Raw genomic sequence first — 72,089 nt, 5'->3', positions numbered from 1 at the left:
CACAAGAAAGTAAACTTTAGTAGGTAAACTATCACAAATGGAATGTCTAAGGTCAGTTTTAAACTGAGCATGATACTGAAAAGATCAATATTTGGATAGGAAAGTAACAATTCGTTAAAACTACTCATGCACCTATTGATAGATGCACCTGTTGCCTTCCAAATACTACTAACATTATTACGTGCTCCATTCTAACTCTTTCAAATACAATCGTTCCCATGCACCTATTGATAGATGCACCTGTTGCCTTCCAAATACTACTAACATTATTACGCGCTCCATTCTAATTCTGTCAAATTCAATCGTTTCCGATATTAAAGCCTGTTATAGTCATCCTTTTATCATCGAAAGAAGGTGACTACCTTTGATGGATCATTCATGACACGTTTTCGACTGGAACAATGTTGTTCAAAATGGTTTTCAGTACAATCTCCTCCACACTTTTTTATAAATGCAACAGTACAGACCTTATCTTTATCCAGAAAAAAATTATCAAAACTCCCGATGAATGATGGGAATATTTTCATCCCTCAGCCCTAGCTAATTTTAAACCAGCCTCGTAAATCGGGAAAATTTATCTCAATGCAAGTAAATCATCTCTTTGTCTTTTTCAATGCCTTCGCGAAAACGTCAATTTACTAAAATATCTTTCTCATAAAAATAACAGACTAAGGAATAACTCCCTGAATCTTTACAAATTTTTAAAAGTCGTCTTAAATTCCGAATTCATAAATAGAATATTTACATACCATACTTAACAATGAACTTGAAATTTTCAAAAAATACTTGGTTTACAAATATTGCCCTTTGTATAGCTATCACTACTTGGGTCCTTTTCATGAAAGACTTAATAAACCTCGGTTTTTATCCCCTTCCTACTAGTTTTCTTCTCGTTCCCGCCCTTTATTTCTCGGAGTTCCCAAGTTTTCCCTGACTTTTTTTCTCTTCACTCAAATACACCAACAGTTCCGTGTTTCCTTGTGGTTGTTGACTTCTAAACCCAGGGCAACCTTTACTCCTCATGGGATCTTCGGATCAGTTGAAAGTCTGATGGAGGGTCATACAAACACTTAACAGCCCAAGTTGTTTTTCTGCTGTAGGTAACGTCTGACTGTTACGACATTTCACTCGAAATATTTCAACGGTATCTGTCTATGTATAGCTGTTCGTCAAATATCTCACGTCATCGGAACTTAGGCCGGCATAACGAAAGGAAAATCGGCAAAATAATGCAAGGAAACAATCACTTCATAAATGTTTAAATTTTAAAATACATAAACTGCAAAAACATAATCTGCGAGTCTTTGTATCTTGCATTTTGTTCTGATTTTCCTTCCATTTTGCTTCCACTGTATTTCCACATTGTTTTTTCGATTTCTGAAATGTATTTTCATCGTATCGTATGTATGTATGTATTGTATGTAGCAATTGTAACTCGGTTTTAAGTAGCGAATATTGTAACTTACCTGACATTTGTTTATTGGTTTCAATATTTTACATATATTCCATCATTCGTTCTATGTATCTATATATATATGAAAATAGTCAAATTTCATGTTGATTTGTTTGAAAATTACCACCAACAAGATTGGAACTAATCTGGATATGTTGGTTAATTCAGCAAATTTAAAGCTCATCTCCTTTTTTTTCACAATGCCAAAACTATCACTCTGTTATGTTTGAACATTTAAAAGATCTCATTCTCCAAAATTAGTAGTAGTAGTAGTAGTAGTAGTAGTAGTAGTAGTAGTAGTAGTAGTAGTAGTACTACTACTACTACTACTACTACTACTACTACTACTACTAGTAGTACTACTACTACTACTACTACTACTACTACTACTACTACTACTACTACTAAAACACCCATTTCAAGCAGCAGGAATGTCCTAAAGCTCCCCATGAATCGTTGACACTTTTACCATCTCAAATGTTCCCGTTGAAATTATGGAATAACTGGTTCCTCACCGGGTAGCGGTCATTGACCATCATTCCTTCCCTTCTGAAAACACGGTTCCATGACGAGATACTGCCGTGATTAAATGTAAATAACTGTCTCCTTCAAGTGGATCCATATTGTTCATGATGATGAAATGTTATCCTCGGAGACATGTTAATTAGTGAAATGCGCATCTTCGCTGGAGGATTCCAATTTGTTATGCGTTACGTGGAAATTTCCAAAGGTTGTTTACTGAATTCGCCAGACGACTAATGGGATTCAGAATTATGTGCTATCATGTGCAACAAGCGTTATTAGTTGACTTGATTGTGTCGAAGGCAATAAAAACGGGGCGGTACTTTGTTCTTTGAATTTATATGACCTCAGTATCAAAACAGCAGGACCGAGAAAAATGGCTCGTCCAAAATCCGTGTTCGTTCAATTTCGCATTATATTTATAAGAGATTGCCTAGACAGCCTAAATAATTCGAAGACCCAAACGGGAAAATCACAGGTCTGCTAGTCTCATCTTCTGTCGCTGTAATCTTTCACATATACGCCAATGGGACATAATACTAAGGCCCAGTCATAGGTGACTGTTTTGGATAATATGTTCGGAAAAGGTCGATAAACAGCAAAAGTTTCCATTATGGACTTTCAGGGTACAATTTCGAGATCCACAACAATTGTACAGCGACGGTGTATTAAAGGATTGTAAAATCACGTGTAATCGAGGCATAAAATGATATGAAATACTTCAGTGTGTTTGAGTAAACTGTGTCAACATCTAGTAACCACGTCTCAGCTACGCAGACATATTGGGCATGTAAAGAAATTCATATTCTTGATTTGAAATTCTCTTTAAATCAACAAATCTCCAATGACTTGAAACATTACTTTCCTTGACAAAAACTGACCAGTGTGTCATACTAATGATACCAAATCATAAACATCGATAGCTGTACAAAAAGGTCGCATACAGACCACGTGTAAAATTTCATAAAATTTAATCCACGCTCGAAAACAAACTCTCCTCGTTTACCAGGTAGGGGTGTTAACTCTGAAGGTATGCCTGGCTGACGTCACAACCATTCAGATTTGTTTTTGATATGTGACGTGTGTTCTTTCAAAAAACTTTCTGGGTGACGTCACAACCATTGGGCTCAATTGCCCTTCAGATTTGTTTTTATATGTGACGTGTGTTGTTTCAAAAAACTTTCTGACTCAGCAATTTACACTCCAATCAACCCCCGTTATCAAATTGTCGTGTTTGGGAAGTCCATTTTCGCAATTGCAAATTATCATGGGGGGGCGGGGGTGGCACAGGGGTCAAGTGATCGCATTTTCCATGCTTGTGTTTAATCAGCCATGGACCTTTTTAGCACACTGTTCCCAAAAAGTAACATATCTTTTTGCTCTGTGCGTCTTCATTTTGGAAGACTTCAATTTTGCTCAAATTTTCCCCAACGAAACTTTCAAACATTCTCCGAACAACGCAAGAATAAATATTAGGGTTCACTGTTGAAATTTTGGTAATGGAGAAACAACTTACAGTATGTTTAATTTACTGCCCGATGTGTGCGATTCAAAGTGGCCGCCTATCCGTATGGGGATACCTAGGTTTTGATTTTCACAAATTTAAGATGATGAATATCTAGTTAAGTCAGTCAAAGAGCTTCAAAATGAGCCTCCACTTGTGGTTATAGACCGGAAATAGATTTTTAAATCTTTGAAACTCTGAATTTTTATCCCCGACGCGCAATCTACATTAGAATTCTGTATGTTGCCCTATACCGCATATGCTTAGGAAGATTTCAGGTATTGAATAAACGGCACCTCATTTTTCATTCTGTCCTTCCGTTAAATCCAAGCAGATAATGGCAAAATGTGATGAAGCAACAATCATTAGATACCTGGATAAATATGCCTACCGGCGTAATCCTAGTGTTTGGTGTAAGCACATTTTATGGATAACAAGAGTTGCCTCACTGCGTTCTAAGTCCACATCTAGCAATGATGAAGAGAAAAAAAGTGCCGAAACTTAGATTTCTAAACTTTTAGTCCAGGGTTCATTGACAGACCGTGAGAAAAAAACGATTGCAAAATGCGAAAGAAGAAATGCTAACATATATTACAGAGAAAAAGGAAGCACAAGTGTGAAACGGAAAAGCGTCAAAAAATGTCTTGACTACAGTACGAGGTTGTCACATCAAATTGCTGTTGTTTTGCGTTTACTATAAAGAATATTTAGTATATACATAACTGAAAAAACAAAAACTATAAAATCATAAAATCGGACTTGACTTGACGAATTACAGTGAGGCCATCGATAACCATGAGCTGTATTCTCCGATACATGAGACAGCATAACAATGAAATTGCCATTGATACCATATAAATTCAGCGTGTTCATAATTACTGTATCGAAATCTTTACCGAAAGCAATGTATATATGCAATTTGTTATCGATAGAACCAGTTATGTCTACTTCGGTGGCCAGATTGATCACAGGGGAAAGGCCTTCCAAAAATCAGTGCTTGAAATCAAAAGATTGCTTTTATGAAGGAAAAAAAGTGTAAAGCTTCATTCCTTATATATCAGCTTGCTGAAATGGATGGGGGAAACTAGGCGGTAAATTATCAGAGATTTCTGGTCACCTGGGAATCAAAAGTCATACTGTCACAAATTATTGTATTCACAATGGTAAATGAAGTGCACGAACCAATACTTTCAACAGAAATCCAGACAAAAGGTCCATTTTCATTGCTTTGTCAACATCAATATTACACAGCTCTGGCACAACTTCCTCGTACGTCAGTTTGACATAGGTTACCATATTCCTGATATTAGTACAGAAAGCCGGAAGCCCTTTTCTTAATACTTTCATCATGTCATGAAAGCAGAGATCGGAAGATGGTATTGAAAGGGCTGGCAATGTCACACGGAGCTCCAACCTGTGTGTCACTCAGAAACACGCTGTTAGGAAACGTACACGTTTGTGTTTGGAGAGAATGAATGGTTCAAAAGCATTTGGAAGTATCTTTAATTTCCGATTCAATATCTATCGCATATCCTTCACACTTAACCCGCTCGGTCAAAAACTACGGGAGGCCACAGTAACAGATAAACATTCTTTATCAACTGTAAGTCATTGACTTGACAAACCAGATTTCGACTTTTTGTTTTAATCAAAGTCAAACAAGGTCTAGGCGAGAACTTTACAGTCATTTTAATCAAGTAAATTGCACTTATATTGAGTACATCCGCTATCATGGATAACATAGAATATTGACGATGTTGACACATTCATACCCTCAGGTAACACAATATGTAAGTGTTTTACTGTAGAAAACAGGTAAAGTGTAAACCAGACTGCAAAATTTTGTAAGTTATTTTAATAAACATATGCATGTCAAGGAATCTATTATTTAAAAATATGTAAGATAATACAAAATGTGGCTCGATATAATAGGACAACGAAACAATAAGAAATGTATTATATGCAAGTATCTCTCCCTATGATTTACCATGTACACTTACACATAATACGTCAGGTGTATATATATGGAATCTTCATCAAGGTTCTTACTTACCTTCTATTCAAAATATAAAATCTCAGAGGATAAGGAAATTTTATGTCTTCATGTTTGGAGAAAATCTACTTCTCTTTAATACTTGACAGTTTAGATTCAGTGTCAAATTGCTTTTTGCCTGTAATTGACGGATTGATGACGTCATTTCCACGTTGTTCCAGGAAGTGCCATCTGATCAATCCGCGAACGGTCAAAAGCGAAATTTTATGGATCGAATGAATGTCTTTTATTAGCGCATATGAGGCAGGTACTTTCGATCATAAAAGAAGAAAGAAGGAAACTTGAATTCCCGAGGAAAGGCGCCTGCTTGGAATTGATTTTGGAATATGATTACAGAACGTCACCTGTTAAATCCGTCAACGGTTAGACTTAAGTTGGCCGACTTGTCGTTTGTCAACAACTCTGTGCGTCGCTTCAAACTTCGCTACCGCAGTCAGATGATTATAAAAACTTACTTAATTTCAAAAAGCGTCGTGTATTATCCTTCAAAGGTGACAGAAAAATCCCCTAGGTGCGTGATTAAAGACTGTGTCGACATGCAAGTACACGTCTAAGCTCTGATGTGTCGATTCTGTGCTGTTTTAGGTGCGCTTTTTAAGTGATATTGATAGCGCCAACGGTGACATTCCCGCCCATCCGTACCTTGCAGAGTGGCGCAATCCATTATTTGTTTTTCAATCTCACCGCTGTCACTATATGTGAAGAAATCAACTTTTGCGTACAACCGCTTACCGTTCATAAAAAGGGGCTGTGCTCATCAGAGTGACATTTGTATTCTGCCTCGAGTAAAATAAAAATAGGGGGGAAAGAACGTTCTAATGCGGTCGGTACAGACTGATGCTCACGTCAAAGAAAGAGACGAATGATCGTATTTCAAAGGGTAGGTATACAGTCAAGACATCGTAATCCTGTGCGTTGGGAAATGATGACATCTGGGTATTTGATCGCATTTTAAGCCAGATAGTATTGTTCCCTGTTAGATCCCTTTGGATTATGTATGTGCCAGTCCAGATTACCTTTACATTTGTACCAGTGAAATAATGTATTTTTAATGTCAAGGGATCTTTTAGCTAGTATCCTTTTAATATTGTATTTTGACACTTTTTCTTATATGATACTTTACTGAGAACTTTGCTTACAAAGTATTGCCGCCGGTTGCCTTCTAATTCAAACATGTGATTGCAGGCAAGCTTGCCGGGCGTGACAAGAAACATTTATGGTTGATAATCAGAATTTATTGCAAAGTATAGAGAAGAATGTTCGAAGTAAACAGGAGATCGAATTTTAAAAGATTAATCAGTGCCCAGTATCATTCTACGCATGTACAGGTAATTCAAAACAGTTACAATTTTACAGAAGGACAGCACGTGCTTTTGAATATATTCAGGGATTGTAAATCAGTATTTCTTATGGAATAGGCGATATGCATGCACATATATTTTGTAACAATTTTTCATTCGACTGCTGTGGCGACTTGGACGGAATAATATGAATGAGTGATGTTCATCTTTTGCATGCAAATGAGCTACCTGCTCAAGGAACTTCCAAGCACTTGTTTATCCGTCTCACCTTTACCTTTTTTATCTGACGTAAGCTGGGGGTGGGTCCTTGCTTAATCTGACATGTCTTACGACGAACTCGAGTTCTTCCTTAGCTAGTCCAGCACGAGCCAATGCCGTGTAGATAACATCTGTGATTCACCGAGAACGCTGCGCAGCGTTTTGGCAACCGGGCAGGAACGACGCACATCTGAACAGTAGTCAGACACCAGGTAAGGCCGTAGCTCCCTGATAACGTCACAAAGTAGTGAAAAAAATTATCTTTATTCAAGGTTGCCAGGACTAGCTGTCTTAGTTAAAATGTCACAGACAGAAACAACTGCTTTGTTGGTATTCAACGTAGTCCATAATACAAATTTGATATTTCTATTCAGCACCGAGGAAGTAGAATTATGAAAGCCAAACGGCCTCGTTTTAGACAAGTAAGATAACATATTGATTTAACTGCTTACTCTTTTGGGGCAAAAATCACCATCAAATCAGTCAATATGTAGAGTCATTGCTATTAATCAAAAGGTTTTTAAGATAAAATGTTGTTATGGTATTAAATGTGCCGTAAAGCCATTATAATTAAGTCCTTTAATCACCTAACTGTCATGATAAGCATGAACAACACACATCATATACGGGCATTAATCAGGCGATGTTCTAGGGATAAAGATTCAATTTCCCCTATCAACTAACGCTGGCAGTGACCTAATTATGCATCGTTGACTCCGTGCGTAGTAGATCTTTCAAAATCATTGCGCATGCGAAAAGTCGGACTTGTGAGTGAACTGTTCGTGTGGCTGTTATGTATGCATGCACCGTTCGTGTGTGTGTGTGTTTTAGAGCATCGGTATATCAAGAACAGCGAAAGTACTTAAGTTTCCAAGACGGCACACTGTAAGCCTAATGATAATTGAAAAGGAAGCTCTGTATTTTCTTGCGGGCGCCTTGCTTCCTATTAAAAACATCACTCAAAACTCTTGTTCCTCGAGAGAACTTAAACAAGTCTCGGCAGTGTGCCGCCCAAATAAGTAAGTAATTTTAATCCCCTTTAAGACCATGACAACGGTAAAAAAGATACCTTACCGTTAAAATTTTCTGAATCACAAAGTGAAATTTCCACCTAACAAAAATTCCTTGAAGGATAATAATTGTTGGATTTCGTTTGCTAGGATTGCAGGATGGGGATTACAGAATGCTTGAAACATATCATTACTTTGTACTTGATGTAATTTTTGTTATATATATATAATGTATGTATGTATATGTATATATATATATATATATATATATATATATATATATATATATATATATATATATATATATATATATGTATGTATATATATATCTGAGCAAACTAAATTAATTTCAACTATTAGGCCTACAATCGAATCGCATCGAATCGAATTTTGAACTCTGAACTGAAGGCGCACAGATCAAAGTATGCAAATAAAAGTTTAAATATTGTTCGAAGAAATGCGTGTTTCTCCAAGTTTGATCGATTGCGATCATTTAGATTACATTATTGCGTCCTGATTCAGTGTACCTAAATAAGCGTAAATCGGCGTTATCACTGCACAGTTGGCATGTTTAGGGTGTAATATATTGCACATTGCAAATTGAGCAAACGCAAGCTAGACTCCGGTGCGTCGGATGTCACAACCGTGAAGGATGAGCTGTAGCAAAACATCGAGATAGCGTCACTGTGATTGATACAAGGAAATAATTGCCCCGGGTATTGGCAATAAAGCGCGACGAAAACGAATTGAGCCCGTGACGGCGACGAGATTAAATGTATGTCTTCTGCAATGTTCATATCGCCAGACCTAAAAATATTCTATTCGCCACACAAATTGATAATAAATCTTGTCGAGAGTCCACAACTCGAACTAAATACTGTAAAACGAGTTCAATTAAGTGAAAAATAAGAAAAACACGGTGATGTTTAACCAGAACAAATGCAAATAGGAGTGTTTGGTAAAACACGAAGTGTTCAAAATGGTCTATTTTCAAATGCTGTTGGATGGCAGTGCTCTGAAAGAAAATACCTCGACTGTATGTACAGCACGGTGGGTATCTGTAAAATCCGCACGTTTTGAGGTCCTATGACGAAAAACCCGCCAATAGCAATGAAACACTCCCGATGCAGTTTCATCTCGAATTCCGTTCCCTATGGACATTACTCGTTGTATCAGAGTTTATTAGATTTTTGTTCGATGGGAGTCGTGTTTGCATTTACGAGAATACGACACCATAGTCAAACAAGCAAAACAAACTAGGAAGGTCAATACAGAAGATACACCCTTCTAATTCATCACTACCGTTTCCTGAAATGTGTATTCCGAAATGATTTAGACCCTGTATTTTCCCTTCAATGAAAAGGAAAGTCACTTTAAACTTTGGAATGTTTTCCCCTTTTTACTGAGAATATGACATCATGCCTTCTTATTTCATATCTAAATAAGGAGCTTATTATATATATTATACCGAACAAAATGAATTTTAAATCTGGACTTCTATTTTTCTTGGCTGACAATATGACAATTATTGATACGTACATCCCTATAATTGCCTTACAGGGTACAGCGTGTTCTTAGTACGTAATGACCATCAGTGAATGTACAATGAATTCATTGCTACATCTAGTACAATTTTATTCCCCAGTTATTCTGATTAGTGAGAACTTCAGTTTTGACGAACGTGAGGTTTGAATGCGTATTGCAGAAGTCTACCCTGATAATACATAAAAATACATAGTTACATGGATACATAGATACATAGATACATACATACATACATACATACATACATACATACATACATACATACATACATACATACATACATACATACATACATACATACATACATACATACATACATGCATACATACATGCATACATACATACATACATACATACATACATACATACATACATACATACATACATACATACATACAACCATATAAATATGTTAATGTTTTCACTCGGGTATGTTGAATATTTGATAGTGGTATACGCTTTAAATGATATCATAGTCACGACTGATAAATCTTTGCGATTTGCTGAGAGGGCATCATGTAAATAAACCTAGAAAAGTCTCTGTCAAACACTGAGGCGATTTTCAATATTGTGTCGGTGGATTTAGTTTTTTCCTGCAAGATATTGCTCCATTGCTCACGAAAATGCACCATATTTATTTCATCAGCGTAACGAGTATCTGAAAACCGGAAACAGTTTTGTCGCGGGGAAATAGTTCTTTGCAATGGTATATCCACGGGACGCAATGTTATGGCCAGAGGAGGCAGAAACTGGTTCGATGCAGTTTCTGTCTGTTGCAAACATGCGCTCTCTTGATATCGCAAATTTACATATGAGGACGCATAAGGATATGTTTTGTCGCCATGGCAATGGAGACTCCATAAGCTACGACTGCAAGAAAAAATCCTATTCTCTAAAAAAAAATCAGTCTTTAGTTTTTATTATACGTAAGTTATGTTCATAACGTGTGTAGAATGAATGTCGTTAATTTGGACTGACTGAACGATTTCATTGAGTGCACATAAAATGGCCGTCAAATTACAGCTTTGTCAAAGGTTTGGACATTTTTATGCATCGTCAGCGAAAATCGCGTTAATGAGCCTCCCCTCAGGCCTTAAAGAGACAAAATCACCATCTTTACCGAATATTTCGATTAATCCTTTTTGTTTGTCTTTTTTCATCTTAGCTGCTACTCATGTTGTTTCTGTTCACTGAAACACGTCTGCTTCCTCCCTGTTGGAAGATATATTATCACTATTTATCATATGATAAGTACCAGAAAGTATGTCATTAGCACATTTCCTTGTTACATGTTTGCGCAATGCTTGAGTAGAGCCCTGATGATTGATAATTCAACATGCTTCGTTGCGCGATTCAATATAAAACAACTTCTCCCATGAAACAAAAATGACCGAAATATTATATGACAAGATAGCTACTATGTCCCTTCAACGGAACCACTTTTACACTTAATGTTTATTAGGCCAAAAAAAACATTGTGCTGTTACGATAACATGGTTTTAAAAAATAGGGTAGGTAGGTCGGCAGGAATTTTTTTCCAAAACATTTTTATATTTAAATATGCATTTTTTCAGTGGTTCAGGGCAGTCAAACACTGGCCAAAACATTTCCAGAAAAATGTATCATACATATAAAAGGAATATAAACATAAAAGACATCCTCGTTCAAGCAAAAATCAAATGCCAGGTGACGAACGCGTGATTTTACGGTTTTTTCTTTCTTTTTTTTTTTTTTACTTCCGTGTTTACGTAGTTCTAAAAAGTTTAGGCTCAGCAGCTGAAAAATATGGTTGCCACTAGGTCGGGTCATCGGAACAGCACATTTTTTGTTCGGCCATATAGCACGGCAATGCTTTGTAATTGCGGCTTGGCAATGGCTGTGGTGACGGCTTTTTTACCTGGCGGTGACATTTGTACTTACCCAAATATCACTACGAGTAGTACGAGAAGGGGAGATATTTAACACACATGCAGCATAGGCCGGTGTTATTAAATGTATACAGTCACCTGAAATCTAAATATGCACATATATGGTCAAAGGGGCGTTCCTTGGTATTCAAAATGCACATATGAGGGTACTGTTTTTAAAAAGTGGCCACCCGCTTAAAATCTGTGATTGGTTAGATTTTCTCTTTCCATGATAACTGTGGCAAAATTGGAACAGGTGAAAGTATACCTTTAAGGTAGAATGCCCCTCGGTGACAGATATCCCGACTCTCACACGTTTTCAATACGTTGTGGTCTACCACATCTGGGGGCTCACTTTAAAGCTTATTTGGTGACAAAAGTTTTCACTAGCGTAACAATCGAAAATTTGATTTTGCCAGTTGAGCTAACACAGGGGCGGAGGCCATTTTGAATTCCAAGTGTTGGGAAATATTGGGTTATTTGTTTCTCTTGTATTATGCCTTACACTGGTTTATTCTTGGTTGCGAAAGGGAATGGTTTAAAGGTTTTTTTTACAAAAAGTTTGATCAAAAGTTTAAGCCTTTCAATTTAGAGACACGGATGTACTACCTTAAAAAGGCGAAAGTAAAATCAAATTTTATCTTGCAAACCTCAAAAATGCAAAAGGCGGCGACTTTGAGAAAATATTCATTTGTTTGATAGTCATACAGTGCCAAATTAGTATTTGTTTTGGGTGCCAATGACGTCATTTTACGGCAAAGAATCACATGTACAGACTCGGGCTAAAACATGTAGGCGTAATTGACTTCAACACTGAGCCCCGTTATTTGCGTGTGGCGAACAAATTTTATGGGTAATGCACATTAAAATAAATAACAGTCCAATGACGGCGTGCATTGAATGCAGTCCTCAAAATAAACACTGATGTATTAACTTTTGATTTGTTAGAGGTTTCAGTCACAATCTTTGGAATCACAGACCATAGAGTGCTTGCTCGAGATATGAATACGCAAGAGCGTATATTTCCTTTTATCCAAGGGACAATTGCGAGTTTCCAGTTGGGACTCAATTAATTCATTGAACTGAGAAACTTTACAGCGATGAAGTCGTATTCGAGTCTTTGCACGAAGAGTTGATTGACTAAAATATATTCTTTCTTTGCATTATTTACGCAAGGCGTGACAATTCGGTTTGTAAAACTGACTAAACATTGTGTCGTGTTATACATCACCGCCGACTCATAGCAAATTTCGCGGCATTACAAGGTAGTTCCAACACGGTCTAATACCGCTGAATATTACCGCAAATTGGTTACTGCACCCGAAAGGGCGCACTGGCCGACGGGCTCAGGATGTCTGGAAACATGAAAACAATGATAATCCTATTAATTGAAATGCAGGTTAAGGCAAATTGCCGTCGTATGTTAATCCGACTCGAAAGAAATCGACAAAGTTTGCGACAGTACGAAAGTATATGTAGCTATAGTATAGAGGCTGTAAATTTCTCATTCGAGGCTCCTGACACTGACGACTCGCAAAGGGGTTTTTTACGAGCTCACACTCAAAAATTGACACAGGGGGACGGCACTTACTCCCTCTCGTAAAACATTTACCGTCTTAGATATCGGGCTTGCTTAATTGCATTTCACCAGGATTTTGCCTGTCACTTTCCCCAGCTTGCAAAGTGTATTTTTAGGGCTCGTCATATTCTAGGCTCGTGCTAAGGCTTACAATCCAAATTTTAGACTATACGTAACATAACTTTGGGTATGTGTGCAGATGTCGAGTGTTTCGCACATTTTCTGACAAAAAGGCGCAGTTTCACTTTGCTCTAAAATGCTGCGCACTATGATGTGGGCATTCGAGTCAGACTTTCTAATCAGGTAGAGCGCTACGCAACTCGAAAAATGAAGGTTTAAGTAAGGGGTCATCAACGAAAGATTCAAAGTGCTTTCTCTCATAACTATGCATAAACATTATTTCGGGGTAATTGTGTATGTTTTCGGATCAATCTGAAGCAAATAATATCAATGTTGCAAAGGCTAAAAATTTCTTATTTAACCGAAGAAAATTAACCAATAAGTTAACCAAAACCTTAAATTCAAAAATGGTCGCCATTCTTGCTTTTTATTCCACTGGAAAGAAATAGATTTGCACAAAAATGAGATGGCGAAAGGATCATTTTCTTTCCACGTTCAAAATCGGCCGATGCTGAAGTTTTAGACAGGGAAAGATTAGCAAGATTTTAGGTGTCTTAAAGTCTATCAATGGCCCGGGGCCTATAGTATCCTGATGATGGTTATCAATTGAATCACATGAATTCTAACTATGAGCACATCAATTTCAAGTGATAAGGTTGTCCAACCTTTAACTGACGGAATATCCTCCAACAAATGCACACTATTATCTCCCTTAATGTTCGGTTCCATTTCTAATCTACAGCAACGTTACGAGTTCTTTTCAGAGATAAAGGAGTGCATTAAATTTGTCAGAAGTTGTTAGCTTTGAAACGGTAAGGCGGGGGCGAGACAGTGAAATCTATGATACGAGTAAATGCCGTCAGAAATACATAACTAAGTGGGTGCATTTGATTTCTACAATTTTAAAACGCTTAATGATGATTTAGAAGCTACTGTAGGGGTAAACCAGCATCAATCTGAAAATATAGGGTTAAGAAGATAGTTTGCAAGCAAACCGACCGTCGTCTTAGATTTTGTGATTGGTATTTAATGAAGTGTTATTTAGTTATTCGATCGGGAATTTTCAACCCCGCACTCGAACGAAATAAGTTTAAATCTCAAAGAAAAAAAGATATGAATTAATTCAATTAAAATGAAACATAGATAGAAAGTGCATAATTGTCACTCTAAATTTTTTCTTATGTGCCTGAGGACACGGCTCATCGGATATTTTAGTTCGTGCTATTCAACGAATGCGTCTTTTACCTTGTTTAGTTATAATTACCAAAACAATCCATGCATGTGATTCGGTATCGAGTTTTTCAGTTATTTATTGCACTGTATAAACACTTCAAACACATTTGTGGCAAGAGTCAATCGTGTGAAAAGTTTGAATTATTTCCAGGCGAATACATTTTATATTGTCTTTATGCAAAACCGAACAGATACAGCAAACGCGTTTCGTAGCAATGTAATTTTAGATGTGACTTAGTAGTTCACACAGAAACTACTGGAGATCGCGACTTCCAGGTTCGTATAGAAATTATAATTGCATATTCACTGATGTAGGTAGAAATCGAGTATTTGATCTCACGTGATCGGTTGTTTGCTTGAGCATCGACGCGACCTATCGGCTTTGGTATCGCAGATGGATGGATGGAATTCGTCGACGTTGAAACTTCTCTTTTTTGAGTAATTGGTTTAATGCGTTCCTTCCAGGCTTGTTTGGCAAACCTTGAGAGATGGCCATGAAATCCATTTCTTCAAGCTGATAATTAAATTACCATCTTTAGGTCGTGATCAAGCATTCGGCAAGACACAAGTTCACTCGAGTATCCTTGCCCCACCGCAATCTTTAATTGACAAATTGTAAGGTACTGAGGATCCACGCAGGTCACACGGTTCTTGTGTTCAATTTGGACGACCAGAATTTATAGGCTTACCTTGGAAAAAGGGTATTAATAGACAGATAGACAGTAGTGGTAATGGAAACACATTTTTCATACAATCTCTCTGCATTTGGTGCACAGCCACACCTGAGTGCATATGCAGTGTTGTTTTTTGGTTTAGGGTTTTTTTGTTTTGTTTTTTAATTCAAACGATCGTTGTACACTTTGATAAGTTTTATAATTACTTTTGTACGGAAAAACAGATATACTTTTCTTATCCTTTCTTCGAAAGTGTTCAAAAATGCAAAGTACGGCCTTGCACAGATAGTGCATTTTCTGCAATATGCATTACCGTTGTGACAAATGGGGGATTTCAAAATACTAGGATGACTACCGCGGGATTCTAAACACAGGGCAGTGTTAGACACATTTGTCTGATATTTCTGTCAATAATCAGAGTATATATATATATATATATATATATATATATATATATATATATATATATATATATATATATATATATATATATATGTATGTATATATATATACACACAACTGAGTTGATCAGGATAATCTAAAATACATTTCCACTACAAATTTGTTTCGTATAGGCTGCAGAGCCGCCTACACTCATCGGGTGGCTGTGAACGACTGAAACTTTAGGCGGAAAACGGTTTCTTTTGTTTTGTTTTTGTTGGCACCTGTTTATTGCAAAAGGTAGACACACACACTGATATTTGTCGTATATGTATATGCTCTGGTATTTGAAATTCTAAACTTTGAATCTGTAACTCACATTTCGTCAGAGTCAGCACGCTCGCTTAAACCATTTGTTTAACAGCAATGAACGATCATTTGCCAGCGGATGTCATGTGCTTTAGGGACGTCTATTTGCGTTTCCCGGATCAGCGAGCAGTCTGATCGCCAGAACCGAAAAGAATAGACGCAAGCCCTTCTGTGAAAAAGACTTCTGAACGGTACGGTGTGGAACGTGACCTTCATTGTGTGTTTTAAATGTTTTAAGGCGATGAAAATGAAAAAAACCTCGTGGGACAGGAACTCGCCTCTGAATGCATATCACATTCTCAGCGCGGTTCCTTGACGATGGAAGCTTGAATGAGTTCCGTAAACGAGCTATAGCAATGCCGTTTCGGAAGTGAGAAAAAATCTGCCCCTGGTACGCTGAACCTGTGTAGATTTTATACGTCGGTAAGTCGTGCGTTTGTTCATTACCTACTCATTGTTTACTGATGGCTGACTGTCGGGACAGCTGGCAACGCCATGAGAGACAGAATCGAATCGTCGCGACGTCGTTCAAGTGCTATTATCGCCTAGTGAACAAAATGCGTCAAAGTTTTATTGCCTTTGGTCATTTAATTCGTGACTTGCGAAGTCTTACACTAAATTTCGGTTGCTAAGGTAACATGCATGAACCGGTCGACTGTCGCAACGCCAAGCATTTAACATTAACATCTTTATAGTTTCATGTAATGACGGTGTTCACAATACGGGGAAAATTGTCCTTGCTATGGCTGTGCCATAGAAACGCTAAATGAAAGTGATTCTGTTTGTTTCGTTTTAATGAGAGTAATATTCCAACTTTCACGAAACGAAAAGATCACAGCATGAAAGATTGCTTGAAGGGCGTCCTGCTGCTTTGGGCTTTTATCAACGCCAGCGAATAAGCGCCTTGGTTGTCGAACGGGAATAATCTGGTTGACATATAATAGTGCCGTTAACGCCGGATACGTATTTTACCAATTCGTCGGGGAACACTCAACGTGTTCCTCACTTAACATGCCTGCCAGAAGTTATGGACTTGTTTTCAGAAATCTTTGTATTCTTTGTCCTACATTGACTCTGAGTTGAATTGCATTAAGGTAAGGAGATTATTCGTACAATACCATATTAGGAGATACAACGTTCATGCTTTACCACATTTACAGCCCTCAAGCCGAAGCTGTCGATCTTTTGTTCACAGAATTGTTGCTTTAATGATTTCACTTACGTCAGGCTCACTCCCGAGGGTACAACGGTGGTGTTTCGCATTTAATTCACCCGAAAATCGATATTTTCCGCAAATTTTTATGTTGTTCTTGTTTTCAAATGTTAAGACATACTTAACATTTGGCTTTGGGAAGTGACGTTTTCAGAGCCGACTATACATGAAGCCTATGCGTATCGACGAGGTTTGTGGGAATATCAGTTAGCTGGTTTCTTTGCTGTATTATTGACTGGGCTGATATTTTGGAAATCAGGTTTACTGGAGCGACGGAACACGGTTATGTACCGCTTTCAGTCCATAAGTAAGAAATAGACGGGCACGTTGGCAACCACAAATAAATGTGACGTGTTATTTAATTTTGTCGGAATCATACCCAGATACGACCCATTTATGAAGAAAATGTAATGTTTCCTTTTTAACTTGCAATTATGCCAGTCACCTCAGAAACATTTCAAGAAAACGTATTCTTGCATGTTTTGCTGCTTTGTCAGATGGTAAAGGTGTCATTTTTCTGTGAAGGCAGCGAGCCTCATCATTTTCCGGTTCCGCAATTTCCGGGTTCATAAGAACCATATATAACGTACAACATTCCAACTGGTCACCATTTATCATTTTTCATATTTTTATTTTATTTCCTTGTATACGTCATCAAGTACTGCACAGTGGAATAGAAATAGTTATTGTTGTTGTCCCTATGTCTGCGAGGTGTATGAATTTGAAATGCAAGCAAAAGTAAGACCTCATTTGCATATTGGGCAAAATTTCACGAATTCACTGATAATGATGGCCGGCACGGGTAAGGCCTTTCCTTAAAACTGATATGATTATTTAAATCTTATCGAGCCCCCCCCCCCTAACTTCAATAATTTGGAGACAAATCCGTAATAAGCGACAATATTCCGTCAATACGAATTCATTATTTACCAAGATATGGCCCTTAGATTGAGCTATCTCATGTTTTTTTACGCGGAGAATCCATCAAACTGATCGAGATTTTCGGTAAGTACATGTGCGCGACGTCTTTCATTTATCGGCTGCACGTCCACAGCGACGTTTATCATTTACCTCACATTGGCCTGCCTCTTCACGGTTTAAAATATTCTCACTTCAAACATGATTGACAACACTTGTCTGCTTTAGGGACATTTCATAAATTACAGAGTATGAGCTAAATACGTATATGCAACAGAAAGCGATTGTGTTCTTTTCTGTTCATTCGAGTGAGAAAAAAAAAAGCGAGATTTGACTTATAAGAGCAAAACTTCGATTTCCTGGTAAAAATGTCGCAGATTCATTTACAACCTAACCAGAGGGAGATTTCGGTTTTAATGAAAGCACCTTGTTGTTTCGCTGTTTGTTTGTTTTTTTTATCTAGTCTATTTTAAGCTCTCAATCTTTTGGCCTGAAAAGTCCATAAACATTGTAAACGTCAGAAAGTGTAAAGCGAACATTTTTTGCTCATTTTATGCTATATAGATACTAAATGTTGTATAAATGCCAAAAAGTACACAAATTGACCAATACTCGAAACATTGTTTAAATTTGAGACATGGTATAATAATTTCTTCCCGTTGATTGTAATATGATGTGTTATCAGAACGCCCACCCCTTTGGCATTCCGTAGACAAAAACACCTCTCTGATTTACATCCTGTAGCAACCAGAAATGTTACATACGTCATCGGAGTATGATTTCACCTTTGTAAACAAAACTTGGAATAGTTTTTGCGAAACAGGAAATCCATCATGTGTCTTTAGCTCCAATAAGAAACGTTTTAAAGCCAGCTTCTTAAAGTAAACAAGTCTTACCAAAATTGATAAAAAATGTAGCAACTTCGTCCCTTCAGACACTCACTCAGACTTCACTAAAACACCGGGCACACAGGACATAGGAAAGGAAAACAAAACCAACATCACGAGTACATTTATCGCGCGATATTGCCACCAAAGTCTCATTGGGAGGATATACTTTATTCCATGCCATATTTTGTCCGCCACTCTCTCACGTATGAGTATAGATTAGCTTCTTAGTGAAAGTTTACTGAAATATACAAATTATCATTTGCAGGGAGATGGATGTATCGTACGTACTTTATCGTCTCATTCATCCAAATAGCAAAACCTAGAAAGTAACATCTAAGGGAGTTTGGAGTTAATTATTGTAAGGGTTGAACAGTTCGTATGGACCTACATGTACAGTTGTACTCCCAACCCAAGTATTAAATATATCATTTTCAGCTTCGTTTTAGTCTTGGCTGAAGGTGTAGATTTATTGTTAAGCTTGGTATCGGATAGCCTTGTAAAGATATAGGTGGATATATGTCAGACTCTGTAAGTAACAAAATCCGAACATATAAGTTTCTTGCACCTGTGTGTGCCAATAAGTCTACTATATTACACGAGTTCTGTTTATTATTAATTGAAACGGTTGAGCCGAAGATGTCACCCATTCCGCTCGGCTTCTTCGATGATCTAACAGCTACATTGTATCTGAAGTTCCCGGGCTGTGCTTATTTCTGCAAAAGCTTTATGACCGGTGGAGTGAAAGAAAAGTAGAGTTTCAGATAAAACACGACCATTAGCCGCCGAAGACCTAACAGTTAATGCAATATGGAAATGGAACATCTGTATAGTCTTCTCGAGTAATGGGGTTCTATTATGAATATTAAATCAAGCATATGCTAATCATGTCCAATGCAAATCATATCATTACGAACCGATGGTCTCCAATATCGGTATAAACTATCCTCCTAGTTGAGGTGAAGCGGCTCCACCGACCCATGTTATTGTGGCGGACTGCTCACCGAATCGAGACAGATGTTCGACACATATCGATACGTTTTGCCGATGTAACTGACAATGTGTTAGCTGGGAAAGTGACGACAGCACTGGAGGTTTTATACCAGCACAGCAACGTCAGCACAAATAGTCTGCTCTTCTCTGTTGCCACCAAGATATGTTAAACGTAAAATTTATATCGACCATCCAATCCTCTAAAGATTTTTTCCTGAAACAAATGTATTACTTTTTACAGCCCTGATGCAAAACAATGAGTATTATAGTACGATAATGTTAGTAGAGAGTTTTGTGATCAATCTAGGTCAATAAAAACCAGTGAAATGTGAAGAAATGGAGTAACATTTTCACCTTCGGTTTTAACAGCGTCGAGCTACCACATTGAAATTCTCTGCGGCATTGGTTGACGAGATCGGTTGCCACGGCGACCGCGGCTTCATTGCGTCTCGCGTCCACGGCACAGGATATCTACAGGGCTTGTAAATTTCTATTGCAACAGCGCATGATGTTGATGGCGATGATCCTGCTTCAGGGCATCTGATATCCCGTGTTGGCAGCACGAGCGATCGGGCATTGGTCAAGACGCGGTCCGACAGGCGGGCAGTGGTCTTTCACAAATCAGTCGGTTCGATCACGACGTGAGTGTCCTCGCGATAACTACACCGCTATTCGCTAATGTAAGTTATCGCTTCATCGGCGACTCAGTGTGCCGATATACAATCCCCTACTCGTACCATAAGGACTGACGAAGAAAGACGCTATCAAAACGAAATCGTGCAGATGAAAAAGTGAAAAACTGCAAGAAGTGAAGACAGCTTGTACATTGATTACAAACTGAGGTGAGTACCCTACATTAATTGTAAATGTTGTCTTTATTTCACTGGGAAATTATCGAGATTTATGTCCGCGTTCAGGAACAACCACTTGCCATACTTTTACCTTCCATTTACGCAAAAGTCTGTACGGTCCGAATACCGACTTACTTTCTATCAACTTCCCCCTAGAGTTTGATGAACATGAAAACTGTAGTGACCTCGACAAATACAACCAATACATGTAAACGTAAAATTTGATTAATTCATGGAGAAAAAAATGAGGTACTGAAGTTTCTATCGACATTGTGTGTTTTTAAAGGATTCGACAAATTGACTCATAGAACAGTGAAATTACTTGCAGCCATACAAGTCGTCGGGTGATTGAGTAAAACTGATGGAGGACTATTTTATAACTTTAGCGAAACCCGCGCTGCGTTGAACCAAAAAAGCAATGAGTCATATTTGTATTTGCTTTTAATAGTTTTATCACCATCCTCAATCGTGTCACGCCTGGTTTTCAAACAGCGGCAACGTTTTGATTTACCGATCATTCCATCGATGTTGACAGACTCTGGGTACATATTGTGTGTTTCCGGGATTGAACACCTAAATTCAGATCGCGCTGAAAAGTAACATTCGGTGTGGCAGGTATACGGACTTTCCGCGCTTAAACAAGCTCTGGTCCATACATCATACACAATATGGTGTTATCCAATAAGCTAAGGATGACCGAACACTACTCAACCTACCACACATAAACACAAGCTAAAAAAGAGCGCTAAAACGAATTACTGCTTGCCTGCAACTTCGAAAAAACGTGTAATTGCGTGCAAATGACCATTTACACGTAGCTTAAGTTGAGATAATCCGTGTATATAAAAATGTCGATAAATGTGTAATTACGAGTTTAATCCTCAGTGATAAATAGATTCTTTGGGAACGTGTTAAATTGGTGAACATAAGTTGTCTTGAAAAATGATTACGGTTTCCCACACTGGTAATGACTCGCCCAAAGTGTATTACCCCTATTTGTAACAATCAACCCTATTTGTAACAAAATTTAATTTTCAAAAAACTTTGCCGTATATGTTGAAATATTAATAAATATGCATATTTGTATGTTGAGGGCAATTTTCTGTTTTTTTCCTTGTCAAAACTCATTTTTCCGAAACTGCTTTTGTTACAAATTGGGTTGATTGTTACAAATAGGGGTGACATATGTCAACCCTATTTGTAACAATCAACCCTATTTGTAACAAAACCTAAATTTCAAAGAAACTTGGCCGTATTTGATGAAATCTTGATAAAATATATATTAGTATGTTCGCGGGCAATTTTCTTTGTTTTCCTTGTTGAAACTCATTTTTCCGAAAATGCTCGTGAGATTAAATTTCGTTGTGCAGGTTCCTAGGGATAAGAGCCCTACTCGTAAGATATAATCAAGTCGTGCAGATACATGCCAAAGGTTTGTTTTGGGGCGATTTTCACCATTTTCGGTCAAAAATGTTAAAAATCTTGTTTTTTGACCGAAATCATACTAAACCTATATGGGGTTAACTTTTGTTACAAATTGGGTTGATTGTTACAAATAGGGTTGACGTGTCAACCCTATTTGTAACAATCAACCCTATTTGTAACAAAATTTAACCAACTTGAAACAAAACCTAATTTTCTACAAAACTTGGCCGTATTTGATGAAATCTTGATGAAATGTACATATTAGTATGTTTTGGGGCAATATTCTTCGTTTTCCTTGTCGAAACTCATTTTTCCGAAAATGCTGTGAGATTAACTTACGTTGTGCAGGTTGCCTAGTATAAGAGGCCTACTCGTAAGATATAATCGAGTTGTGCAGATACATGCCAAAGGTTTGTTTCGGGGCAATTTTCACCATTTCGGTCAAAAATGTTAAAAATCTTGTTTTCTGACCGAAATCATACTAAACCTATATGGGTTAACTTTTGTTACAAATTGGTTGATTGTTACAAATAGGGTTGACGTGTCAACCCTATTTGTAACAATCAACCCTATTTGTAACAAAACCTAAATTTCAAAGAAACTTGGCCGTATTTGATGAAATCTTGATGAAATATACATATTAGTATGTTCGGGGGCAATTTTCTTTGTTTTCCTTGTTGAAACTCATTTTTCCGAAAATGCTCGTGAGATTAAATTTCGTTGTGCAGGTTCTAGGGATAAGAGCCTACTCGTAAGATATAATCAAGTCGTGCAAATACATGCCAAAGGTTTGTTTCGGGGCAATTTGCACCATTTTCGGTCAAAAATGTGAAAAATCTTGTTTTCTGACCGAAATCATACTAAACCTATATGGGTTAACTTTTGTTACAAATTGGGTTGATTGTTACAAATAGGGTATATGTGTCAACCCTATTTGTAACAATCAACCCTATTTGTAACAAAACCTAAATTTCAAAGAAACTTGGCCGTATTTGATGAAATCTTGATAAAATATATATATTAGTATGTTCGCGGGCAATTTTCTTTGTTTTCCTTGTTGAAACTCATTTTTCCGAAAATGCTCGTGAGATTAAATTTCGTTGTGCAGGTTCCTAGGGATAAGAGCCCTACTCGTAAGATATAATCAGTCGTGCAGATACATGCCAAGGTTTGTTTTGGGGCGATTTTCACCATTTTCGGTCAAAAATGTTAAAAATCTTGTTTTTTGACCGAAATCATACTAAACCTATATGGGGTTAACTTTTGTTACAAATTGGGTTGATTGTTACAAATAGGGTTGACGTGTCAACCCTATTTGTAACAATCAACCCCTATTTGTAACAAAATTTAACCACTTGAAACAAAACCTAATTTTCTACAAAACTTGGCCGTATTTGATGAAATCTTGATGAAATGTACATATTAGTATGTTTTGGGGCAATTTTCTTTGTTTTCCTTGTCGAAACTCATTTTTTCCGAAAATGCCGTTAGATTAACTTTCGTTGTGCAGGTTGCCTAGTATAAGAGGCCTACTCGTAAGATATAATCGAGTTGTGCAGATAGGTTTGTTTCGGGGCAATTTTCACCAATTTCGGTCAAAAATGTTAAAAATCTTGTTTTCTGACCGAAATCATACTAAACCTATATTGGGTTAACTTTTGTTACAAATTGGGTTGATTGTTACAAATAGGGTTGATTGTTACAAATAGGGTTGACACGTCAACCCTATTTGTAAAAATTGACCCAATTTGTAACAAAAGTTAACCCAATATAGGTTTAGTATGATTTCGGTCAGAAAACAAGATTTTTAACATTTTTGACCGAAATTGGTGAAAATTGCCCCAAAACAAACCTATCTGCACAACTCGATTATATCTTACGAGTAGGCCTCTTATACTAGGCAACCTGCACAACGAAAGTTAATCTAACGAGCATTTTCGGAAAAAATGAGTTTCGACAAGGAAAAAATAAAAATTGCCCCAAAACATACTAATATGTACATTTCATCAAGATTTCATCAAATACGGCCAAGTTTTGTAGAAAATTAGGTTTTGTTTCAAGTTGGTTAAATTTGTTACAAATAGGGTTGATTGTTACAAATAGGGTTGATTGTTACAAATAGGGTTGACACGTCAACCCTATTTGTAAAAATTGACCCAATTTGTAACAAAAGTTAACCCAATATAGGTTTAGTATGATTTCGGTCAGAAAACAAGATTTTTAACATTTTTGACCGAAATTGGTGAAAATTGTCCCAAAACAAACCTATCTGCACAACTCGATTATATCTTACGAGTAGGCCTCTTATACTAGGCAACCTGCACAACGAAAGTTAATCTAACGAGCATTTTCAGAAAAAATGAGTTTCGAAAAGGAAAAAATAAAAATTGCCAAAAACATACTAATATGTACATTTCATCAAGATTTCATCAAATACGGCCAAGTTTTGTAGAAAATAAGTTTTGTTTCAAGTTGGTTAAATTTGTTACAAATAGGGTTGATTGTTACAAATAGGGTTGACACGTCACCCTATTTGTAACAATCAACCCAATTTGTAACAAAAGTTAACCCCATATAGGTTTAGTATGATTTCGGTCAGAAAACAAAATTTTAACATTTTTGACCGAAATTGGTGAAAATTGTCAAAAACAAACCTATCTGCTCAACTCGATTATATCTTACGAGTAGGCCTCTTATACTAGCAACCTGCACAACGAAAGTTAATCTAACGAGCATTTTCAGAAAAAATGAGTTTCGACAAGGAAAAATAAAAATTGCCAAACACATACTAATATGTACATTTCATCAAGATTTCATCAAATACGGCCAAGTTTTGTAGAAAATTAAGTTTTGTTTCAAGTTAGTTAAATTTTGTTACAAATAGGGTTGATTGTTACAAATAGGGTTGACACGTCAACCCTATTTGTAACAATCAACCCAATTTGTAACAAAAGTTAACCCCATATAGGTTTAGTATGATTTCGGTCAGAAAACAAGATTTTTAACATTTTTGACCGAAAATGGTGAAAATTGCCCCAAAACAAACCTTTGGCATGTATCTGCACGACTTGATTATATATTACGAGTAGGGCTCTTATCCCTAGGAACCTGCACAACGAAATTTAATCTCACGAGCATTTTCGGAAAAATGAGTTTCAACAAGGAAAACAAAGAAAATTGCCCCGAACATACTAATATGTATATTTCATCAAGATTTCATCAAATACGGCCAAGTTTCTTTGAAATTTAGGTTTTGTTACAAATAGGGTTGATTGTTACAAATAGGGTTGACACATGTCACCCCTATTTGTAACAATCAACCCAATTTGTAACAAAAGCAGTTTCGGAAAATGAGTTTGACAAGGAAAAAAAGAAAATTGCCCCAAAACATACTAATATGCATATTCTATTAATATTTCAACATATACGGCAAAGTTTTTTTGAAAATTAAATTTTGTTACAAATAGGGTTGATTGTTACAAATAGGGTTGACACGTCAACCCTATTTGTAACAATCAACCCAATTTGTAACAAAAGTTAACCCAATATAGGTTTAGTATGATTTCGGTCAGAAAACAAGATTTTTAACATTTTTGACCGAAAATGGTGAAAATTGCCCCAAAACAAACCTTTGGCATGTATTTGCACGACTTGATTATATCTTACGAGTAGGGCTCTTATCCCTAGGAACCTGCACAACGAAATTTAATCTCACGAGCATTTTCGGAAAAATGAGTTTCAACAAGGAAAACAAAGAAAATTGCCCCCGAACATACTAATATGTATATTTCATCAAGATTTCATCAAATACGGCCAAGTTTCTTTGAAATTTAGGTTTTGTTACAAATAGGGTTGATTGTTACAAATAGGGTTGACACGTCAACCCTATTTGTAACAATCAACCCAATTTGTAACAAAAGTTAACCCAATATAGGTTTAGTATGATTTCGGTCAGAAAACAAGATTTTTAACATTTTTGACCGAAATTGGTGAAAATTGCCCCGTAACAAACCTATCTGCACAACTCGATTATATCTTACGAGTAGGCCTCTTATACTAGGCAACCTGCACAACGTAAGTTAATCTAACGGCATTTTCGGAAAAAATGAGTTTCGACAAGGAAAACAAAGAAAATTGCCCCAAAACATACTAATATGTACATTTCATCAAGATTTCATCAAATACGGCCAAGTTTTGTAGAAAATTAGGTTTTGTTTCAAGTTGGTTAAATTTTGTTACAAATAGGGTTGATTGTTACAAATAGGGTTGACACGTCAACCCTATTTGTAACAATCAACCCATTTGTAACAAAAGTTAACCCATATAGGTTTAGTATGATTTCGGTCAAAAAACAAGATTTTTAACATTTTTGACCGAAAATGGTGAAAATCGCCCCAAAACAAACCTTTGGCATGTATCTGCACGACTTGATTATATCTTACGAGTAGGGCTCTTATCCCTAGGAACCTGCACAACGAAATTTAATCTCACGAGCATTTTCGGAAAAATGAGTTTCAACAAGGAAAACAAAGAAAATTGCCCGCGAACATACTAATATATATATTTTATCAAGATTTCATCAAATACGGCCAAGTTTCTTTGAAATTTAGGTTTTGTTACAAATAGGGTTGATTGTTACAAATAGGGTTGACATATGTCACCCCTATTTGTAACAATCAACCCAATTTGTAACAAAAGCAGTTTCGGAAAAATGAGTTTTGACAAGGAAAAAACAGAAAATTGCCCTCAAACATACAAATATGCATATTTTATTAATATTTCAACATATACGGCAAAGTTTTTTTAAAAATTAAATTTTGTTACAATAGGGTTGATTGTTACAAATAGGGTAATACAGCCCAAAGTGTCGGAAGCGATTATTGTTGAATTCACAGAAAAGCCATCATTTCTCATTCCTGAGTTCAAACACTCCGGATAGCAACGTCTAAAATGTTCTACTCTTGCGTCAGCAGCATTATTTATTTATCTCACCTCCGCGTTATGACAGATGGCACAATAACTAAAATTTAATTTCATGAATTTAAATGCTTACTTTGAAACCGTCACTGTCCTACCCGTTGTCTTCTAGAAATTTGATAAAAAAAAAGATTCGAGCATTGCAAATATGCAATAGACGTTCCTTTTCGGTGACAAACGGCTTTACACATAAAGAATTCTACTGAAGCGAAGCGACGGTCCTATTATTCATTCTCGAGACACTGTAAAGTACATCAACGTGGTAAATGAAGGATTGGCTGTCTAAGGGAGACAAATTCGATCAAATGGCGGGAGAGGATTCATCTTTCATGACGTGCTTAATGGTGCGTGTTTTGCGCTTCTGAAAAGAGAAAATTACAAGTTACTTCATTCCAATGGTCACGATGTCACCGTATAATTCTGAAATCACAACACATATTTCCATGTTTTATTCGGTACTCGAGCACTGAGAGTTAGGAATAATGAGTTGTGAACGACATCACCATGGTATAAGTCCTAATAGCTATAGGATGGTCAGTGGAATAAAAACATCCAGGTAACGCTGGAGGCACGCACAAGTGTGGAACACGCTCACGGACATATTTAAGCTTGCCTGTAGAAGTAACATAAAAGCAAAGTCTGTGCATGCGTTACATATTTTCAGAGTTGTATGAATGCGTCTTTAGCGTCAGTGCGTCTTTCAAATTCACACGCTCGAGTTCTGAAAATAATTACGAGTACACATTACAGAATTGCATTTCGTCCCTGCCAGCACAGTAGATTTAAACATTTATTTGACCGCTGTATAATTTTTTCTTCTGCCTGCAAGATTTTGTGAAAAGGAACCTTGCCTACAATAATACCGTAATAAACCAAACTTCGAGAATAATCCACAGCATTACTAAATCAGTATAAGCTTTGCCAAGCTGCTCTCTAGATATTTAAAATATAATTTGTATATTGCCGCCTTGTCAGCAATTGTTGTATCCCAATTGTTAATAAAGACGACAATCAAATTTTCGTCCGACTACAGTCACGTACCAACATGTTCTGATCGTAGAGCATAATACAATATAGCTCAGGACAAATTCAAGGTAAAGATGGACGATTGTGATGATAATTAGATTCCAAGGCATGGATGAATTTTGCATAATTGAATCAAAGAGACACTCATGCCTTCAACTTTAAGTTGATTAACCAAATTGCAGGCTTATTCTCTCGCGAATAATAAATGGGAATTGTGCGTGGTGGAATGCTGCTGTCGCTGAAGCCAACATTTCACAGTGTTCGTGAACAAATGCACTGTCACTTAAGTAAAAATAACAGCCGTTTGCGACAGTTGTGCCTTTTTACAATTTATACAAGACATGCCATCATGAGTTAAAACTGCTCGCGCTGACGTATTGGCTTTATCATTTTCAAATAATAATAATGATAAGACAAAAGACAAATAAAACAAAGTGAGTTTTATATCATTCTGTCAAATAAAATTACATTTAATGGCACAGAATCTAATTCATAGTAGGTTGCATTGCTTATTAGACGTGCGTCAGTGGCTGTAACATGGCGGGATACTTATTACTAAAAATTGAAAATCGTTCATGCGATTGTGGTCAAATAATCGTTCAGCGCGCATGGTTTAATCATTTGATTAATTATGAAACCCGTACTTGATCGGCGCTTTTACCAAAGGGATTTCATTAATGCTAACTAGTTTAGTGAAGTTGAGAAAATGCAATTAATATTTTTTGCAAAATCTCGCTAACCATTTTTATTGATTTAAGAAACGGAGACCAATTTAGAGAAATTGGTGATGAAATTGATAATTTTGAAGAGCTTCATAACTGTTTGATCGCTTCTTCTAAAATATCGCTCTATGAAGCCTTAAGGAGCCCATTTGCAATAGGCAACAAATTGCAGTGTTTTCTGTAATGAAAAGAGTGGCTGCAAATGTAGGATCGGCTGATCTTAAAGACAGCCGTAACATCCCCTTTGATGCCAAGAAAACTCCTCAGGGACATAGTTGAAATCAAAGATCTGACTCCCACACACCATTACCAAACGTGAACAAGCAGCTAAAAGACCTCAACTCTGATTAAGTAACTCCTTTTACGTACTGATTTATCACATACAAGGGAAATGGAGAGGCCTGTAAATATAGCGCAAGTTTTACACAAGGTGTCATACGCGTATTCATTCTTCATAATATACCGTCTCTTGCGAGAAAAACTCCCTTCAACGTAGAAATGAAATAATTACCGCAATACTTCTCTGGATCAGCTCTGAATGCATCATCCCTCTTTCATCATCCGAAGAAAGATACCTGAAAAGCTTTGTTAACAGTGTCTTTACTTTTGGTATCTCATGGACTCAGTCCTAGATTAAGACATTCTCTCGCTGCGTAAAAAAAGAAAGTACGTACATTGTGTGATTGTACTATGTATACAAAGCATAGTGAGTAATAAAGTATTATTATTATTATTATTATTATTATTATTATTATTATTATTGTTGTTGTTGGTGGTGGTGGTGGTGGTGGTGGTGGTGGCGGTGGTGTTGCTGCTGCTGTGATCGTCGTCGTCTTCGTCGTCGTCGTCGTTGTTGTTGTTGTTGTTGTTGTTGTTGTTGTTGTTGTTGTTGTGGTGGTGGTGGTGGTCATTATCGAACTCGAAGACACGTTACTCGAGTTCGATTCTGCTTCAACATGCGCGCAATTTGAGTCACCGGTCGATAGATCATTTGGCGTAATCTTTCAAATGCACTTTCAATCGTGGACATGATGCGATTCCTTAAAGATGGCAAAGAATCAGTGAAAAGGTACTGCAAAGTTACTGTTCCATATCGGATAACTGCTCTTCTTGATAATCACTTTACATTCTTCATCTTAACCGAAGCAAAAGCAGACAGAAGCAAAATCGTCCAGAAAAAGAATTTTGACTGAACATCTGTATTGCAAAACTCATCTCGTCGGAATATACAGATATCATCTGAGTAATGCTAATAATGCATAATATTATATGTAAATTGACTAGAAAGATTTTTTTCAATATCGACCGCGCTGTGTATAAACATATGTATACACGCTCCGTAAAAATCAACTATGTAGCTCTGAATATCTTCTTATGCTACAGGCAGCCTCGTTCCTGTGATTGTAGTTGCATTCTGCGAATGCACGTAAAAAGTCTCCCTGAAACACATCTCCGTGTCATGAGAAGTTTAAGAGGACAAGTAAATACATTTGCTGATAGCAAACAGCGTTTCTGGTAAAAGTAGTCAACACTGAAAAAAAATGAATCGGAGAAACACACTGCGCCATGTTCATGTTCCAAAACGCTAAATGATATATTGCATTTTAATGTTCATTTGAGAATGGGATTGTTTATTTATATCTTTGACTCCAGGTGGTTCTGACTCAATTCCAATGTTCGTCGAAAATCAATAATCTGTCTGGGAAGGTTTTGCACTGTCAGGCACAAAGGCATCTTGTCAGCTCGGCGTGCGTCAAATAGCACACCGTGCGAAAGGAAGTCAAAATAATGAAAGAGCATCTCGTACAAAACAAAGCTTTGAAAGGGAAAACTCTAGCGCTACTGCTGTTTTCAGCCCACGTGGTCAATAATTCAACATTGAAACGATCTTCGAAAGTTGTGTGCCAGAATCGATGCGAACGGACGCTTTTAAATCTAATATATCGAAGAGCGACATGTGTACCTAGTTTTGCTATATCAAGATTACTCTTATTAACTTAGCTTTGACGGGAAAATCTCACAAGTTTAATGATTTATTTATCTTCCGTTCTTTTATAGATATGCAATATTTTGCACATGCGATACACATAAATTTGCACACTGTGGACAGGAAACTAAATCGTGTGCCATGCCAAAACAACTACCTTCCCTGATCGGTTGTCGACTCGTTAATCAAATTACTAATTGATGATATTCCGTAGAAAATGAAGAGCGATGCATAAGTCAGAATGACAAAGTCAGGAAAATTGAAGTATTTCGCACACAATCGGCGTCTCCTTCTGTATTAATGATTAACATATTACTAAAAAAACTTTCTATGGTAATTAAAGGGGACTTCATTAACAGTATGGTCACATAATTTTGTCAGAATGAGATTTGCAAATGTCGATGCCGAGAGGGTGTATGGTTGAATGCAATTACATATATTGTTTCAATACACTGTTATATAATAGGACAATGCATTAAATTAACAATCACGATGGCTTGCAAAGCTAGAAAAATCATTAATAGTTACACTTAACAATATTGTTCTCAGTGTTGAGTCCCGCCATGCTGTCAAAGTTCACAAAGAGTAACTGCACTATATAATAAATCTTTGCACTTTTGCTCAGATGAATTCTCAACTATAAAGATATGAAGATAAGGTAGATATTAGCGATAATGTGGCATCAAACTGTGATAATTAGTTAGCTGTTGTATCAAACTGTGATAGTTAGAACACAGTGGGATCGACATGCACGAATTTTATCCCACCACTTTTTTTAGGTTTTAGCCTTGTTTATCGAAATAAAGAGCTCATACGGCACGGTATACCCTCTGCGATATGTAGGCCATATTACCAAATTTCTTCGATTATAAGCAATCAGGCTAAAATTTCTGTTGTTACCACGATGGCATTGCCGCTTAACTCAGATATCAAAAACCATAAGAGCGTTGTAATTTTTTCGACGTGTTCGGCTGACAGGGTCACATTAAGTGGTTTTTGTAATCGCAGCGCTGTCGGAACGTGTTATGGTGAAATCGACTGTATGTATGACGCAAAAGTGAAATCAAATCGTGACGTCTCCTTGACAAGTCAAAATGACAAAAATCAACTTTTATTCAGGTTGTCGTCACTATGGTTTGGTATGTAGAACAACGCCGAACTTACAATCAGATGAATATTACCTAACATATGAAAACCAATTTTTGCAATTAAATTCAACTTATTAGAAAATCATGCACATATTATTTTAAATTGTACTGTCAATCATTACTTATTTTAGAAATTGCCTTATTAATATTGATGCTGCTACTTTCACATTTCTAGTATTTTCATTTATTACTTGTGAGCGTGCGTTAGTTCTTTGTATCACCGTTGTTTTAGAACATGGACGGTCACAAATATTTATGGCATTCGATTTTCCCTGATCTGTATCAATCCCGTACTTGACGTCATCGGGTCAGATCTAATGAAATGTACATACGTCGGAGAATTCGCTATCTCCTAAGAGATTAGGATCCAAAATTTGAAGCCCATTATCGATTTTTCTTGTGCAAATAAACAAAGAATAACAGCTTATCAGAAAATCTTGCTCTTTCCATTTTGAACAAACATCATGCACGATTCGCTGACTTTTCGCCCGATATCATGATTTTTCATTGTACTTGAATGATAAATGCCAGAAATAGAAAACCACTTGTCACTGTGACAAATGCCGGTGAATTTAGGTGTGTTCACATTAGGTAATTGAGACCACGTGGGAATGTTTCAAAGCACACATTGTATTGGATACCCTGCATCATTTATGCCTTCTCACATCAAACCCTCCTCGACACAGCGACAGACAGACACAAGACAGACACAGACTGTTAGATAGATAGATAGATAGATAGATAGATAGATAGATAGATAGATAGATAGATAGATAGATAGATAGATAGATAGATAGATAGATAGATAGATCGATCGATCGATAGATCGATCGATAGACTTCCTCTTTTCATTACTTATCAGAATTTATTTATTTGGATTTAAGGTTTTCAAACTATAGACGGTTCCTTCTATAAATAGAATGCTGAGGCTGACTAACAACCCGACGTTACAAGCTACTGCTTTACAAGCAACCGTAAGATCCACGGTTAAAACTTGTTACTGCTTTTGCAAAGTAGAAAACACATCTATATTTCTGGCATGCTGGATACAAAATGTCGGTACTATCTTTTAAAACGAATCCATGACAAAATTTCACACTTCCTGAGACAGTAAAATTTTCGTTTCCATTATCAGAGGTGCGAGATTTGCGAATCGGATTAACAAAACTAGGTTTTATTCAACATTCTAGGTTTCCTGATGTGTTTGCAGTTTGTCGTCATATAGTCTCTCTCTCTCTCTCTCTCTCTCTCTCTCTCTCTCTCTCTCTCTCTCTCTCTCTCTCTCAACCTGACTGACTTGTAAACCTTCACCTTCTTTACCGTTGATTTAGTTTTGCGAAAACCTTACTGCTTTACAGGTTACAAGTGAGAGGCTTCAATACAAAATGCAATGTACAATTTTCGACTGAGTAACGGTAGTTTGACATGAACCAAATTTGGCTGGAAATCATGCGGTGTTTTGTGTCGAGAATAAAGAAAACCTTTAAATGTGACAACAGACGGTGACGTTCAGGGATGACCAGTTAAACCAAAACTCGGGCATTATTAAGATTTCTTGACTTTAGGCATTCTATGTACAGGAGGAGCCATCTTCAGTTTGAGAACCCTAAACCCACATGAATAATCAGTGTGTCATAGTTCATTCAAGATAAAAGTCTATCTATCTGTCTGTCTGACTGTGTGTCTATCTACGTACTATCTATCTGTCAGTCTGTATGTATGTCTGTCTGTCTATCTATCTATCTATCTATCTATCTATCTATCTATCTATCTATCTATCTATCTATCTATCTATCTATCTATCTATCTATCGATCTAATATATCTATCTATCTATCTATCTATCTGTCTATCTATCTATCTATGCGTGCGGATGTATGTGAGTATATATGTGTGTGTTTCAATGCATCAGGTATGTCTGCATATAGTATCATACTTGTTTGCACGTTTGCGTATCCGTGCGCGCGTGTGTGAGTATAAATGTATCCAAAATTGTAATGTTGACAGGTCAAGAGGCGTTTCGGAGGCTGCGATATTTAGTTCAAAACCTTGAGCAAGAGAGTTTAAGCGAATGCTGTGATTTTTATTACAGCTCTGTCAGGAAAACAAATCAATAAGTCGGTGACGGTTATTTAATCAACATGACTGCAAACTTAATCCCCAAGGCTAAATGTTAGGACGTAAACAGGATTTATTTCCGAGTTTAAATACCCGATAATATATCTCCAAGTGCATAGATGATTAAAATGCGTGGCAAAACCTCTATGACGTAATACCTTAAGAAGAGAGAATTTGTATAGCTTACTTATTAAACAGGACCATGTCCTCGTCAATGTCGGACCCAGTAATTATCCCGGGGAGACCTTCCTATATTTTGTTCTTTCTGTTTGCCTTGCGTTTCCGTTCTATTGCGACATAATTCACGGAATGGCCGGGTGATTTTAATGCAGGCTTTGTATCGGTGTCTAATGTACCTTTTTAATTTGTACCGGTATGGTGTTCTGGTTAAAGAACTCTCGGCGTTGAAATAAACGTATTTTATAAGACCTCTGTAGACACTCTCATGGGTACAACACCCTGAAAGTAAACGACATTACATGCGCAGGTCTAAGAAACTGACTGAATCAAATTTATTGGGCTTTGATTCAATGTAAACAAAACGCATCAGGAATGATAAGAAACCTGAAAGGAAAACACTCATTTCCTGTTCAACCTTAATCCGATATTGCCGAAAGCAAACAAACCAAGGATTACAGTTTACCCCAATGATGGACGAATGAATTACCAAAAAATCGGCGGCCACAAGGAAAAGCCTGCCGTTCAAGAGAAACGACTACTTCGATGGTAGAAACTCAATAGAAACGCGAGCACTGCATGGAAATTAAACAAAATGGCAATGATAAAGAAGAACGCTATGCGTATCACGCACACCGGTAGACCATATGTCAATTAAGCTTCATTATTTTCGACTTAAGGATTATTGGCAATTTAGGAGGCGCTCTCAAAGTTTCCATTTCTTATGTGATATACCTATTTATAGTTCAGATGTCAGGCTAGTCATTGAATGATAATCAGAATGACTTAAGCAATTCGAGATATGCTGAAACTCTCATTACTAAAGGGTGATTCGCAGTTCTCTTTTTTAATTTCGTGTAGTCATTGACGCTTGTAATTACTCTTTGCACACCAGCGGGATTTCAAACCAATCGCCCTGTCGGTTACACTAAACCTGTTACTACACAGATATTCCCGTTGCGGCTTCTGACAACAGTCGATCGCCTGCTGCCCATGCAGAGCACACCATTGATGATGTGATATAGCAGCGACCGTCTCAGTTCGTCGGGAAATTATAATTAAACTCGAAAATTTCACAATGCAGTGAACGAAGCATTACATGTGGTCTACTTCACTGAACGTTTAATTCTTGTGGGGGAAAATGAGTAACTGTTAATCATTTAATGTCTGCGTGGAAGTTACTGACTGTCTATCTATCTACCTATCAATCTATCTATCTGTCTATTTATCTTTCTATCTGCCTGTGTCTGTCCAACTGCCTATTTATTTATCTAATATTATATAGGGCTCAGCCCTTGGTGTCGCGCCAGGGGTTAAGATTGGCAATGTTATTTGTATTGATTCATGATAAAATGTAATTAATTGTTACTTCATAAACGTTTATATGACAACTATGCCCAGTTTCCCTCTGATGAAAGCAGTTCACGTACGTACACGACGTCAAACCCTGCAGCAGTGCAGGTAGGCCTATAGATTTTCTGTAACGTGTAAAAATTTTGGACAAAAATTGGCAATTTTTACAATGATAACAGCCTATTGCGTTAAACAAGGGACGTATCATGCAATCATTATCATTGCAATGGTAACCGCACTGCCCAACTTCCACTTGCAAGCTGAAAACTATAGCGTTCCGTCTAAAAACTGGCAATTTTTGAATTTAATTATTGACACAGGGGGCGCTTTTCTAAAATTCAATCCCAGCACTCTTTGCGTATGCCACCGTTCATATGCACGACAGTTTTTTCCCTTTATCTATATGAACGATATTTTGTATCAGCGACAAGGTGCATAATAACATTTACTGGCTAATAAAAGAGGTATATTTTGTAAATGGCATGTTGTATAATGATAATTTGTTTCGTATTTTTTTATTTACGAGTACTCAAAAAAAACATGGTGGCGCCCATGAAAGAAGGGTACACTTCCGGTTACTCGCATAGTATATTATGAATAAGCGCATGCGTAGTCAGTAAGCCGCTGGCGCGACTATTAATCCGTCTATCTGTCATGTCTGTTTTGTCTATCTATCTATCTATCTATCTATCTATCTATCTATCTATCTATCTATCTATCTATCTATCTATCTATCTATCTATCTATCTATCTGTCTGTCTGTCTGTCTGTCTGTCTGTCTGTCTGTCTGTCTTTCTATATCTGTCTGTGTATCTATTTGTCTGTCTGCCTTTCTGTCTGTTGTCTGTCTGTCCGTCTTTCTATCTATCTATCTATCTATCTATCTATCTATCTATCTATCTATCTATCTATCTATCTATCTATCTATCTATCTATCTATCTATCTATCTATCTATCTATCTGTCTGTCTGTCTGTCTGTCTGTCTATCTATATCTATCTGCCTGTCCGTCTGTCTTTCCATCCATCTATCTATCTATCTATCTGTCTGTCTGTCTGTCTGTCTGTCTGTCTGTCTATCTATATCTATCTGTCTGTCTGTCTGTCTATTTGTCTGTCTGATTTTTGTCTGTCTGTCTGTCCGTCTGTCTGTCTATCTATCTATCTATCTATCTATCTATCTATCTATCTATCTATCTATCTATCTATCTATCTATCTATCTATCTATCTATGCTTCGTATCTTTTTATTTAATAATGTCTGTCATCTGTATGGTAGATACGGTGCTCCGTAATTCGAATTTGTGTTTCTTGACAAACACATTCCTTACATGATGTTACGAATGATTTCCGTTGATGGTATTTCCTCAGTTTTATTCATGCTCCTGCTTTTTTGAAGTCGTACTTTTTTAATATATCGCGGTGACTGACAGCATGCATTGCGTCAACAGTATCGGTTCAATGGTATTGCGTAGAATGTCTCGAATCGAGGCAGAAAGGTTTCGGTTTCTTAACCAGTTGTAAAGGTTAACCAGATACGCGCTGTGCAATCGAGCTGAACAAGCAAATCAAGTCTCAAGAAGAGCTTAAGTACAAGTCAAGCCGAGGTAACACACGGTAAATCCTTTGCCTCACAAATCCCACATTCGCATAGGGCAAACAGGAAACAAGCTGTGTGATTGATTCTATGTGTAATGGAAAATACACACGTTGACAGCAATAACAACCCATGCAGAAAGCTGCGCGCTGTGGTTTGGTTTTTCGCGATGAAATAGAGGTAATAAAACGCCGTGGAGTCAGTGACGCCTGACTGCTTGGCTACGGGAATATTGCTTACACCGTCCGAACGTGTGCAAAATGCTAATTGAGTTCTAAGCTGTCGAATGTCGCATTATTCATGACCCCGTACCTCTCTTAAAGACATAAAAAACTACCGCTTATCACAACTTTCTGGGTCGGGAAATTTGAGTATAAAGCTAACCAATTCATACATCGTTTCCATCGTGTGCCGCTTATATCTTACGAGACAACAACCTTGTTAAGCCCTGACTTACGCTTTTATACAACGGATAGCAGCGTGCTTGACGGTGCAGAAAACGTCAAGTTTGTTTATCAGTTTTTTCAGAGTGTTTAATCATTGTAAACATTCTAGTAGTTTTTTTTCAATCGTCAGAGTCTACACGTCCGCAAAATTTCATTTCCGAACAACCACTATATTGTGTACCCTATTTCTTGCTCCGTGAGTGCTAGCACTGATCGAGTACTTTGTGATTTCATTTATTCACAACAACTCTGAGGTTTGTGTGACTCTTGTCCCAGAATTTTTCGATGGCAAAGATGTACGACGACGATGATGACGGATGACGACGGATGATTACGACGACGACAATGACATCGACGACGATGATGACGACGATGATGATGATGATGACGATGATGATGATGATGATGATGACGATGATGATTATGATGATGAAGGTGGTGGGGGTGGTTCTGGTGCGTGGTGATCGTGGAAGTTTTGGTGGTTCTGGTGGTGGTTCTGGTGGTGGCGGCGGCGGCAGTTTTGATGGATTTGATTGTGGTGATCTATGACGATGCTCGGCGTAATCATAAATCATCGTCGCCATTTTCATGTCACAAGTCTAGTTTGTGATGTTCTTCTCTCGTTCTTCATCTTGTCAGCTGCAGCGCTAATGCCTCCCCTGGTCTTATGAACAGCTGTGTCAATGTTACAAATAAATCACACTTAATCAAAAGCATAAAATTGAAGTTTATGTGAAACAGCCTTGTCACGTGAGCACAAGACAACCCTTTCATTGCACAATATCCACAATTTTCCGAGGATGTCGAGGCAACAAACTGTACCTTTTAGACAGGGCGGAATAGAACGGGCGGAAATGTTTAGCGTGCTCTTAAATCTTAGTGACGCTAATTTAGTGGAATCCCTAAATGCCACGAAAAGAAACGACCTAACCTGTTTATTCCGATAACTGTCAACTACGGATTTGTTCGACGTCAACAACCAAGGATTTGCGATGGTACCGATAATTGAGAGTTTTTATGGATACTCACCTAGGATTACAATATATCACAACGTTAACAAACACGAGGAAGATTTACAGCATTTAAATACAGGGGATAAGGATTGATAGGTCCTGGTGCGGCAATTTGCATGTGGCTCAGCGTTAGTGAACCTTTGGGGCGACTGATTACTCCAAAGTTGGGTTCAAGGTTGTGCTAATACCCGTAGCAAGGCCCACGGCAGCGTAATCTGCTGGCAAAGCGATTTGAGCAATTTGTTTGCATTGTATGGTTGAATTGCCTGTGAATTGAATCGTTGTGCGGATGAAGTACCTGAAAACGCGAGCAATTTTAGCTAAAGTGGGCACCTTGTCAGTCGAAGTGTATAGTTTTCGTTCTGGTTTGAAAAAAACATCGATCGAAAAAACAGTGGTCGCTTTAGACGACAGAGTTTTGACAGACAGCTGATGATCTGAATGTCATAACCATTACATGAAAATGACAAAGAAATTCACAAAATAGAAAAAAATGTTTCCGAGTAAGTATCGTTCATCCTGATTTAAACGCATGCGTCGTGTATAAAATGATTAAACACAATCGTATGATGTGAGTTTTTGTTGGAGTGAAGCTTAAGCAAGCGTAATATACAGGATAAATCATCGAGGAAAGAATTGAATTGGTTGTAATGAACACATAAGATGCACCAGGTAAACTACAACTTCGTGGTAAACATCTTTGGAAGGGATACACAATACGCACCTTTAAAGAAACACGTTTTTTTGTTGCCAATACACAAGGAAACTGGTTGATAACGACATGGCTATATATAAAAATAACGACGAAACATAACATCAGAAGAGCAAATTTCCTAAAATTTATCGATATTTAAAATCATATTTAGCAAGTATTCCATGTGTTCATCAACATTGAAGATGCAGTTTTCACGAGACCAATTTTTTTGGATCAGTGAACACACGCTATGGACCAGAGAAGAATTGTCACGCTTTAAAATATATATCAAACATGATGATGTATATTCAAGGTAGTTACGTGCTTCGAAACGGAGTTTTAAACTTTTGCTCAATCATTCATTGCTCAATGAAGCTTACAATTACTCTCATCATTAAAATAGCAATCAGGCCCATCGTGCAGATTTTAAGATTAGAGATAATATACCTTAAAATTTGCCAATATGTTTAATTCAAAATGGCTCTCTAGTTCACGAGTCAAGTCACACCCCTGGGGAAATATGATATTCGATTTTCTTAAAACAACACGGTGGACTCTTCATTTTGCTGCACAGACTTCAAAATGAATCCAACGAATAGCAGATGAGCTGCGTATCGCAAGAATTTTAGTGTCCCAGCATCTTTCCCTGAGGCGCGCTCTACCTGAATAATTACCTCATCTATTATGTGAAAGTATCTTCTATGAGATACAGGTATCGTGTTACAAAAAAGTCATCCGCTGAATTTCTATAAAGGGACGTGTGTAGAATATGGTTACAAAATCATCATGCAATTTGCTTGCGGTAAAACCTTGGTAGTAGGATTTCAAACCTAGGTGTGAAGGATCACATTTATGCTTTTTGCGGCAAACAATCGCATTGAAACAGTATATCACCGCATTGTGAAAAAAAAATAAAAAATCAAACAAAAATGATTTCATTACTTATGTTTAAAGTGATTATCATCAAGAAGTGCAATTTTGAATCGTGTCGGCGTTCTGTCCAACTGTGTTATATGGAATGCCAGTTGTATTGGCTAGCTTTTATCTCGGTAATATACTTCACGAGGTCTCGCATTCATTTCTAAAATTTATGACCTAATTAGTGGTGGAACATAATACTCTAAATACAACTGCAAAATGGGGATAACTTTCCAAAACAGGAATATGACTGTAAAGAGGAAAACGAGATTCGGAAACGAGCCTCGGGGCGCCGTTATTTTGATAGCCTTGCTTGGTTTAGATTGTCAATCGCGGTGATGGAAGTCATAAGGTAAATTTGGAGCAGGCTTTTGTTTTTACGGCACCTTGGAATATTTGGCATCTCGTTTTACACGATCGTATTTCAGCAACGGTTTTGTTACTCATGAATTTTAGCAATTTGAAACTCATCCTCGAATGTATCATTTATTTGAAATACACGGGGGTTCACAATCTCTGCTGTACCTTTGCCAATGTCAGCCCTGTCGTTATCAATTGCGCGTGCTCGATAACTGCTTAACATATCTGTTTTTTTGTATATTCGCAGCTGTGTGGATATATACGTCAGGGCTAAACTCGGCGCCGATTCGATTTCACATGAGCGCATCAACCAAACCGAGCCAGTGTGCGCATAAAGTAGCGGCCGATAAAGAAGAAATAGCAGCGAAAATTTGACCAAATGCACCCAGGCTTTTCAAGACAAGATATAAATTTCTTCTGGGAGGATTTGGTCGTCGTTTACTCTGTTTACCACGTAGGAGGAAATAGATGAAGTTGAGATAACGAACTGGCAACGATTCCATCATAACGACTTGTATCGTCTCTCGCTTAATTTGTGACCGTGAAGGGATTTCTCATTTGCTCAAAGAAACATACAGACAATAATTCAGTTGACATCGCAACTATAGTGTCCTATGTGGTGGATTAACATCGCCATCAATCGTTCGTCGAAGTCGAACGCTCGTTTGCATATGATTATATCTACTTGCTGGACTCTCATTCCAAGCCTAGGTGTCTGACAGGAGAGCCATTAGCTACCAGGCTTACGGAGATACGACCATGGATGGAAGTAACGGCAGAGAGATGAACTTCACCCTGGACGGGAACTCAACGTTTATTGGCACTTCCTGCATATCCAGCCGTTATGAATTTATCGTATTCATGATCGTCCTGGTCACCATTGGTATTTGTGGAAACTTTGCTTTCATGTACGTGGTGATAACGGTGAAATCCATGCACACCGCCGTGAACTGGTTTTTCACAAATCTTTCATGCGCTGACACGCTGTACTTAATCACGCACCTCTTTACCTCGTGCATCAAATTGAGCCCAGATTACGCGGTCGTGCAGCGGAGCCCCGTCTTCGGAACGGTAACGAGCCTCGCCGACGGAATTATGCTGTGTACGTCGATTTTCACCGTGGCAGCGATTAGCATCGAGAGGTATTTGGCGATTTCGAATCCTTTGAAAGCTCATCAACTCACAGGTACCAAACGAATTGTAAAAATAACAGTTGCTATATGGGTGATCTCTATTCTGTTCAACATCCCTGAGGCTTTGAAGTATGCGACTAACTACGACAGCCAAACTCAAGTTATTTTGTTGTCCATTACGGCGTTGTTTCAAATTATCACTTTCATAATTTCGCTCATCATTGTCGTCGCCACGAATCTTGCTACCGTTGCTAGGTACCGGCAAAACCTCAAAATAATCGCATCAGCCAACGATTCGGACATGTCTCAGAAGAAAATTTCCCGCCACGAAGGTCAAGTTCTCTGGGCATGTATCGGCGTGTCTGCCATATTCCTTATCTGCGCAACTCCGACCATATACAGGTTAACCATCTTGGTGTTGATGTGGCACAGTGTCATCCGGGGATCTTTCATATCGGGCGCACATTTCTGCATCTTCCTCGACATGTCCCTCGTCCTTGAGTCAATTAACTCGATCATCAACCCCTTTGTGTACAACGCCACCAGTTCGAGGTGTCGGCGAGCATTCCGACAGGCGCTGGACTGCAAGCGGTCTTGTTGTGGCGGCACTGGCGCGTACGGAGGGAAATACCATAGTAACAAATATTTGTCGGCTAAGTATATGAACGGTGAAGCAACCTGTTCGGTGACCCTCTAAACTTTAATCTCACGTCACTTTGACACCGTATTGTCGTCTAAGACTTTCTCTTAATACACTAATTTCATCGAACATCCCAATGTTGCTGACGATGTAGCATCTGAAGGTAGAACGCGCCTCGGTGACAGATATTTTGAATCTCTAACTTTTACAATTCTTTTCTGATCTACCACTTGTGGGGGTTCATTTTAAAGCTCTTGGTGTGAGAAAACTTTTTACTGACTTAGTTTTTCGAAAATCGAAAATTGTATCTTTCTCCATAGAGTTAACACAGAGACGGCGGCCATTTTGAATTTCAAATATCCGTAAGTTTTGGGTAGTTTGTTTCTCTAGTACCAAAATTTGCACGATGACCCCTGATTTTTATTCCTGATCTAGAAAGAGAATGGTTTAAAGATTCCCTAAGGAAAGTTTGAGCAAAAAGTTACTTCAGGACTTTACTTTTCGAGGCGCGAACTACCTTAAAGCTCCGTTATCCGATACATTGGATGTATTTTCGGACCATGATTTTTATTCTTTGTGTCATGAATAGTTTCTTGTTTTAATCCAAAATCTTGTTGAGATGCCTGATGTTCAACACAACCTATATTTGTGTTATGTCCAATGTTAACAAGTAAATTTTAGTCTGGACAAGAATTTGTTTGCCAACAATGGCGTTACATATAGTACGCATGCGAGTGTTTGTAGGTCTTATACTGTGTATTTTAAACATACTCTAGGAAGAATAATACGAAAATACACTGATCCAATGGGACAAAATAATGAAAATATTATCAAAAATTATTGTTACCATCTCTTTAATTAATTACCAAAATACAATACTTTAAATCGCAACATATATCGAAACACCTGATTTAAAGCTTGCATATTGTCCTTGACTGTACTTCATCTTATTAATGACCTCCACAGGAGTATCCATGCGTTGTGATATAATAATTTGTCACTGTGTGGTAATTTATTGTGGAGATTTACTTGCACAGAAATGTCAGCCAATAGATCCTTATCATACTCGCCATTTTTTTCCGTTTCTTTACCGTGGATTCTCATTCAATTGCACCACGATTGAATTTTAAAATTTATGCCTCGTGACGGTGTATCAAGAAAGTCATCAGGCCAATTCATCAATTTTGAAATTTACGACACCCATAGATACGAATGTGGAAACAAACAGTCACAGCTTAAATAACGATTACTTTATCGAATAGACGTCAACCCGTGACTTTAAAGTAATATTGCAGTACTCATACGCTATGGAATTCTCTACTTTGAGGAAAAAGACTTAATGCACAAAATTTACTCTATTTTTCAATAGTCTGTAAGGTCAAATTGTTAATATATGGTCTAGCACATGTAAGGGTATTAACCATGTTTTAAGCAAACATAGTAATGTAATCTCGTCGACTCGCTGCCAATGTTGCACTGTATGTAGCCACTTGGGGAAAGTTTGTGGCATTGCTGATTAAATATAAAGACTTGGAAAAAGGATAGGGAAGTTTTATTTTAAAAAAATAGGTTCGATTCTCATAAAAATTTGCATAAGTACCTCACAATCGGACAATTATGTATTCAAGTTTTACATACGCATGCCGTGGATTCCTGTGAGATGAAACTCGACCCCCACCACGTTTTGTTCTCTTGTTTTCTAGATTGTGGAGTAGCCTGCGATTTAGCGTGTGAAGAAATAGACTTTGCGTAATTCCCACGATAAATAACTGTGAAAAGGGGGAATCAGTTTCAGAGTGTCCCTACTGAATCCGCTTATTTTTAACAGAACGTAACTTGACCCTCTTCCATTCTTGCCTATCATAGATGTAGCCCGCCCAATCCCTCATCATCGCAGCTCTCGATGTTAAATATAACAGAAACGTGACGCAATATCATAGATCAAGTGGATGATTGAAGTGCAATAGAAGTACATAATGAGACAAGAACGGAGTGTCTTTGCTGGTGTTAAGAGCCAACCTCGTCGGCAGGAGAAAAAAGGCGCCAACGTGAATTTTTAGATTGAGTTTCGTAAATTTTCACGCTCATTCCGGCTGAAACGAAAGTTGGAAGAAGAACTTTTCAAAATTGATCACTAAACAGTTCACCGAAATCAGTGATCTAGGCGTCCAGCTTCTAGGCTTTTTTGGGCGTCTTTTGCCAGAAAATGGCATGAAACTTTTTGATCATTTCACATAAAATACACATTGCGAACTCAGTTACTGTTTGAACTGTTGAGAACGAGCCTGACTAGTGGGGTTCATTAAGATTCCACAAGGATAAACCCGACACTGTTAAAGTCCCCGTATGCACACTGGCAATCATATCTTTAATGGGAAATCCAATACGCTGCAATGAAGTCGACATATGTTTTGTGGATCTTGCTTGAAAATTCAACGGCAGCATGCACGTAACAGATATTTCTTAAGATGGTACACAGCAACTTGACACTGAAGACTTTCTTCAGGAGACCGAAAACGAGTAATACAGTACGTTAATTCAAACGCAACATTTAAAGGGAATGGCTTAATTTAGCAATTATCCTATAATTATGAGCTGTTCGCTGATTTAAATTTATAACTTGATGATTATTTTTTCAAAAACGATTCTCTTTAGTGGCATATGCTATTTGTTCCTCGCTTGGCAAATTAGTAAAGTTGCAGCGGGTATCTTGTTTATTCTGCCCTCTAACATCCTGCAACAATCATGCGGCACACAGACTATTGTTTCTGGCATTCCTATGAAAGGGAATACCTCGCAATCGCCTACGACTTTGATAAAAAATGTGGAATTTTACTTCTAATAGCCTTTTCTTGGCACCAAATGGTAAGGGTTTGCGTGATAATGTCCTGATTAAGTTTTTTTCAAGTTTGAATAATAAAGTCTATCGTAATGGTGTAAAAATATTTGCATCGTCTAGCAATATACTCTCCTGCTATAGGAGTGCGTCTCTTGTAAGAATTATATATCTTTAGGTCATAGTTCACGATTGATAATAAATATTCGGCATGACTCAGTGTACAATTAATGCGAATGAAGTGTACTTAATTCTAATATGTACGCGTGTATTATTCGTATAAAATATGGAGATTTTTCAAATATTATAAAAACTGCTCAAAAAGTTAATTCTTTACCTATTTATTGATATGAAATTGATGTAAATATCAAGTGCCATCTTTAACACTTTGATCGGAGAATTGCAGAACTCTTGTGAGTAACATCAATGTTTACATATTGCTTTTGGTTTTTAAAAAGAATAAGTCGCATACTTGGAAGATGGATAGTAACAAGAGCACGTCCGTGATTGCTTACTATGTTTTCCCGAAGTAATTACATCAAACGTCTAAGATTATTGATAGTGCTATGGATATTATTGGTTGTATTAATTTTCTGAACTACATTTTTGTAACTTTTGCGTTATTTTAGCATTTGTCATTTACTTGAATACACAGCTAGTAGAAATTTCTATCAATGTATTGCCGATCGTGTGTAGCCATCAATGCTCGATGTCGGTAATTTACACAAATTGAATGATTAAAATACCAGATGAAAGTCACTTATAAGTGCGTTGTTTGTGTTCAGGATCTGTGCGAAAGATGTGCAAAAGTATGGGCATGAGTTTATACTTTTCTCACAGTGACAGTCAATAGATCAGTATGCATAATAAAGTTATAGGTCCTGATAGTGTCAACACCTTGCAATGTGCATATTTCCCAATTATGAGCTCAGATCAATTTTACGATGCACAGCCACTCTTCATGCTGTATACATTCAATCCGTTCGTATGCTCCCTGCATGGATGAAACCATTCTTGTTTGGGTGAGACGAGGAATTTTGTAAAGCGGGTTTTTGAGCAAACGTTGTCACGACACACACTGATACTTCACAACGATATACATTAACTGATTGCGAAATAAAAAAGATATATCTCCCGATAAGTATAACATCTGAAAATTGTACCATAGTTTCCAAAGAATAATAGATCAAATGCGGTTAATGTTAATCAGTTTGCCCGAGAAAATCTTGTTGTCCATGACGTAAGGAGTTCAGGAATAATTAATGATTGCCACTCTCACTAGAAATGAATAGACGAGACTTCCTTTCTCTCAAAAGGGAGAAAGAGACAGAGTAAGGGGTTCATCGAGTCCGCTGTACGGATCTTTCCGTCTCTTGCTGTGAACGTGTGAAATTGCTTTATTGGAAAGGCCGTGACATCGGGGCAGAATGCGCCCGGGGGACAAATTTTCGAGCACTAAATAATATATAACTATTCTCTGGTCTGCTATATGTGTGGAGTCGCTTCAAGGTAGTATACGTCTGGAAAGACTTAAACTTTTCTCAATCTCTCCTCGAGGAATATTTCAACCATTCTCCTTCAAAACCAAGAATAAAAATCGGGGATCACCGTGCAAATTTTGGTACTAAAGAAACAAATTACTAAAGATTTACCAATATTAAAAATTAAAAATGGCCACCATCCAAGTGTTAACTGTAAGGAGAAAAATAAAAATTTCTATTCTCGAAAAGCTAAGACGGTCAAAAATGTTCTTACACCAAGAGCTTTAAAATGAGCCCCCACAAGTGGTAGATCAGAAAAGAATTGTAGAAGTCTGAGAGTACGCATATCTGTGCCCGAGGCGAGTTCTACTTTTAACCCTTTGAGTGCCGTAATTTTTCCCTCCAAAATTCAGTGCAGCAACATTTTACCGATTTTTATGAATTATTCAGTAATTTTTGATGATTTTGGACCAAATGGACATCACATTTCATTTGCTACAAGCTTTTATCAAAATTTGGCAGAAATCCGAAATAAATTGACTATGGTATGTTTTATAAAGGTGGCAAAAATTGACTTTTGCGCTCAAAGGGTTAAGTATGTGGAATAAATGAAGTCTTCGCTGTCTTTTTTTCGGAAAAATCGAAAGTGTAAATTTTCCCCATAGAGATAGCACAAAGCGTAGCGGCAGTTTTACATTTCAAATATCAGGAAATCTTACGAGCAATAAATCCTGTCTTCAGTGAATTTGTTTCATTTTGTAATCGAACAAGAACAAAGTTTATGATCAATGATTGATTCAAAGGGATAAGAAGCTGCTCCAACTCTTGATATTTTTGTCCCGTGTCTGGTTTAATGATCTACTCCAGTCAATCATCGACCACCATCGTGGTTTAAATCCAGCTCCGTTGTTTTCTTAGGCTGACTTGTAAAGAGGAAAATGCTGTGAAAGGGTTCATATTTTGGAAATGACCAGAATTCACCTTGTTAACTATATATATATATATATATATATATATATATATATATATATATATATATATATATATATATATATATATATATATATATATATATATATATATATATATATATATTATATATTTATATTATATTATATATATATATATATATATATATATATATATATAAAAGCGTATTTATACTATCAGCAACATTAATATATTATATTATCGATACTGATAATTTTAGACTTCATGTTTTGGCATTTTTATTAGTATCCTGAAACATTTTACGCAACAGTCTGACAACATTGTCTCGTAGTCCTAGTTACTCTCTGTTATATCATTTTATCTGAGCACTAGTATAAGGAACAGATGCTCCAAATGATAGATTTGTTACAATACAGTAAGCCGCTCCGATTTACTTGAGCAAGTCACAGCTCGATGAACACACCACCTGGTTGATCGGAAAAGGTCAAATAAAATGTCCTCCGAAAAAAAAACTTGGCGAAAGTAGAAGCTGCGATTCAGAGGAATGATGTAGATATCTCGCATAGGTTGCCTAATATTTTTGTTCGGTTTTTAAAATAATTTTAATTAAAAAAGACCAAGAGAAATTAACGATAAATGCGGCGAAAGAGAAAAAAATATTACATATCTCTGGCACGTTGAAATAATAATTCTCTTAAAGACTATGGTCAATTTCCATTCATGAATAAAGAAAAGAACACAGAAACAGAAAGGCAGGCACAGAAAGGGAAATATGATCATCATCCTACCACCTAACTTCACAAACACTTACTGCAGAATCGTGTGTGTCAGATCTTATTTCAATCTACAAAAAACAATTAACACGATTGGAACTAATTTGGGATAATTGAATCTTCATATTTTTCAAATTTTTCAAAAGCATTAGTTGCCATATTGCTGAATGTTGCAATATTACAAATTACTCATAAAAACAAGTGTATAAAATAACAAGAAAAGCAGATGAGCTTACATTTGCAGATTAAAACGACCTTACTTCACTATCCAATTATCCCAAATTAGTTCCAATCGTGCTACTATAAAACAAAATCTTTCCATATGGTTTTTCGAAATATTTTGGCATGATATCTTTTTACAGACACTATCACTTCTAACTTTTAGAAGTATTTTATATATCTCAACAGCTGTAAACTGGGACATTCTGTCTTAAGCTTTTTATGTGCATATCTTATACTGTACAGTGCCTAGCAATTCGCCTAAGCTGCCTAATTTGTTTTTCTAACCCTTTACTTTTCACAGTCTCCTCCCTACTTTTATAATTCATAAAGATTGACAATGGTTTAAATTTTCCATGGCGAAAGTTAAAGCACGAGTTTTACACTTTTTCTTCAAACGCGCCTGTTTACTCAAATTTAACACAACAGTCAACAGTTTTCCATTACGTTTGAACTTTTAAACTACTTTCCAAAGCAATGTTGAATGATCTCTAACAAACAGCAATCATTAAATCAGACTCTGTTTCATGTCCTCTACAGTACCAGGTGGAAATAGAACGATTATGAACTGTTAACCTCAACGACTGGTTTTTACATCATTACAATTACTTTGTCCAAACCGATAATTTGCTATCGTTCTGTATATAAGACGTCAAGAGTAACACAAGACGGTATGAACATTTCCGGTTCTTTCAGCGTGACCAATATTTCATGAATAGAACAAAAACATATATTATCAGTGTCTATGAAATTCGATGACAATGCTCATCAATATCTGTTTTGGTCCATAGATAAAACTTATTTTAATTCACTAAATGTCCATCGACTAAATAATTTTCTCTTGATGGAGGAAACGTCTTTAATATATCAAGAGGTTAGATCAGTTTATTAGGTAAACCAGTATATGGGAACTACGTGTTGAAATACTGTCTGCAGAAGTGATGTGTGTGGATAGAACGATATCAATGACTATTGCTGTGCTTGTCACATGTTGATGGTTGTGGTGTTGACAGATGATGATGACGACGACGACGATGATGATGATGATGATGATCGTCATCACCATCATCATCATCATCATCATCATCATCATCATCATCATCATTATACTTATCATGATCGTTGCCATGGTAATGACCATGATCATGGTCACGATGATGATGATGATGGTGATGATGATGATGATGATGATGATGATGATGGTGGTGATGTTTATGATCGAGAGAACATTTACACGTGTAATTTTGTTCCGTAGTATTGTATTCAATGCAGGGTAAAAGCAGAGATTGCTCTGTCGTTATACGGAACATGTTACCCATCGTAACAAGGAGCCTGCGACATCTGCGAGGCGTACATCGTGCGATACTAATGGCGGAATCACATTCGCAGAACTTGGCTAGTCGTTGCCAGGCATTAAACACCGTTCACTAACCACACTAACGAGATTACGGGTGACGTGTTTAGCGTAATTTTTCCCTTTACTGTTTCTATAAGATTTGTTTTTCATCAGGATGTCAAACCATAATAATACTTCTAGTATAGAGTGTCTGTAAGTCGAGGATACAAAATCAGATTGGTAGAACATTACGTTTCTTTTGCCCCGTCCATAGTGGATATGTATGCATGTTAGGTTCATATTGATTTTTGGCTACTGGGTCACTATACACTTCCGCTGTTCAGCCATGTAATACTGACTCGTTGTCCTAGAAACCGCGCCAACTTACTGCGATCACTGCTTCTGATTTTTGTGGCACTCACTGAGAGTTGTGAGCGACAAATTACTTCTTCAAGGATATTAACCATCTACACACAAACAGATGTAAGCACTTGAACCTCCCTAAGGTCCTGTGCAATATATAACGCATCACGTGCTTTTGCGCCAACTTAATTGAAATAAACTGCCTTTTCCTGCGCGCGCGTCGCTGTTTGCAACTTCAACGAGCATGTAGAGCATGTAGAGACACACTTTCATCGCTGTTAGCCTGTAGTGCACTCAGTGAACTCTTAAAACAAGCTGGGTCATTTTACCAGGGAGCATGAGTCATTTCTCCACTGTTTCTATTATTGTTTCGATGTTGCCAGAAAGTGACATAGTTAAACAGCTGTATCTGCATGGCTACATCACTTTCCCGATATGGTAAGCTATCTAAGATACCCGATGATTTATTGTATTTCCTCCAACGCATGGGTATAAAAAGCCCTAACTCCTAGCCTCTCTCTTCATTCTACAGTGGTCGCTGCGACTCTTGAAAACTACGAAGTCAAGAGATGGGCATAGTTGACTGCGGAGCCATGGAAGACTTTAACGATACTGGCTTAGGCAGAGATTTCCTGAACTTCAGCCATCGCCACCCGGGACACTTTGGACTGAGTAGCCGAACTGACTTCATTATTTCGATGATAGTTCTTGTTACAGTTGGCATTTTTGGAAACTTCGCTTTCATGTACGTGGTCGTAACTGTCAGATCAATGCACACCGCTGTGAACTGGTTCTTTATAAATCTGTCGTGCGCAGATACGCTGTACCTGATTACGCACCTGTTCACCTGGTGCATCAAACTGCGCCCCGACAGCATGGTGGTGCAGAGGAGCCAGGTGTACAGCACCGTCATAAGCCTGGCTGACGGAATCATGTTATGTACGTCGATATTCACGGTCGCTGCTATCAGCATTGAGCGGTACCTTGCTATTCCAATCCCCTGAAAGCCCGAAAGCTCACAAGCACCAAGAGGATCGTGAAAATCACCGTTGCGATTTGGGTTGTATCGGTCCTTTTCAACATCCCCGAGGCGTTAAATTACGCTCTAAAATGCGATGAAAGCACCGCAATAATCCTCATGTCCTTCACGGCGTTTTCACAGATCATCACGTTCATCATCTCGCTCGTCGTCGTCGTAGCTATGAATATAGCAACAGTTGTCATGTATCGTAAACACGTGCGCGGAATCGTGCTCGTGAGCGACTCTAGGCCCACGCGAATAAGCCGCCAAGATGGACAAGTTCTCGTCGCTTGTATCGGAGTCTCCGTGATCTTCCTTCTCTGTGCGGCTCCGACGATATACAGGATGACTGTTATCACCCTAATCTGGAACAAACTCGTGCCGGTGTCCTTCATCATGGACGGACATCTTCTGATATTCTTCGACGTTTCCGTCGTGTTGGAGTCCGTGAACGCCATCACCAACCCTCTCGTGTATAACGCCACCAGCTCCAGGTGTCGGCGTGCTTTCCGACAAGCTCTCAGAAGACTGGACTGCAAGCACAGGTGCAGCGGCCGAAACTTCTTACAGAATTCGTCGCACTCATCTAGTTCAAACACACAGCCGACATATGTTTGAACAATAAAAAAAGACTTCTAAACGACAATCATCTGCGTTGTCATGAAACATTTTAGACACTGCCTATAGTCTGACTAAACGGCAGAGTATCTATTCACTTGTAAGAATAAACTAAATGGTTGTAAGATATTACCAATGTTCACAAACTGACAATCCCACTACAGTTTTGACACTTAAAAATTCTCCGCCATCAAACTGTGACTTACAGTCACAAATTTGATTGCCTGAATATACATTTAAGGTAATGCACATTTTTGATCCGGGATATAAAAGTTTCCTTCGGTCGCTACATAGTATGTTAAATGGACTAGTACACGCATCAGTACTGTTTATATCGTATGATGTAATGGACTATACACAGACATTTCTGTGATCGCATGAAATACTACTCCAGCAACGAGTGGGGCACAAACAATTAACCAGGGTCAAAGGTCAAGGGAAATCTGTTGACGTAAACACAGCTTGAATGAATCACAAGCCCATTGATATTTTTATCACATGATATCATATTCCTTGTATAGTGTATCTATATGAAATATATATACAGAGGATCAACTTTCATGAAGATATATTCAATCCTGACATATTTTGCTCATTATATATTTTCGATTATATGAATACATTTACTGCCTTGTAAGGGTTATATTTACAATTGTAACTATACCTCCGTAAATAGATGTGACATTTGTTCAATATAGTTCAACTATCACTGTATGTACCTTTTTTCTGAAATAATATTTGTTGTAAGATAATTCCTCAGACTTGGTGTTGTTAGTTACGTTCACTCAAGTTAAGTTTTGTAGACAGTTGGGCATGTAAATTTTCATTTTACCGGAAAATGTATTTTCTATTCAGGAAACTTGTGCAGGAACTCCTATTCAAGAATTTTTATTTTCGTTCATTTCAATGACATTAATGCAATCGAAAGGTAAATGGCGTAAGACATTGAACATAAGTTGCCGTTCAATCTATCGGGTAGCACCTCTCTCAAGCAGTTTCATTTCTGATCTCCGCTGAATTTCTCGGGTGACGGCTCAGAGAATTACTGTTACAGTGAGAGATCTGCTGAAGCGAAGCTGTAAATAATGCTGTTATGACGGCAAAGAAACATTTCTTCCGTATATTGATGTAATTTATCATTGATATCAGAACACTAGTGTGTGGAATCTAGTCCATAGTATCGCCTTAGGTGATCGAATACCAGATTTGCATTGAAAGTGGACGAACTAAAACGGTTTGGAAATAAAAATATATGTTATTTATGGGACACTGAAATCGTTCATTCATTTCAAAAACGTCTTACGTTTGCCATGTACATCACATACATTATATGAACATGTCTTTTGTGCGTCTGTCTCGGTTTCTATGGTTACTTGAAAGCGCCTCCCATGTTTCGCAAAAGAAATCACCTCGCCTTGACAGATGTAGTTACACCGCTATTTTGTTTCTACCCTTGATTATTTATTCTGAGTGTTTTCAAGGGAGTTTACGATGATTTTTGTTTCATTGCCAACTTTAATATCTATGATACGTAAATACAACGTATATTCGTCATATATATACATACATATATATATATATATATATATATATATATATATATATGTGTGTGTGTGTGTGTGTGTGTGTGTGTGTGTGTGTGTGTGTGTGTGTAACTTGTCGTTGTCATATGTATACGTGTGTTTTGTGTATATCGCTTATCATGTATATGCTTATATGCAATATATATGTATTGATAGATGCATGCATGTATGCATGATTGATGTATAGATGTACTTGTGTGTGTAAATGAACCTGTATGTCAGTTAATGAACTTCAATGTCATGTTTTTATTTTGCATTGGCTATTTTATTTACGTTGGATGACAAACATGTCCGAATGAAAATTTTTAATGGGTCATTTTAGTGGAAGCGCATTCGATTTCAAAAAGATGTGTCGGGGATCACTTGTCAACGATAGACGCATTGAAGAGAAGGAACTCTGTCAATACTAAAACTTGGTATGATGGTGTTATGGACAACAACAGTTTCAACTGTCAATTTAAACTTTAACGAGCAATTTGAACCTGGGGTAAAGGGTTGAAATGTGGCAAAATAGATACTGTATCAAGTCCTTCGGCCAAAGTTCAGTATGTAAGAATTTTTTCTTCCATGGTTGGCATACTCACGAGATACCATCTTGAAACATTCAAACCCGCTTGTCTTCATAATTCTTTGTCGCGGGGAAAAGGCAAAATGCACTGCGTGTCATTCATCATATTTTTCCAGACTCACGGCGTCTTGGCTGACACTCTGGGATGGCAAACTGCGAATCGCTAAGATGTTTGGATTTTGTTGTCGAATACTTGAATACTTCAGTGGTGAAACTCACCAAACAGATACCTCTTCTCGGTCAAAAGATGTGTTTTCTCCACTTTTCCGTTTCAAGTTACGCACTCCGCGAAGTCTTTCAAAGTCACGAACTCTTCAAGGCGTCATTCCGACAAGGACTAGACAACGGGGAGCAGTACATGGAGTGATATTACACCGGTGAATAGAACCTGTCAACGTCATTTTATTATTTCATTGAAAAAAATATTGCCCAAGGAAGCGAGTCATACAGACCGCCGCTCCACAATTTGGATGAGCACACTAAATCCAAGGTTCAACAGCGCTGGCACTAACTCAATAGCCATATGCTTACATCTGTCTTCAGCAACATATGTACGCCGAGCCAGATTACACGCGTCGCGTACTTCCCACAATTTGCTCAGTCTAAGTTCCCTGCAGGACTAGTCTAACCAGGCCATCAGATTCGTTGAGGTTGGTGGACCGTTTGCAAAAGGTGAAAAGGTTTCAGAAGTCTTTGCCACAGACTATTTAGCACAGTGATTTTATGTATACAGCTCTGCCCTTCTCAAACTTTCTTTTCACGAAGAGGACGAGTTTACGCATTAAACGGTCTTTAAATTAAACATCTGGTGTTTTGACTTAACCGACATGACGCATGGCAAACGCAGAGAGAAATAATGAGTTCATTTATTTTTGCTGTATACAATTGTTAACGAATGTATCTTTTGTGGGATAATATCAATGAATGTAGTGCCTAATTATAATGCATATCACGAAAACTCTAAAGAAAGTTTCAGTAAATCTTCAGGACATCAAGTTTAAATTTGCATTCCAAAAATAGCGTTTGTTTTTTTAATATTCATAAAGATGCATATTAATGCATGATTCCTATATGTTGCCTTCCCTAGAACACCCTACAGCATACCAATACAGAAAATAATACACACTTGTCTAAAATACAACTAACGTTCATACATTACATGCGTGCACTCATACATACATACATACACACATACATACATACATACATACATACATACATACATACATACATACATACATACCATACATACATACATACATACATACGCATGCATGCATGCATGCATGCATGCATGCATGCATGCATACATTCATACATACATACATACATACATACATACATACATACATACATACATACATACATACATACATACATACATACATACATACATACATACATACATACATACATACATACATACATACATACATACATGCATGCATGCATGCATGCATGCATGCATGCATGCATGCATACATACATACATACATACATACATACATACATACATACATACATACATACATACATACATACATACATACATACATACATACATACATACATGCATGCATGCATGCATGCATGCATGCATGCATGCATGCATGCATGCATGCATACATTCATACATACATACATACATACATACATACATACATACATACATACATACATACATACATACATACATACATACATACGCATGCATGCATGCATGCATGCATGCATGCATACATACATGCATGCATACATACATACATACATACATACATACATACATACATACATACATACATACATACATACATACATACATACATACATACATACATACATACATACATACATACATACATACATACATACATACATTAGTCATTCCACAGTAAAGTGCAACCACTTTTGTGACAATAAGGTCAAAAATTAAATTTATTAATCTGAATCTAAAAGTTGAGTGGGTGGACAGTACTACAGGTGTGTCATCTAAAAATATTTTTTTAAGATAAATAATTTCTTTGTTTAAGAAGGAGGGCAAATTGTCGCGGCAACAGTAACGCGTGTAACATGGACAGACATGACATTGTATTGTATTTGATCACATGTATCCCATTATCATCCCTGTGCCAAGTTTGAAAGAAACCCATTAGTCTACAAGAACTAGAAACACACTTCAGAAGATGTTTTAATCTTAATATTATCAGAAGAAGAGGATATCTGATGCAACGTTATGGCAACTGGCAACGTATGTAACATATACAGACACTGGATTGGCTTTATACACAAATTGTGTGTGTTCCATTCTGAATAAATGTACTTGATTGATTTATATATGTATATGTCATGACTAAGTTAAATACCTCAGAATTATGATGTGAATTGTTATAAATTGGCTCTGTGGATAACCATATAGACAACAGAGGGAAGACCCCTGTATTGTCTATGGGATAACGTATGTAACATTGGACACACATCATCAGTTCTGTCCAATTCGTTCATAAACGATATGGGCATCTAAGGTGAATCAATAGTTGTAAAGAAAGCTTTCAGTAACTTTCTGATACAGATAGAATTGTCACACTAAAAAACAAATTAACATTATTCTATCCAGTATTTAATTAAACTACAATTACTTCCACGCGTGTAACACCGGTAACGCGTGTAACAAAGAGGACACACATCCTGCCATTCAGGTGCTCTCTGTAATGGTGGCCATCGGTTTATATTCAATTGCGCCATAAAACATGAACTTTAGGGCACCCTCAAATGACAAAATTTCAGCAATGTATACCAAAAGAATTTTTTATAAATCTTGATTTTGTAAATGAGTTAACACGTGTAACATGTGGACACACGCCTTCCAGAAATATTTTAACTGCAAGAGAACCCAAGCTCAATAAAGACAGAATAAAGAATGTTACATAGTGGAAGATTTCATTGTTAGTCAAATGTATGAGTGGTTTGTTGCAGCTTACAGCCTTCACTATATCTATTGTTCTCATATTATCAATTCACATAGAGTTGGACAGACATTGTTACACGCGTTAGCAATATTTTTGGGCATAATATTTGGCCCTTTCCCTAGTGCTTTTTTTTCTAAGAATAAATTTAGTTCGTAATTGCTTATAATACATTACTACTTTGCATTTGAAATCAATTCAAATGGTATAAATATTGTAAATATCCCTTCCTAATGTTACAGGGGTACAAAATGTCACAAAATGGTGAGCAAATAGAGGCCATATTTACAAAGATAAAAATCTATAATTTTTGTTGAGCTGGACATACAGCTTTAATATTATTTTTTATATATGTTCATATGTAGTACTTACTAAAAATAATATCATTCTGTGTGAATGCTGTTATCATTGAAAAAGCTAGAGCTCCAAAATTGGGAATGTCAAATGTTGCGCTTTACTGTGGAAAGACTCACATATATATACCATTCAGATATCACTAAGATATACTCTGTCCTAATGAAAGCAATAAACAGTCAATTGAATCTCTAAGAGGCAGCTAAAATAATACAAGTCTGGATAAATTCGATGGTCTTCTCATGTCCCTACTCTATTTCATTATAACTATCAACATTACCACGAAGACACCAATAAAATACTTAGATTGCGATACGTTTGTCGAATTTCTATGCATTCTTGCACGCTGGGCACGTCTGGGACTTTAGTGGCTAATAATCTTGGCGGTTCTCTGCTAAAGGAAAAGACGTGAAATAGGGCAATACATCACTTCATCAAATTAAGTCAGTCGAATTAAGAACATCGGTCTATCATTCATGTCAAACTTTGATGCGTTCACTGGAATGTTCGCTCGTCTCTTCAACACTGGAAGCAGTAATTGGGGTACGAAGTGAATTTAATTGCCTTTCCCTAAAATTCGGTTCAGCTTTTACAATTATCCTTCTTCCTTCTTTCTCCCTTTCCCTCGCCCGGCCTTTCAACAAAACCTTCTTGCCTGTTTGTTGATATGCAGAGAAGATGAATGTTGCGTGAAATTATAGTTGGATCAATGATCAACAAGCTCTGAATGATTTACATAGCTGAACTGATAGGGTTTAGTTTTTGTTGGTTGTTTTGACTTCTTGTTATTGTCTGTGATGTATAGTGTAAATAATTTCTATTTTTGTAAAGTTCTAATGAAACACTCAACTCTCTCTCTCTCTCTCTCTCTCTCTCTCTCTCTCTCTCTCTCTCTCTCCTCTCTCTCTCTCTCTCTCTCTCTCTCTCTCTCTCTCTCTCTCTCTCTCTCTCAACCTCGAGCTCTCTCGACTCTTCAACCTCTCTCTCTCAACTTGCCTCTCTTAACCCCTCTCTCCCAACCTCTATCCTCTCTCAACCTCCATCTCTACCGTCCATAGACGCGGCTTTCTTTCGTCTGTTGCTCAGCGTGTCGATATATGCAAAGTTGTTGCTTATTCTGACGGAGAACGCAACCAGATAGGCAATCACTTACATTTCTCACCGGTGAATATTAAGCCCTGCCTTGCTGAACAAACTGCGCCCCAGTAATATAGTGCATCTTGTAGTGCCTTAGAATTCGGTCGATGTTCTATGGTTTGAGGTGTTCTGAAATCACATACTGGCTGCAATGATAGAATGTTATATGTTAGGAATTAAAACACATCGGCAATTTTTTATTGATCTCATATTTATTATTTTACTCAATATGTGTTATAATGTTCACGTTTAGTGAAAATTCTAAATGCGACTTTAGTCTAGAAATCTGATAGATGTTGTGCGATAGTGGGAGCATTTTCTTTCTTGACAGGATATAATGTCGCTAACAGCATTTATTGTCCAATGCAATATTGTCAGAAGAAGCTTCATTTTTTCTCCCTAAATTTGACAATTCTGGCGAGGTTGGTGAGGTTACATCAATCATGTATGAAACGGACACTTCAATATTGACTCTCGATTCTCGACTCCTAAAAAGCATCGTATCGATCAATGTTGTCCATTATATGTATGCGCGGCCTGAAAATACGCATTTCGAAAACATCGACATATGTTGTCGACTTGAACCGATAACCGTCGTATACTCAAAGAGCACACAACACTTAGAATATCCCTTATCGGCCCCATAGTCTGACGTCGCTCAAGTTTTGAAAATGCCTGTCGCTAAATTCGGTGCCGAGTCTTATGGTGATGTGAAATCGTACTCATGCAATTTGAAACGATTTCCCAAAAGAGTATAATATTTGCATGTTATTAAAATAAAAATATTACATGTTATCAAATACATTCGTGAGACAAGGAAAATATTTCCCCGACCTTTTCATTTCCTCTACTCGAATTCTACTCCATAAATTTGATATTTCTGCGATTTTAGCATGAATGGAAGTAAATAGTCGCACTATTTTTGTTTGATTTTCATTTCTTCGCGTTTCTGATGTGTTTCTTTTTCTGAGATACATTTAGGTGGCCATTTGTAACGCTTCTAACGCAAGGAATCGATGATGAACTCATTATGCGCGCCTAAATGACGTGAAAGATTATGTCCTAGCCCGTCGTTGTCGTCTGAGATTAAATGTTTTCAACATGCCGATGAGTCGCTGGAATGCATCGCTGCAGTTACCGTTGACAACGTACAAGCTGTGCAGTCTCATGTATTTCCCAATATTTGTATTCAGCTTGTAAAATACAGTTTCTTGTTCAAAAAACACATAGCAACACGTAGCGTTCAGCATGCCAAGGGCAGCCAATGAAGTTGTGCGTGTGCAAAGGTGTTTTTCAGGGTACTTATTTGATCTTATCAGTGGGCGCGAAAGAGGGCGTAACTTGAATATCAGTGAGCGGTGAAAATTTCGTGTTTTATTTGAATCACACTTCATTGGGGAGGACAAAATCATGCGCTAATGAGAGGATGAAGGGGAGTATTTGTTGTGGGGAGAGTCCACGAGGGAATTCTTGTGGTGCGGAGACTGGAGGGGCACTCGGGAATTCTGATAGTATGAACGGGAGAGGAAATATTATAAATGGGGAGGAATGCTTTCAATTTGTCATAGGAGGGTAGTTGCGAAATGCTTTAACTTTCCCCTCTAAAATTTGATTTTTTTCGTGAAATTCTTCCCAGTGCTATTTTTACACTTAACAACACTTGGCAATGGTTACAAGTTTGGTTTGGTTACAAATGGCATGTCAACATATGTATAGTATGTTTGTGTGAGATATTCTAGTCAGTGTTCTTGTTGACAAGTAAACTCTTGTCCGGCCAAGAAGAATTCGTTTTTCAAACAATATTGTTTATTGTACTCAATGCATCAATTGTGCTTGCAAGAATTATACTTTTTATTTATTCAACATGCTTCAGTAAGAAAATAAAATATACTTTTTCTTAAAGAACTTAAAGTAAAGTAACAGTCACTGTCCCTTTACATGTTCAGAAAGTTCAACTTGTAGATTGTCTTTATCCGGGAACGTTTAGCCTCTAAAAACTTATGTCAGCAAATAAGAAAACACATCTACGTTACTTAAAGAGGAAGCTACAGATATTATGAATTTGCAAAATATTCACTTATCGCTGGAAGTAGAGTGTAGCAAAAATGTATTCATACTCTCAGCAGGATTACCATGTTTCAGTTTATCTAAACGGGTGTTTTATCAATTTAATTTACTTAAATACTCGTATTTCAACATCTCGATTGTCTTGCATCGTCGTCTGCTGAAATAGCACTCGTGCTGGGCATTTTTGGCCATTAATTATCTCGCCAGCTTTGGCAGCGTTTATGGAGGAGGGACGGAAGCGCCGAGGCATGTTAGATTGATCAACAAGTATGGTTGTAACGATTTTTCAAAGTGATTGATCGTACAATAATAAGCAGGGGAATTTGAGTGTATAGGATTACTCGCTATTGGCTACTAGTGGACAGTGGTGCGGATAGAATGATGAGGTGCTGTTGTGTCCTCCGCAAGTGACAACTTGACGATTTAATTATTCGTCCCAGCATGTGCACTCGTGAATGTCACGAAAAAATCTTCCCCCTGTGTGGGTTTTTTTTGCATGTAAGCTTGTATTTGTCTACATCAAATTGACAATGCTAAGCTGTCTACAATAATATATCAGTAATAAGTAACTCAGTTCATGCTGTCCACTGTGCTGGCCACGTGCATCGTTCGGAAGTGATCACTTGTCGTTGTAACTCTGTATATCGAATATCCGATGGGATCAAAGACAAGTAACTAGGCGTTTAGGAGTTCCGGTCAGCAAACTTTTGAAGCCAATATGCATCTTAGATTTCAGGTTTAATCAACAACAACAGGGTTAAACGCTTTAAATGAGACAGCGCGCATGCGCCATTTTGTTTTCAATACCATTGGAGTAGCCAGGGATCGGCCTTGCTAGGGAAAGCTTCATGATGGACGTTAATTTATTCGTCTGAGCATTACAATTCAGAAGAGACGCTTTTTCGGAATTTGAATGGGCGCGACCTCTTGTTCAATAGCTAGAAAAGAAACGAATAGTAGAACATATTGCGTTAGAATTTCTTTCGCTGAAATGAAATATGCCACTATTATACTGACGGAACGAGATAAAGTCAAGCGAGTGGGTATTTTTTGTCTCAGCGTTAAATCTTAGAACGTCTACACAACCATATCGTCATCCCATCGGATTTTCATCAGGAGATCCACTTACATTGGGAAACGTAACATCTTGTTCCTGATGTTAGGAAAGTTTGAGGCGATGTTTCTTACAAAAAATCGAATATATGTCTTCAAACCATGATATCATTTCCATTCTCTGGGAGAATATTGATCAGAACATTCTTAGGAAGGTGGTGTGTGTTTGTGTTCAAGACATGGCGCCAACAAAATCCAATATTTTCGATAAAAGCCTGTCATTACAGGCAGTCCAACGTATCAAATTGATAAAGACTGCATATCATCAGAGATACGTCACGGATCTGTCCTAGTCAGTGAGAACTGTAAACAGCGTTGATTGGTTTCGCCAATTACGAAAACAGGCCTAAATAAAGGATCAAATGGCGTTCATCGACTGTGTTATTCATCGTAATTGCCGACAACTGACGTAGAATGCAAGATTAACTTCATGGTACGTTTACCAAAACAGAAGAGTACTATCTCTTAGAATAACAAACATATGGCTTCTGCGGCTGTGAAGTATCCAAGCATGCGTTTTTGGATTTATGGCGGACAACCATGTACCTTGTCCGAATGAACCTACGAACTACAGGAAAAAGTCCGGCTTTCTCTTGTTGTTGTTTAAACCGACCTATTGGTCTCTGGTGCCCCTTTACCTTACATGTGCCAGGCATGAGTATGTTCCTTGTAAGGTTTTTACTTGAGAAGTTCACGGTCCATTGACGTGTCCTGGGGTGTCAGTGCAAGTGATGCAGTGAAGTCTAATGACGAGGATTTATGAAGCACAGAAACTGCTCTCACGGACTTGACGTTGGAAGTTCGTCAGTATGTCTTTTCGAGTGTCCGATGTAAGTTACGCTGTATCCAACACAGCGCTTTCGTGGTCCTAATATGATATAGCACCCTGTTTGTTTGTTTGTTTGTTTTATTTAGAATTATAATGTCATAACTTTTCGCTTCAAGGGAAATTTACATTTTGTTTGAAAAATATATTACAATGTTATTTTCAGTACAAAGATGCATGACCTTGTTCTCTCTCACAATGTATTCGATCAACTCTCACGTACATCAACGAAAAGAAAACCAAGTGAGGTCATGCCGAAAATGACTAATTTTAACTCTGTGCACCATTGCTTAATTTAAATTCTTCTTTCTGTTTCGATTAAAGTGTAGGGGTAGAGATGTGCATTTCATTATTCACAGGCTCTTGTGTGTTCTAAGTTCACACCATAGAATTCTTAATCCATCACTTATGCACAGACAGAATTATGACAGTCTATAAATTAAAATTTACTGACCTGTTCCTCTCTAGACTATCCGGAATCTCTCATCACCGCGGTCACTTGCCTCTCGATGGGCTCTGTCATTGATGCCGCGCTTCTGTTATTCCGATTGTGCTTGCCTCTCTCCTACAAATTCTCCACGTACACCCTGGTCTTCTGCAACTACGTGTTCGTGTGCGGTTCGGTGTGCCTGTCAGTCGGTCTGTCCGACTACAGCGCTTGTATACCTGTCAAATACGCTACAAATACTATGTTGGTTTGTTGATATGACTGTGACCCTTTTTGTTTATTTTTCTGCATTTTTTCCTGCTTGTGGTGTTTCATCTGCCCATATCTGTCTGTATCCTGTTTTCAAGTTGTCTTTCAGTGCAGAATACACCGTTATTTTCTCTACGTTTTCGTCTCCCTGTTTCACTCAAACCTGAATTCGATTGCCAAGTCAAACTAATCAAAGTTACATTGTCCAGTCTACGCGGCTCGGTCAAGTAGGCGTATTTTCCACAAACAACGGAGAGTCCCCGTTTGAATAAACACCGCTTGATTAACGAAGATGCCTAAGTAAGCAGACATGAATTACAATGTATTGGACTTCGACTATGTAACAGCCGAAGCTTTATGCTTTGTAGTACATACCAAACAGTATTTCTTACCGATACAATCTTAAAATAAAGTCATAATTCCTGTTAAAAACCATGTATCTATCTCTTTGGCGGCATGGCCAGCACAAATCATGGCTCCTTGAGTAAGCACGGAAAACCATTTGAAAGAAATATATTATAAATTAATGTTGTTTGATAAGCAATCGCCGCGGAGCAGGAAATATACGATTTGATTATTTTATTTAAGTGCCAGCGTAAGCCATGTTATCGTTAGCAGGGATCAGCTTTGGTGTATCCGTCGACTGTAAATCCATCACAACCACTGGAGGACATTTGACGGCCCTGATGGGAGGCACTATGCATCATGCATTGTGCATATACCGCGAGAGCAGGGGGCAGGGCCGCAATGGGTCAGCCGTGTTAATAAGATACGGTACAGCAAGTGAATGGAGCCGAGAAATCGGATACGGTAAAGACGTATGGCGCTTAGTGTCACGGTGCATCACTAACCAAGTTAAATAGTTTAACACTTTTTCCTTCGAAGGAGCTTAGGCTGCATCCACAAACACTGGTGGGGGAGGGGGCTGGAGGAATCCAGGGGTAAAAATCCTGGGGATAGTAGAGGGGGACTTGAAGGTTTTGCCCCGCGTATAAGGGGGAACTTGAAAATATTTTGGTTCCCAATTTTTTAACATTCCTCAGATTTCATAGTTTGGTAGGTAATTCAATGAAAATGAATAGCATTTTTATGTCATCTAACCATTATAATGTTAGTAATAATTACACAAAATCTGGAATCATTTTATCGCATTTCATTATTTTTACTAACAAGAACGCAAAAAATTGTAAACATCATCAAAGTCAATATAGCTACTTGTCCTCCTACTGCCTACGAGCAGTGCCACTGTCACGGCATACCGGCAGTGACAACGACAGAGACAGCTCTGACTCTGATGTAGTTGAAGACGAATCCGGGTTATATGACGCCCATGACAGTGAAACGAGAGTAAACGAAAGATTTGAGTTATATAACAGTAAAAAATACTGAAAAAGTGTCATAATTTTATGTTTGCGATATTTTTTTTGAAGAAATAAGATGGGTCACAATGTTTGATTTTTTACAAACCTACGATGAAAAGACACTTATTCACGAAATTCACGTAAAATCACGTAAAACTATTCATTTCAAGTTCATGCAATCATGAAATGTTTACATTCATATTGTACATAAACACAAAATGAAATTCTTTATTTAAATGAAAATATGTGTTTGGAATTATTTATTAATTACCAACTTTGCCGTTAAACCATTTAAATTTCAGAGATTAAAAGTTTAATTTGATTTAATATTTCAACCTTCCATAATTGTCAATTTTACAAACTTTGAAAGTAGCATATAGGTCGTATATGTCTTGTACTTTTTTTAAAAAAAATTGTTTTCGGGAGGTCGCCGTGCTCAATATTTTACTATCTGGTGAATGTAACTAGGAATTCATAATTTGCATACCCTCTCATGATCGTCATTTTCGGTGCTCTTTAGCGGGTACTATCGACCCGGCCACAAAATTTGGATTAACTCAAGTCGGCTTAGATTAAGAATTCCAAAACGTCCACTGATTTAAGAACTTGTATTAGGAATATGGCTCTACAAACTGCTGACGATATTTATATAGCCAGTACAGAATATATATGCGTGCGTCATAAAACGTGGTGTCGAACATCTGCACGCAGAACTGCCTGCGCAACACATATTGATTTTTTCTGCGTACATCTCTAACAAATATTTGGCTATATAGTAGTTTGTGGGGACTTGAAAAACTTTGATCATACAGATTGGGGTATTCGCAAATTTTTAAGGTATTAAGGGGTATGGAAAACAACTTTGATTTCTATAGCGATTCCTCCAAACACCCCCCCCCCCCACGACCAGTATTTGTGAATGCTGCCTTACCACCAGAAGAGAATGTCTGCCCTTCGTGCTTTTGGCAATGTCATAACAATGTCAATCCTTTTAACAACTGGTGGATGCATGGCAGATTCTACCAGTATATAAGGTGTTGTATATATGTGTGTGCCTGTTTTACCTTTAAAAATGGTAGAGATTTATGTCTGACGCATCACGGTCTTGACTTGCCTGGAAAATAGATGACCATTCCTTGCATTTGCAATACCCAGTAAATGTCTAATAAAACCAGTTACACGCGGCTGACATGCTCTGTCAACAGCCCTGGCGCTGCGGAACTACACATTTTTTTCTGTTTTGCTTGGTAGCCATAGCGATGAAGAGTGAGACGGTGCTTTTCATCGGGAGCATTGACTACAAATGAAATCGGTGGAAAATTAGAACTTTGAGAGTACTGAGGTTTTATGTGAATGCAGCGGGCATGCGTATGTAACGTTTTCTTATTCAGATCATCGCTATGGGAGTCAGTGTTGCGTCTTCGCTTACGGCCACGTGAGGACGAAGCCCTAGGCGGAATGCACGCCTTATGATTTACAGGCTCAGAGTCTTTCATCGCCTTGCCAGAGTACGGCCCTTGCTCCTTCGATTTATACACAAAGTTTGTTGGAGAAATATTATCCGTTTTAGGGGCCGACGAGTAGAGGTGAATAGCCCCTACGACAACTTGCAAAAACTTTTTAGTTTGTCAAAAGAGGCAATCTATCATTGTATTTTCGATTTTACGAGCACTAATTGAATGCATATGTACATTATATTAACTCTGCCTGATACGAGATAGATTGAAATCGATTTGCTCAGACATGAAACAATCATATTATAGCCGCCCGGAGGCCATGTTGGATCTATGCATCTATACATCACTATGGATTGTCTTTTTATAAAGTTTTAAATAGAATCGGTTTATCCATGCCTGAGAAATGATTCAAAATTTCGAAAAAATAGTAAGAAAGCGAATGCCAAGCGGCCATATTAGACCGCATATCGGACGGGGCCCGATCAATATATTCGAACCTTTTAAGGTGCCGCTGTGGAAAAGATCGACATAACATATAGCACCTATTGATTGATTACTGCCATCAAAACAATGGAATGTGGGTCATGACCTATTGAGCGAAGGGCGTGAAGTTGACAACATTAAACTTGATAACTTGTCTGTGCCCGAAATACTGCGTGTATTTTGATTGGACCGCAAGAGATCATATTGCGGCCATGTTGTTATAAAACGGCCATTTATTTGATGAGATATAATTGTCAATATGATTCAGACGCTGACTCAGCAGAACACCATGAAATGGACATTACTTTTCATAACTATCTCCTAATATGTCCTGGAAAAAATAGATGATTAGGGTTCAGGAATCACAACTTGTCAGCGGCGATCTATTTCTGATACCGAAGAGCAAGTACAAGTGAGTGATTCTTTTATGAATGGAAAGTTGAGATAGGTTGATTGTACTCGTCTTGGCACTATCATTTTATGGTCATCAAAGGGCTCGTTGCTTAAAACGGCCGATTAATTGTAACTGTTCTTTTTAAAGCGACCCAGTTATCCACACAAAAAGATTAACCATTTTTACTCCTCTCACCTAGAGTTCATAAAAAAATGAACAAAAGAATTAAGTGGTTTCAGTTCATATGAAAATGTACGGTAAAAAGGCAGATAAAACTTGTATTTTGAGGTGATGCTTTCTTAAATCACTTGATTCATTTTTAATTTTTAATTCCTGTTGTGACAGTCAAGCCAAATTGCAATCGACAATCACGTCGCTGTCATTGCTACTACAGTATTGAACATCAAATCACTAATATATATTTGATTTCCTGCCTTTGTCACCCGTGTTTCAACTGAGAGAGAGAGAGAGAGAGAGAGAGAGAGAGAGAGAGAGAGAGAGAGAGAGAGAGAGAGAGAGAGAGAGAGAGAGAGAGGACAGTGAGAAAAATATACACGACGACAGAAAGAAGCCAGGAAAAAAGTTTCGTTATATTATTTGGTAGCACAATTAATTTTTTACAGAAAAAGAGTAAACTTCTTAATTACTGCAATTGGGAAACATCTTCCTAACCAGCTGATATTAAAGCGTTATGTTCTTTCAGTATCCAAGACCCAACCTGATTTTTCATATTTCGCTACCCGGCAAGCACATCCTTCCTCCTGGAGGGAAGGTCCTGTTGAGAATATTATGAAGGAAACCTTGCAATGGCCGGGGATCCAGAAGAGAAAGTAATTTCCGGACCAATGTCGCCCAATCATCATTTTCAGTGACAGTCAAACCAATAGTTTAATGATAATCCCAAAGGCATGTTTTCTACCTTCAAAGTCGCTTCGAATTAAACCACATGATTAGTTGTTTTCAAGGCTAATGCAGCCTTGTCTAACCAAGTCTCTGGATTAAATCGTGCCATAACGGAAGAAGGTCGAAATTCTGTCGTCTTTCCTGTACAGATACAGTCCCGACTCTCCTTCCCCTCGTCTTTACATTCCTCTCATCGATACACTTATGTTGATAAATATTATTTTCATGATTGCCATCCGTGCCTGTCAGGCCATGGTTTCTTGTAAGGATTTCTATATGCAAGGACACTTTGCATACTGTAAGTGTACGTATCGTCCCCGCTGATTCTCTCCCGCCGCTTGGTTTCTCCTTTCCTATCATTAAAACTGCGCTTGCGTCTGTTTATCTCTTCTCTCTCATTTCCTTTCGATCCATCTTCATAGCGCTTCGCACGCCTTGCAAGTTTTTTCTTGTGTGTGAAACGCAATCTTTCAGCCGTCTCCCCGCGTACACCTTTATATTTCACCTTTGTTTTTCCGCCGAGCTGTTTACTTCATAACAGTGTTTCTACCTTCTCTATTGCATGGAAAAATAAAAGAAACGTCAAAAAAGTGCTCTAACTTCGAATTACGTGCGGTCGTCAAGAAAAAGAACACCGTTCCATTCTTTGCGCGTCTCTTAAATATTTCTAATTCATGAAATAGGCCGAATATATTGCACAATTTACTGCCTGTCCGGCCATGCGTAATGTACACAGCTGTTGGGCCTTTCTTGAAGAAATTATGGCTCGTATTTTGACTGCGAACAAATTGCGCTCCGGTTTGTGAGGTTGTTTAATTCGATTTTAAACTATTCTTGAAATGCAATGTCACCGTGTTAACGGCGGAGCACCGAGCCGCTTACGTCATTCTCCTGGACCGGGCTGTGAACTTTATGGACCAGGGCTCTTTTCTCGGCTACAGCGGCGCATTTCAGAAACTAGACTGTATCAATCATATCCGGCGCGTTTGACGTGAATGTTGTATCATGACGAAAACTTCACACTCTGGAAAGTTCAAAAGTCGTAAAGCTTGCATGAAAATGAAATCGCTACGTTTTCAAGTGTTTCTAATTAGCATAGTGGACTGGAACACCGCTTTTTATATGTCATACCCTCGGCACCTATTTAGGGTAAACCATTTCGACCTTACTTTGTATCGTTTTGCCACGGGGAAAACAGATGTTTTTCCCCGTATGAAGAGGCACAGGTGGAGGGAAGTATGTATATGCGCACCGTGCATCAATCAAAAGACAGCAGGGAGAAGCAAATTGTCTCCGGATGTCTTTATGAAATCTCGACCCTTTATAAGAGCGATGCTTCAATTTTTGAAATGCTCCTTGCGAATGTTAAGTTGTCGAGTAAATGCATTATGATTCATACTGATACAGACCCACTGGATGCCTTCACATGTAATGTATGCTTGACCCCGTGTGTAGCGATAATAAACCATTCAGAAACGATTTGAGTTCACATCTTCCAGGCAAAACAGATGTTCTGACCCAATAAGCCGATCTAGGTGTGCAGATGTCTGCATGGCAAGGTCTGTACTGATACTACATCGCAAAGCTCATCTGTTTAATTTCATCATTAATATACCCTTGATAACTTTGTTTCGGTCAATCAGAACTGTTTACATCATCGAGGTACGTCGGATTTGACTGGCTCATTAAAGTCTGACTGATGAGGGTTGTCCAATCGCAGGTGATAAACGATCACCGACGCTACATATATTGGTAGCCATCAAGAATAGATTGACTTCAATTCTCGTAGGAGAAGGCTGTTGGATATGGCGGTAGAAATTGACAATTAGGCTAGTGACAATGTGTAAGGGTAGCACTTCTCAAACTCAGTACGTTTTACACCGTTAAACGTACGGAGAGATAGGCAGAGAGTAAGCAAGAGATGCTGTGACACACTAAAAGACAGACAGACAAACAAACAAACAAACAAACAAACAAACAAACAAACAAACAAACAGAAAGACGAACAGACAGTGAAAACTTTGTCGTAAAATGCGAGGGAAAATAGGACAACATGACAAGGACATGTCACGTCTAAATTATAGCTCACCGTTCAGATAGCGAGGACGCTTCAAAATTCACTCGAATTCGCTAAAAAGTTTACTTGAAATTGCAGCAACATTAATGACTTTTAGCTTCTCCGAGACTGGCCGCCTCTATGAAAACTTCTTCACAGCAGGCTTCGCATACATTTTATAAGAATTGGACACACTCACACATCGGAATAAAGGCGTCAGTTCGAGCGCACTTTCAAATTTATAGAGCACAATTGATTTACTAGTTAAGGTAGAATGCAACTCGGAGACAGATATTTGAACTCTAAAACTTTTCGAATTCTTTTCTGATCTTCCACTTGTGTGGGTTCATTTTAAAGCTCTTGGTGTAAGACAACTTTTCACCGTCTTATTTTTTGGAAAATCGAAGCTCCAATTTTTCTGCATAGACTTAACACAAGAATGGCGGCATTTGAATTTCAATTATCGGTAAATCTTGGGCAATTTGTTTCTACAGTACCAAAATTTACACGGAGAAACCCCCCCCCCCCCGATTTTTATTCTTGATTTTGAAAGAGAATTGATGAAATATTCCCCGAGAAAAGTTTAACCGAATGTTCAAGTCTTTCACTTCCGATGCACCACTTTAAGTAAGCCCTACTGCGAAGGGTGTTTTCACGGCAGCTGCCGGTCTCGGCCAAGATTGAACTTACGGATAATTGTTACAATTGCACGTAAAATATCAGCATTTTCAAGAGCATTCGTAAAGCGTCCAGCTCGTCTGAACAGCGAGCTGCAATAGTTTTTGTAGTGTGGTGAGGAATTATAACATTTAATCATCTGATTTAATTTAGTAAAGATACGTGTAAAAGCTTCTACAATAGTGCAAAGGTGCATGTCTGTCCTTTGTCGTCATCATAAGGAAAGCCCATGGATAATTTTAATTTTCAAGGATTTCGTAGAGATACCGTAGAGATTAAGCTGTACTTCAAATTAGATCATACAGTCAGGTGTCGGTCAATATATACATCGATTACATATTATTTTTGTACTCTGTAACGTCAGAGTGATGCTCGTATAATGTAGCAAGACAAGCCGCTATGTTGGAGAATTCTGTCTTTGAAAGAATCTGACACGTCAATCAAAATCAAGGAAGCCAAGCCTTTAAATTCATGAAAATCTTCGGTAACCAGCGGCAAGGCCCTGCCAAATGTGGTATGCATTACTGGGCCACACATTCAGTCGTATACTGAGGTGCCTGTCAATAGTAGAGAGAAATAAAGTCGTACGGAAAAAAGGATATCAAAGTTTTATGACAGCTTATTCCTAGAAGCACTGTTTAGGTTTACAAATTTCTCGTACATGAGAACAAAGACGTGGCGTGACAGCAACCGCCGCTGAGCTGCTCCAACAGTTCATCCTAACAGAACGAAATACTTAACATCCTTCTGAAAACAGCAGAACACATTAAAATGAGTACAACGTGACAGCTTCAGCATTGTGTACCATTGTGAAGATGGTTAGCTTGAAGCTCTGGTGCGGTACGTCGAGTCAGACATAAGAGAAACCCTGTTGTCTCGACAAAATCTATGTGCCAAGCCGACGCATGTAGATATGGAATGAAAGCGTACAAAACACACAGTTGGTCTCAGAGGTTCAAAGCAAAACACATCCACCAATCGCTCGCTCATCTTTGCTAGTATGGCTAATCACAATTGCGGCCGTGTCTTGGAGCAGTGGCGTACTAATGTTTAGTTCTTTCACAAAAATATCTAAAAAAATAGAGTTAAAATTGCGGAAGGGAGAAGGTAACCAGCTGAGCTTAAGGTCGCTGCAATTATAGAGAGAACGTTTGTGAATGCGGGTTACTATTGCTCACAGAGCCCTTCAAGGGCAGGATTTTCGTAAACACTTTAAATGGATTCATGCATGGTTTACCGAACTGCCTCAACCTTGGGAAACACTTGGGGTATGAGTGTCATCCGACGTCAACAGTTATATTGATTAGGAAAATGTCCGATATTTGCATGACGAACCTGCCTCTGTCCTGC

General features: G+C 37.7%; 1 protein-coding gene and 1 long non-coding RNA gene across 2 annotated transcripts; both read left to right on the top strand.

Annotated features, from left to right (window-relative positions):
* Window positions 1-16,820: 16,820 nt before the first annotated feature.
* LOC139123046 (uncharacterized) lies at window positions 16,821-53,366 on the top strand. Its single transcript, XR_011549568.1, has 2 exons — window positions 16,821-17,003; window positions 50,993-53,366. It is a non-coding gene; the product is annotated as an uncharacterized lncRNA (long non-coding RNA).
* Window positions 19,891-46,095, top strand: LOC139123045 (neuropeptides capa receptor-like). The gene is made up of 2 exons (XM_070689014.1): window positions 19,891-20,762; window positions 40,976-46,095. The coding sequence occupies exon 2, from the start codon at window positions 41,488-41,490 to the stop codon at window positions 42,556-42,558; it is 1,071 nt and encodes a 356-aa protein (XP_070545115.1). The 5' UTR covers window positions 19,891-20,762; window positions 40,976-41,487; the 3' UTR covers window positions 42,559-46,095.
* Window positions 53,367-72,089: the final 18,723 nt, after the last annotated feature.

The sequence above is a fragment of the Ptychodera flava genome, chromosome 22, assembly GCF_041260155.1.
Source record: "Ptychodera flava strain L36383 chromosome 22, AS_Pfla_20210202, whole genome shotgun sequence".
Taxonomy (NCBI): Eukaryota; Metazoa; Hemichordata; class Enteropneusta; family Ptychoderidae; genus Ptychodera; species Ptychodera flava.
The sequence above is the reverse complement of the archived record's forward strand: the minus strand, read 5'-3'. Positions and strand labels throughout refer to the sequence as shown.

Bases quoted from the DNA above. Each gene is read 5' to 3' on its own strand.
- LOC139123045 (XM_070689014.1), top strand. From the start codon at position 41,488: ATGGATGGAAGTAACGGCAGAGAGATGAACTTCACCCTGGACGGGAAC.